Source organism: Dermacentor silvarum, chromosome 7, assembly GCF_013339745.2.
Source record: "Dermacentor silvarum isolate Dsil-2018 chromosome 7, BIME_Dsil_1.4, whole genome shotgun sequence".
In the NCBI taxonomy this organism is placed as follows: Eukaryota; Metazoa; Arthropoda; class Arachnida; order Ixodida; family Ixodidae; genus Dermacentor; species Dermacentor silvarum.
Genome location: NC_051160.1, coordinates 142,420,120 through 142,481,067, shown reverse-complemented (window position 1 = coordinate 142,481,067; position 60,948 = coordinate 142,420,120). Strand labels below are relative to the sequence as shown.

General features: G+C 46.8%; 1 protein-coding gene across 2 annotated transcripts; it reads right to left on the bottom strand.

The window, feature by feature from the left end:
- Positions 1-721: 721 nt before the first annotated feature.
- LOC119458499 (REST corepressor 1-like) lies at positions 722-48,671 on the bottom strand. 2 transcript variants are annotated; one of them, XM_037720336.2, is made up of 14 exons: positions 48,371-48,671; positions 47,415-47,477; positions 44,064-44,138; positions 40,206-40,258; positions 37,668-37,829; positions 36,188-36,387; positions 33,259-33,322; positions 31,667-31,776; positions 27,036-27,258; positions 21,927-22,004; positions 16,642-16,699; positions 14,655-14,827; positions 9,843-10,087; positions 722-7,190 (listed from the first exon to the last, which is right to left on the bottom strand). In XM_037720336.2, exons 1-14 carry the CDS (start codon positions 48,480-48,482, stop codon positions 7,082-7,084), a joined length of 1,725 nt encoding a protein of 574 aa, XP_037576264.1. In that variant the 5' UTR covers positions 48,483-48,671; the 3' UTR covers positions 722-7,081. The 2 variants fall into 2 exon arrangements, with proteins under 2 accessions (XP_037576264.1, XP_037576266.1); XM_037720338.2 differs by having other exon boundaries at positions 36,266-36,387.
- Positions 48,672-60,948: the final 12,277 nt, after the last annotated feature.

The window sequence follows — 60,948 nt, the reverse complement described above, 5'->3', positions numbered from 1 at the left end:
CTGTGACTGTTTCAGCGACCTAGCTGTTGCCAATTTCACATGCTTCAAGAACTTGTTTGCATAAACATTCTCAGAGCCAGTATATCCCTCTCATACCCTTTTGCCATCAGAACACTCGAAACGTAAGGTACGGAGACCGACGTGTGAACATTTTAGCAAACAAAATTACTTTCTCGTTCAACTTGACACGCCTATTAGTAAAATCATAAAACTGGCCACAATTCGTAAACTTTACGAAAAATTCAAGAGGGCTGGCAGGTATGCCCAATAGTCTAAACTCAAACTCTTCTTCTCTGCACGTTTTGTAAGCATTACTAATTTTGCAGTGGAATAGATCCAATCAGCACTGGCTTAGAACATATTTAGATGTTGTGTCGTAGTTGCCACTAGTAATTCTTGCTTCGAAGTATTATGTTGGCATGTGCACTAGCACCGACATAGCCCAGAAGGGAATATTCAGCACTTTGTACATTCGAAAAATCCTATGCACAATTTCTCAGTTCGTATCGAAAGACTGAGGTAATTGTTTTTTACGCTGTTTGTTCACAAATAAAGCTAGCATTGTTTTATCATCTCTGTAAGCTACAGCTGTTTCATTGAGTTACTGCAGCACGTTAGGAGCATGATTGCTCGCATTTATTACCCAATAATTTGTGTGTTTTACCCGAGCGCATGCCGTGGATAGGCCAGTCCCTCCCAATAAAGAGATCTGCAAGTCAAGTCCATCTGAAAGTATAAGTCTGTTCTTTTTTATTTATTTTTCTGTGCATGTCACCCATACATTCACTCCTTTCAAACAACTGACAAGAAAACAGTTTTGCATGCACGCAACATAAATTACTCTATTACGCCAATCACTCGCAGGTGCTGCCACTCTTGCCAAACTGCAAGCTGCTCTCTGAACAAAATCTGAGCACTAGCAATCACGCTTCGAGCTAAGACGTCCAGAAGCCACCACATGCTCGGGCGTCCAGAGAAGCTAGGCAACAGAACAGAAAAATGAAAGCACCCTCTGCATCCCACAAGACGCTTGCATTCTGACTGAGGCACAAACTATAAAGAACACGCAGAATTCACGACACATCACAATGCTCAAACAATGCATGACCTCTGGGTGACCTTGACGCAGCCTTCAAAGCATCCAACTCGATAGAATGCATTTCCCAGACATATTTTCGGCTCATAGTGCTACCAGCTGTTCATGCACCCGTTTTGCATCACACAGTTTCCGCACGGTAAGTCCAGCTGAAATATATTCAACGTTTTTAGATACCCCCAGACACGTAGTGGATACGGAGCTTTCATGCATGACATCAAGTCATGCATGAAATGTCAGGTCGCACATGCAATCACCAGAGCATTTTTTCTGCTTTATTCGTGTCCTTGGTGCAGGGCACTTATCAGTCTTCATTTCAGTTCATAACAGTGCGGTTGTCACGTAATGCAAAAACGTGTGCATTGACAATGGGCAACACCATTCTGAAAATACATCACATCCACGTTTTACGCAGTTGCAGCTTAACAGGTTCGTTGACATTCCACTTGGGGAAACCACACAACCTTTGCCAAGAAAAGCTTAACCGCTTTGATTAGGCCGCCGTTCTCATACGTTCAAAATTCCTAAACATAGACTATGCAAAGTATGTTCAACGTTCAGCACGTAAGCTTTCTTTTTTTGCAATGCATGATGCTGGGGGGAAAAAAAAAGCTTAGTTAATTCTGGGCAAAGAGCAATGCACTATTTTACCCAAAAGTGGCAAGGACTTTTGTGGAATGTCGGATTTCTATCTTATGATGGATGTCGGCCACGTTCTGAAACAGCAGAACAATTCACACAGCAGCTTATGTAAACTGCACATGTTCGTACACACGACAGCTTATGTAAACAGCACGTTTGCGCACGTGACAATGGCCACTCAGTTTCAAGTGTACTTGCACATGCCGAAATGAAAAGATATGCTTTTGAAAATGAATGGCAGTGAAGAATTTAGAAATACAGGTTCCAGAGAGAAGCAATGTAACACCAATAATAGGCAACACAATACCCCTGGCCGTTAGGATTCACGCAGCGTTAGGAACCATTGGCTTTGAGCCCCGGAGCTGCCACACGACGAGAACCCCACCTCAACTATCACATAAACAAGAACGGCAGTAGCACTACGGCGGTGAAGTGGCACACTGTGTTCCAATGCAAGGGGTGCAGCTAAAACATGAGAATCCCCACGAGAAATCAAGCAACGAAAACATAACAAAAGTGCACTAACAGGGAAGCCGGCTCCCCACGCTTCAGATGACTTGCACTAAAAAGGAAGCTCGGGCATACATGTGAAGCACACATTTCAACACTCACACAGCTTTCATACAACATACAGCACACGCTTCACATTTAGTTATTACTAACTCATTTCACTGCTCTACACAGATATCCCTCAACTGTTTGTGACAGCACTTATTACCAGCTACTAGATACACACCAAGGCAGCAAGGAACATTTCCCGATAACTTTTGAGCAACTGTGTTCATTTAGTTTTTAGGAAAGATTGTAGAGACGGCGTTTTACCAAGAGAGAAAGTGAAGGTCGCCGCAGAACCCGAGAGAAGAGTTGCAAGCGTCACAAGACTTCGTCCAGAAGACTGCACTGCACTTAACTACGCACACTCGGACGCAAACATGCCAAGACTTGCACCGAACCAGACAGACTCTGCAAATGCACGCACACACCCGATCCAACAGATGCACTGCGCAGACAAGTCAGAAAAGGATGGAGGGAGCAAAGTGCACAACACGCCACCTGTGCGACAAGGTAGTAGTTATTCGCCTAACTGTGCCTACACGTGGCCAAGAAAGCCTAGCATAGCCACGTGCTTCAAGGCCTTTGGCCATCACACGTCAAGCAAAAAGAAGGCCCTGTCGACAAGATTCACTGCATCAGCAATTCAAAGAAGGAAAAGACACAAACATAATTTCAGGGAACTAATGCGCCGTAGTTCTGGAACATATGTGCAGCGGGGAAATCTAAAGAGTAATGCGTGCATTCAGCGATATGCACACTTGAGGATCAATGCCCATATCCGGGTGCAACAACGCTGTGTCGAGGAATTTTGTTTTTTCTCGCAGCACTTAGGTTCAGGTGGGAGTGAGCGAACTTTCCCTCTTTGCAAAATTCCAGCACAACGGCAACACAGGCCTCTTGGATGAATCTTTAAGCTCCCGAGCCTACACTGTTGCACAGTGCAAAAAGCGGTGACCATTAAAGGCACAAGCGTCACGCACCGGTCACTCGTATTTCGGTGTGCATTCTAGAAATAACATGTTCTCCATAATCAGTGGGTCAAAGAATCTGCGAAACAGTAATCAGCAGCATCCCATGCCGCGAGAAAAACTTATGCGGAGTCGTATACAACTGCCGCAAAAGGAGAATCCAGTTCCAGAGAAAAGTGGTTGCACATTGCACAATTGCTTGAAGTAGTTCTAACTGGGAAATATGGCTTATGTGGGGCTTGCTGTTGATTCAAAGCAAATTTCAAGATGGACTTTTAAGAGGCCACACAAATAGAAGCCCCTCAGTTGCAGGCATGCACATCACATGATCTCCCTTGAAAGTAGTCCACAGTTGCTGCGGACATTAGCAGCCAAGCTTACTAATGAAAGAATGAAAAGAACCACGATGCAATTATCACACTGAAGGCAGAAAGAAAACAACCGCTAACCAAAATTCAGTTAAAAAATATTCCTCTCGTTTTGTAGAGCAGAGGAAAAAATCAGACAAGGAAACACTTAAGGCATGCATCTATCTCAACAAGAAATGAGAAAACAAGAAATCATTTCGAAATAGGAGCCAAAGACTCGCAAGAGGGCAACAGGTTCAATAACCCTGCACTCGCACGCACGCACGCTGTAAGGGCGGGCGGGTGGCTGTACCACGCTAGTTGGAAGCTGCCTCCGAGCACTACAACTGTATGCCGGTGACCGAGTTGCTCAGAAAGACCAGACTGTTGCAGGTGTGCAAAGAAAAAAAAAAAAAAGTGACACAGAGCTCATAGAGGGCAGAGTCATAGTGAAAAACATAGGTTAGATTTTTCTCATGTGGCAGTTCATTGGCTGGGAGAGCAGTGCTCGCCTCTCGCGCATCTGTCCATCGCCTGTGCGTAGTGAAACACCAAGAGCTCAAAGTACTAAGGTGGCCTGGTCAACTGAGGAGGACACAAACTTTGCATTTGTATTTTCTTCATTTTTCCACATCTTGACACTTCGAGCTCTTTCTTGCGGTTGATTCGCAAAGGTGCCTCATCCTCGTAAAGTACGCAGGGCCACCTATCGGCTTAAGTAGCCACTGCTCTTCACTGACACTCAACTCAGTTTTTTAAACATGCTCACTCGGTGCCTATTCAAGTGCGCTGGAGTTGAGCACATGTTTACCGAGAAACTTCTCATCTCTGCGGCTGCCAAGGAGCGTTGTCCGAGCAGTGTTTAGAAGAACTTGTAGCCGAGCTAGTTGGCTATACGTGTTGGCAACAGTTTCAGTGTGCAAGAAAACACACACGCACAAACACTCAAAAAAGGACACCACACCCTCCCCTTTTTCACTCAGTGCCTGTGCAAGAACTGTGCGAGTCCCTTTTTTTGGGTGTGAGTGTGTGTGAGTGTGCGCATGCGAGTGTGTGTTCTTGCGCTCTGAAGCTGTTACCAAGAAAGTACCCATAAGCTGGGCTTGATTCGCGACGCATAGTTGGACAAACAGTGCGGACAGGGGAGCAAGGCTGGCACTGTGTGCAGTCTGGCTTTTCTGAGCATTGTGTGTTCTCATCAATTCCGTGCAGCACAGGAAAAGCTGCAGGTGATAATCAGCCAATCAGAATAGCGAACCAGAAGCAGGGCTTCTCAATTGTCCTCCACCCAACACTGAATGAACGGATGCTTCACACAAAAAACAGTGGCATGCAATGGCTCCCCTCCGTTCTGTGGAACACACAGCCAGGTCTCATTGCTGATTGGATGAAGTGAGCCCTAGCCTTCGCTGTACTGCATGTAATTGGCATGGAGTGTAAGTGTCTTCATTCAACAACTGGCACTGCTCTCTTCTTGGCAGAGTTGAGACATGCTTGTGCATAAAATCAGCTAGCATCGCGGACCAGCCAGTCCAGAATTCCGTGCTCTTGAACCAGCAAACAAAAGAAGCAAAGAGACCCCATGAAACATACATATCTGTAGCAAGCAGCTGTCACGTATTACACTACTACTAGCTTGCTAGCGACAAATCACATTAGGCGTGGCCGCCACAACCTATTGTCGCGGTGTGTCCCAACTGAGTGTTACGCTTTGCATACCGCTATGCCCAATGCGTGCTGTCAGTTTCACACTAATTCCGCTAGGAATGTTGGCTTTCACGCAACATTCTTTGCATGGTATTTAGTAGTGTATCACGGTTATTGTGGAAGATACAAATAGGAAATTCGAGCATATTTGTGGCTCTTTAATTTTTGCAGAATTACAAGACAGTAAGACAGCAGCAAGGTATGTACATATGTTACAGCTAATTGGCCCATTTGAGCGAGAAATGACTGCGGGCTTCCAATTTTTGCCTGAAAAGAACGATGGAAGCTGTGATGTGCTCGGCACATGTCCGCTGAAGGAGCAGAAGCTCAGTTAGTAGCACGAGCTTCGACCAGCACACATGCCTTGGCACAGTGGTGCTACAATTCATCTGAGGCTAATGAGGGTGCTGTATATTTCATGCGTCCTCGGACAGGCACAAGCACAGAGAAAGTCAATACATTCCAGACATGGCAAAGAGCATAGCAGTGCCAGAACTACACTGGGCCAGTGTGACTTGTGTGGTCAGCAGCCGACGCCTAACCAGTCGAGCACATGTACGTCCAATGCTTGCAGGCTCATAACAGTGGCTTGCCAAGTGATGAACACACTGCATACGGCACCATTTGCAGGTCGTGGGCAAATGATGCATGGATGGCGTGCTTACTACCTGTCACAGACTTCATAGATTTGCCATCAAAGTTACCGCTTAGTCAAGCTACAGCACTCGTGTTCCGCTCGGATAACTCAACACTAAATCCCAGGAACGAGGCTGGTATTGTGAACTTTCAGAAGACCACCCACTGCCTCCTGTTGTAATCAAGTAGAACACATGCGCCAAGGCGTCAACTGCTGGCACAATGCGAAGCCACACACACCCGCATAGGCATCCATTACAATGCCAGAATCCATTTCAAGGGCTTTTGGACAAATGTTCCATTCGCACTTTTGCAGCTCTGGGTAACCAAACTGCAGTGATTTGATGTTATAGTGAGGCAAAGAAGCACAAAAACAGCTCGCCGAGGCTTTTCTGTCCACAAACTCGCACATTATAGCAGCAGATGCCAGCTAATGCAACGCCAGGATGAACAGCACGCTAATCGAGTCACTCCTAACACGTGAACGAAAACTGTGATGGTCGAAAGTAGATGACACTATCCTGCACTCGCCAAAGAAGCGTGACGACCGATCAAGCCAATGCCAATGCTCGACGAGGACAGCGCCAGGTTGACAAAATGCGAGCGACTTTCAGGACGTGCACGAGAGCGGCACATAGGGCTTGTTGTGTCACATCAAGTTCCTCCGAGTTGCAGACTATGCTCTGACAATGTGTGCAAGGGTAGGTCAACACCCTTTCATTGCTTTAGCCAACTTGCCAGCACCCGGCAGAGACTGCTGTGCAGAGGGCGAAGCACATTGCATTTGCAAACGTTGCTGTCACGACACTCTTGTAACCCGAGTCACGAAAATCGTGGGAGTAATTTTCAGTGTAATCTCGCACACCTCCGAGAAGAGGGAATGCGGGATGCACAACAGTGTTCCACTTGTCCATGTTGACGAAGGTTCAAGCTACACACACATACACACACGGGAAGGGGCGATGCAAACTGCGCTGCTATCCGAGAATAACGCAACAGGCAAATCTGTGGTGCGTCCACAATGAGTCAGCGTCTTTGAGCCAGTTGACAAGATGCCCGCTGCGATCACCCCCTGGAAGGAACTGCAGCAGTTGTGATCCTGAGGCTGCAGCAGACGGCTGCCATCTGCTTCAGAGGGCATTGTGCATCTGCGGGGGCTTGGTGTGGATGGTGGCCGCAGAGGCAGCGGTTGGTCGGATCAGCGGTGGCGGCTGCTGAAGAATGGACCAGTTGCCAGACCTGCGAGTGGAAGAGGGAACAGCGTTGGACACGGAAGTCCTCACCGACATCGGATGGACGCTCGGAAGAAATAGCTCACTACACACCGTTTAATACATAGACTATGGCATACATAAGCATACGAAGGCTTCTCTCACTGCTCATATTCACGACCAAAAATTTGTGTGTCACGTACGAAAGGATGACATAGATATGCATCGTGTAATTTGATGCAACACTGTCTCACACTTTCATGTCACAAAGTACCATATTTTCTCACATATAACCCGCACCGAAAAGTGAAAAAAAAATTGCTTAAAAAGTGGGGGTGCGGGTTATTTGCGAATAGTCGTGAAGGGAGGGGGGCAGGGGTTGGCTTCACGGCAACGCGCGGCCTGCTGTGCAGAGTCCCATTGTCCGCATGCCTATCAAGATCGACGTGTGTTAAGCCAGTAAGAGGCCAACACAGGTAGAGCCAGATCCACATCCATAGTCTGGTTAGATGCTTTTCGCACGCTTTTCGCACGACTCAGGTGCCGTTTCTTGTACGCCCAGTTTGCACAGTTGGCCAGCCTTGTTTAGGCATCATGAGTGTCTCGGCGGCAGTTTTTCACAGTGAAAGAGAAACTGAAGATCGTAGCCACTGCTGAAGAAATTGGCAACAGAGCTGTTGCGAGATGGTTCCAAAGACGATTACATCTTTGAGAGTGGCGATAAAGCCTTGGATGGCAGTAGTGAATCGGACGACAGCACTGACAACGTCGCGGCGGTCGTGTTGAAATAAATTTGTTTTGAAAACGAAATTATGACTGCCCGCAGTTGTAACTTCCTAGTCCTCATTTTATCGGATAAGCGTGCGGGTTATACCCGAGGTTATTTCTTTCTTTCCCATGGAGTTCAAAGTTAGGGGTGCAGGTTATATGCAAGGGCGGGTTATACGTGTGAAAATACGGTATGTCATAATTATTACATGGAAGGCATTGCAAATACAGACCGATTTACTGGCGCGAAAGGGTTTTGTGACCAGTAGCCACGACACACTACGCACACTTGTGTCCAAAACATGGTAGGCCACATACTGGAAGCATTCGAGTGCACTAACAATACGTGATCTGATGTAACCTTAATGCACACAAGTTGTGCATAAGTAGAGTTTTATTCAGTAGAAAGCATTGTAGTTCAATAAAAAATGCATTGCAAGACACGTGGAGTTTGACTTCTATGACCGTGCTACTTCGGCATCATTGCTTGCTAAGAGAGCGTGGGTGCTTGTTTGTTGAAGCTGTTTGCTCCTGGCTAACGCAGGGCAAATAGGTGTGTGCTGCCAATACTAAACTATTACGCAGGAACTTGGAAGGATGAGAAAGAAAGCTAGCGCTCAAAACAAGTGATGAAACCACAGAGTTTCTCACTATATTACCTAGAGGGAAACCTGGCGCTGCTGCGCTGTTATATGCATGGAAATGACGATATATGGTGACTTCAGATTGGCATCGGAGAGCCAGGACACGCACCTGGCTAAAACCGCTTCATGCGTCACATTATTCATTTCCTGCTAAAACAGCACGTGAAGAGCTGTTTTAGCTTTATTATTACACAAAACATGTTTTGTTTGGTTATAAGGACTTGTGATTAGACGTCCAATTATATGAAACGTAAAAAGTATCAGCGGGCTGCTATAAAGTTAAAGGACAGACGACCAGGTCTGCGCTCGCTTTGGAACAGTTTGTCGTCTGTTCTCGCTTTTCTTCGCTTTATTCTGCATTGTAGGTGAGTAAACGTCATTCAAAGATGTAATGTGGGTGAACGAAAACCTCTTATGTAAGATTTTATTTTAAGAATGCATTATCTGTGTAGCCATATCCATGTTTTAGGTGAAGCCTCGGACGACACCAGCCAACACAAGTCTCGCACACCCATATACAGTCATTCCCATGACGGCACAGCGCTTGTTAGAAAACTCCAATAGACAGCGCCGCCAGATTTCGCTTTAGGCAATATAGTGAGAAACTCTATGGATGAAACGAGAAAATTGTGCAGGTTCAATGTACAGCGAGGATTTATGTTATGCGAAGCATTTTGCAGGCAGGCATTTTGCATTTTCAGGCTACCAGCATTGTATGGTGTTTTGCAAAGCACCACCAGATGGACAATGTGTTTCTATAAGATGAGAAATTCTGTTTGTGTGTGTGCGACAGCAGCAAGATGTCGGCGACAACAGCGATGGCATGATGACCGGGATGAAACCGAAGGAGCTAAAATATTGCACAGCGTCTATGAAGGCCAGAAACGAAGAGGCATATTCTCGCTTTTATAAGCATTGTTGCTTTGCAGCATGATGCAAGTGAGAGACAGCGGCAAGTGGCGAAACTGGTGCGAGAGAGAGAGCTTGTGCTCTGTGACAAGTCACGGGGCACGAGGAAAAAAACTAATTTCACTACATCATTGCTCAAGTCGATGAACATCCCGCCAACAAAATTATCAACTACAAGAACAACTGAAAAGGAGGCCTATGTGCCTCTATGAGTAATTAACTTGGCCAAAGATGAAATTCGCGGGTTCCATGCTGCGCTACGAACACACTTCAAGTCCCATGAAATCTGTTAGGGCTGACACTGTTTAGAATCACCGGTCGAGAGAAACTCGAAGGCACTTTTTTCCCCACTGGCTCACCTGGGGGCGCCCTGTGTGAGTGGGGTGGGTCCTTTGGCAGCTGTCAGCGGCTGGGCCGTTGGGGAACCGGGCGGCGGTCTCAGAAGCGGAGGAGGGTTGCCGGCCCCGACTGGGCCTCCACTGCCGTTGGCAAGCATTCCGCCACCAGGGTTTATCATCCCACACGGAGAGCCAGGCCGACTGTTGGGCCCGCCCGCTGCAGTGGCTTCCTTTGCGGCTGTAGCTGGCTCTGTGTCACCTGCCGGCTACTCGGGAGAAGAAGAAACAGCAGACTTCAGTGATCAGCTGTGGACTCAACTACTGCAACAGTCAGGCAGCACTCACACTGGCAATTTGCAAAGCCCCCTTGACCAAGCGGATCAGTTTGGCCAGCAAGGCCAAAAAGCGACCACTCCTGGGCAAGTCACTCGCTGCTCAGTTTTTCAGCTCCGCGAGCTGCTGAATCAATCAGCAGTGCAGGAAAGCATGACATCATTAAATACTCGTGTTCATTTCAAAAGACAACAGCGCTTGCCAGTGCCATGGGTCACTCCTTGGTCCAGTGGCGTACCGATGGGGGGTTTCGTGGGTTGTGACCCCCCCCCCCCCCCGCCCTTGAGGCCGAGTTAACCCCCTTTTTGTTTAACCCCTTTTCTTTCCTAGCGCCTTTGAGTACTGCAATTAAGATGTAAGACGCGCAATCGTCTGCACACTCGCAAAAAGTGCATTTTTTGACAATTTCCCGTGAAGAAATTGAAATTAGTGCTGTTTAGATGGTATTGGCAAACCAAGGCAAACTGTCAACACCCCCCACCCCTGGCAGAGATCCTGGGTGCGCTACTGCCTTGGTCTCCAGTGTGAATGCCGCTTCCCTCCAACCAACGACCTGAACTTCGTGCAACAAGGTGCAAACTTGCCTTAACTCTATGCAACTACAATGGCATGATGCAGAGAAACTGGACACCACATCACATGGGTCCAGTAAGTACGAGAATGCACTTTGCAAACAGTTAAGTACTTTTCACCAGACTTATTTAAACTGAAACTGACAAATTTCGGTTTCACTTTTTAATTTACTTTCTTTTTTTAGAATGCTAATTATGTAAGTTAAGCATTCTTTATGGCTCACATCAATTATATATTAAGAAAAACTTAATATATTACAATATTTTGCTGTAAGCTCACATAAGGGGGACTTCAATGGCCTGATTTGGCAATACACGGAGAAAACATCCACGCCCCAGAAGGACTGGGATTCAAAGCGGATGGAAGCATTTACTGGTCAGCAGTCAAGATAACCAGGAAACGATTAGAGTATTGGAGGGGAAAAAGAAAGGAGGGAAGAGATTGATAGAACAGGAGTCATTACAGGCACAGGTTAACTGTACAATATCCAAATAGAAGATTTAATCAAGAGAGAAATGTTCAAGGAAAGACAGGGAAAATGCTAGACTGCGATAGATACCATAAAGCCTAATCAGATCAAGCACGCTAGTTACTAGGCATTTGTCACCACCCCATTTAAAGGGGATGCAAAAAAAATTACAATCATCATCATTGCAAAAGGTTCCAAAAAATATGTACGTGAGCCTGGCAATCTCAAGTTTCGCCTCTTTAATGCTGCCAGCCACTTTAGCAGAACAAACCAGGCAAATTTAGATGTGCTGCGGCAAAGTGGAATTGAACCTGGCACATTCAGTGTTACAGCCTGCCATGTGAAGGACCCCCTAAGAAGGCGTCTTACCAGTCATCTGAGAGAGCAAAGCAAGCCACAAAAAAAAGGAAGAGAGCGAGCTGATAATCAAAGAGAAAGAACATGACGAGGAAAATGCTTGAAGACAGCCTTGCTATAAGTGTGGAGCATATCATTCCTCTTGCAATTTGCATTCAGACTTCTACAAGAAGCGTTTGGTGAGGTTTAGCATTACTTGTTGCACTTCCCCGTTTTTTAAATAGGCCGGTATCTTTCAAAACACTTCAAGAGGAGGCAAAACGCAACTTATATAATCTTTATTCTTTTCTCGAAATGCAAAGTTCTTCATTTGTGTGCTATGCATACCTGCCAAGTTTAGAGAAACTAAATCCGGGAGATATTCCGACCGGGGAAAGGGGTCAGTCGCTTACACGACCCCCCCCCCCCCCCCCCCCCTTCATGTCGATATGTTCAAGTACTCCCAGCCGACCTTCATTACCAGTTTATTTACACATATACAAATGACCATATGAACATCAAGGTCTCACTTCAAAAATGATATTAAATTAAATTCTCACGTCTTACGTCCCACAAGCACCATCTGATTATGAGGCAAGCCATAGTGGGGAACACCGGCTTAATTTCGACCACCTCGGGTTCTTTAACGTGCAGCCATTGGACGGCACACGGGCGTTTTTGCATTTCGCCTCCAATTAAATGCAGCCGCCACGGCCGAGATTTCATCCCGCGAACTCGTGCTTAGCAGCGCAATGCCAAAGCCACTAAGCAACCACGGCGGTTGCTCAAAAATTCTTCAGATAATGCTTGATTATACAAAATTCCATTTCTTTCACATTTTGTGAGTTTGACATTTCCCAGCGTCTTAAACGAGCAACACATGGACGAGCGGCACTGCGTCCTCGTATTTTTCACTGTTAAATTGCCGCTCGCACTCTGCATTGCTCTGTCGTATCAACAAAATACCCAGCGTCACTTGGGCTAAACACTACATTAAAAATACTTCGAGGAGAACGATGGAGAGTCTAATGTTGCTAGTTGCGGAAGGCGGCATTCGCTGGCTAACTTAATGAGACTAGGACCACTAGGGCACCCAACAACCCCGTCAGCGTAAGGAGCAGCTCTGCAGTTAACGAAATAGCGCATGTATAGGGTTTCCCTACTACTTTCTCAACAATGTTTTGCGCGATGAACTTCCAATTGGATTATTTATTTTATTTTTATTTATTTACGTCGAACTGAAGGCCGTGTATGATGCAAATGATGGATGTGATGGATTAGATTGGGTTGGATTTTTTTGTCAATGTGGCCTGACAAAGCGCTGGATGCGCGAACAGGACATAACAGCAACTTCCGGGAGATTTCCCTGTCAACCGTACAGCCGGAAGAAATGGTCCAAATCGGGGAGTCTCCCGGGTAATCCGGGAGACTCGGCAGGTATGGCTATGCCATCATTGATGAACTTTTACTCAATGAGGATTTTCTTTTAAAACCGTGCAGACTGTTTTATTACACATCAAGACATGCAGTGAACTAGAATTATCGAATATGACTCGTAATATTTTATATTATGGCCAGTTTTAACAGAAATAGGCTTGCAAAAACACAGTTTTTCTGGGTGTTTTAGTTTGTAATGGATCATTCCTCAAACACGCATCACACACTTTTTATTCTAGTTCATTCCACAGCTCACAGTTAGCCCTACATTAAAGCACTAAAGGACAGAGCGATTGGTTTCAAAGATACGAATGCTCATGTGAGGAGAAAATTTTTGGCATTTCTTAAAGAAAAACATTGAATTACGAATTACAACATGTTTTCAATGTATAAATAGCAATAAACTGGTCCTCTTAACACAGAACAGCAGCCCCATCATTTTATCCCCTAAAATAACAATTTTCGTCTGCAATGTGTCATCATACATTAGGGGTTAAGCAACAAAGTTCTAAAAGTTGAAAGAGCCCCAGTGTTTTGTAAAGAAAACCTTTCCACACAAGTTTCTGAAACTCTTTCATAGCATGTTACACAATTTTATACGGAGACAGGGGCCCCAAGCAGTGCAGCATTAAACAGTTTTAGTACACTGTATGCAAAACCTTTACGTACGTTATAAAATAGCGGGTCCAAAATCCACATCTCAATAATGCTATGAAGAACTTTTCAGGTTATGTAGGCACGTACGCCAACTTTTGTATTTAGCATTGCAGGCTTAACGTGGTCAGCATGGCTACCATAACAACACGGCGGCGCTAAGGCCGTCCACTTTGACTCAGCCTTGTTACTTGTTGTGGCAGCACAACATAGGCGGTGAAATGGTCTTTCGCTTATCCTTCTTGGAGGACCCAAGTGTTGGTGATGTTTTGTCGTCATTATTGAGTTCAGCCGTCTGTTCTGATGCTGCCCGACTAAACAAAGATGCTGCCATTGCCACAAAAATGCTTTGACTTCTATATGCCAGATGGCACCTCCGCATTTGACGTTGGCCATCCGGGAAAGAGAGCATTGTATATCGGAGAGCAAATGGGGATAGCCGATATTCTGCAAACAGGTACAGTTGAACCCGGACATATCGAACTCATACATCATGAATTATTGTGTAAAACAAACAGCGGTAAAATCCCCTTAAAAAATGTTTGTATAAAACTTTTATGTTATATTCAATATATCCGGGTTCGACTGTATGGCCAATATTCTAGTTGACATTAAGAGAACACAATGGAGCTGCGCAGGCCACGTAATGCGTAGGGTAGATAACTGGTGGACCATTAGAGTTACAGAATAGGTGCGAAGGGAAGGGAAGCACAGTCGAGGACAGCAGAAAATTAGGGAGAGGGTGATGAGGAAGTCTGCAGGCGAAAGATGAAATCGGCTAGCGCAAGACAGAGGCAATTCAACATCTCTGGGAGATGCCTTCGTCCTGCAGTGGACATAAAGATGGGCCGATGGTGATGATGACGATCCATTTACCATGCGCAACGCTCTATTAAAAGTGTCATCTTGGACAGGCGTATTAGCGAAGCTGATTTGCATGCATCTACATAAATAGCTGGAACGCTATACTAAAACTGGCCATTGTGAGCCACCATTGTGCAATCACAGCAGCAGAATGGGCATCTGTTCACCTTGGTGTCATCCGACCCTGGAGTGATGCCATGCTCAGCCTCAAACTCCTGGAGCACGGCGTCAAGGTTGTATCGGCGACGGTAGTTGACAAAGAAGCTGCGCACGTGCGCCTCCGTCTTGTTGCCGATCACTTCGGCAATGGCCTTGAAGTCACGGCCATACTTGCGGATGCCTGAGCAGAGGGAACAGCGTGCACAGTCATTCATGCTGCACAGCACACCCACAGTGACATGCAGAGCAACCCCAAAATTACGCATACTGCCGAGCTTTAAATGGCAACTCCAACGTTTTTCGAACACAGTGAAAAAATGTTTGTGGTCTGTAGAACAGCTGGCATGAACATGCGAGAAAAAAAAAAAAAAGAAAGAAATTGTTCGCAGATGCATGCCAATCTGACATCATTGACAGCAAAGCTGTATATAAGGAAGTTCTCACACCATTACAAAGTACTATGGCTCCGTTTTCTGCCTCACGGTCTTGCTTGAACACAGCTGCTGCATTCGAGCACTGCCCGTTTTTAGTGAGAGCTCCCACGCAGGTGGCGTTGCAGCATCACGACTTCAGCTTTCACAGCCACAGCCGTACTAACTCCTGTCTAACCTGGTCAGAGGAGCCGCATTTGTCAGGTGTTTCATCGTAATAGCAGCACAGGGCACAAACTCCAATGCCCCAATGCCGACCGTCCAATGTCCAATAATGGGCATTCTCTACCCATACACAAGTGCAAATGATATGAATTAAAATAAAAAGTCAATTTTGCCCTAAAGGCAAAGCATCGAGTGTGATAGCAAATTATTAGACAGCTATACGAAGTAAGGTTAGTCAATTTGTCAGCTGCGTAAATTGCTGCAGATATTCGCTAACTAAATTAACAAGAATGCCACGCACGCATGCACAGGCAAACACGAACACATCTCACTCGATGACAACAGACACTCGTCGTCAGAACGCTGACGAGATGAAGAGAGACAGCAGTGACGAGCAAATTCCCCTTCGTGCTGCCTCTCCCTTCAACTGCATAGCTATGCATAGCTTAGTGCTCTCAAATTACTGTCCATAATTTACGGCGAATTGCGAGAGTCAATTTGCAGTTTTGCAGTCATTGGCCACCATCAAAGGCATCGCTCCATTGCACATGCGTGCGAAAGTTCTGCAACAATACCAGCAGTAACTTCGCCTAGTAATTTCAAAATGTGCTTGAAAAGGATTCACAGCCAGCATCTGCAGTGAGTGAGAGCTAAATCACACCTGACGTACCACTGCATGTGATAGCCATTTTAAAATGAAAAAATAAAGGAGAAAAGAAGCAGTGCACAGAAGTTATGATTTTCTTGGTTATCGACAAGCTGGTCAGCCACTGGGACACACCATCAGCCTCTTAGGTGTGTAGTTGTGCCACGCTTACGCCAGATATGTTCAGATCTCCACACCGATTGCTCAAGTGCTGAGCTGCAGACCAAGAGTAATAACACAGCAGCTGCTAGGCTTAATACTGTGTTGCCTGGACCTCACCCTGGCTTCTGATGGTCACAAGCATCGTCCCTCAAGCCGGCCAGCAAAGCACAATTACAAATTCCTGTGCATTGCAGTGAATGAAATCAGCACCATAGGAAAAAGTGTGGATGACTATTCTAACAAGGTTCTACGATACAGTCAGTTAACCCACATTGAAGTTTCGTAGCAGTCAGTCTTGAGAAACAGGTAAACATATAAGAAAGCAGGTGTCCAAAGCAGGGGTGACAAAGTGCCACGTCTGTTTCGGACACAAACTAATGCTTGTTGAAATACATCTCAGTAGATCTCTAGCAGATTCAAAAAAATTATTTAGTGAATTTCATACCAAGTGTTGCTTTCGTGGAATCTTTGCAAGGTGAATTAAAAAAAAAATAGAAAGGTAACACTGGTCAAAAGACAACATGATAGCCCCCTCAGTTCAGCAGAACTGACACTCCAGTTTGTTTTTTTCCACTAGGGGCCAGCACTCACCTTGAACGGCAATGAGCAGCTCATCATTCGTCCACCGGGCATTTACTCGGGTGTTGCCCTGCAAGCAGAAAAGGTAGGGAGGGAAAAGACAAACAAGTTGAGGGTCCTGAAAACTTCAATCACAGACATGAAGGGGCCAAGCAGAACTTCTCAAGTTTCTCATTTAACCTCCCAAGTTTCTGTTCCACATGTTAGTACCGGTAGAATGCAATGGTTGTACACTTTTATTTTCAAGGATAACAGTAAGCTCCAAATCATGACTTGGTCATGGCTACATATCATAAGCACCCAATGCATGGTATGCAGGCGTTTTTGCATTTTGCCCCATCGAAATGCGGCCACTGTGGCCGAGACTTGATTCTGCGCCCTTGGGCCAACAGCACAATGCCAAAGCCACTATGCCACCATGGCGAGTCATGCAGAGTTTATTATTAACCCCCGTTTCACTAGAATCTTGTTTCTGTGAGAAACTGCCAATAAATTTTGTATTGTCTACTGCCATCGAAATCAGGCTGGCAGTAGTAAACAATTAAGGGGGGATGTGGCTTTGAAAACCAACTTCCTCATTTCTTCATGGATTTCGATGAAAATTGGCACAAATGTTTAGAATGTCTCCCTGATACTTCCATAAACGTTTCAGAGTGATACCTTGAGAACATTTTATTGAGCAGAATTTTTCTCTCTTGAACTTTCTGGAGGGCCTGGGGAGCTTAAAAAACACGATGGAAGGCTCGTTGAGTATTGACTGCATAGCTCAATGCGTGCTGAAGGTCGTGACAGTCTCACCTTTTTTTTTTTCGCAACACAAATTTTTTAGATAGTAATTTTTCAAGTCACCTTCGCACCAAGCACACTTTCAGGGTGAATGAATAGCCATGCCACAAGTTTATAAAAAGTCAAGATAAAAATGCGAGACTGTCTTGACCTGCACTGTAGTCCAAGGAACGTGACAAAAAAAAAAAAAAAAAAGAACAATCAAGATAGGCTAAACGGTAACGAAGAAATCTGCTCCAGAAACTCAGCAGAAAGGCGAAAAAACAGTTTTGAGAAAACGGCTCTCAAAGTTGCACCTTCTCTTCAGTTCTCTAAAAAGCACCAAAGTTGTAATCTTTGATGTGTTTTGTGACGTGGGGCTTCTTGGACATGTGGCCTCTGGTCTGCTGTGCCTTTGTTCTGCGTTTTTCATGTTTGTATGGCATTCTTTACTGCTGCTCTACAAAGAGCATGGTGCCTGGGTTTCAAACCAAGTGAGGTGCAGAACTATGTGGGCATAAATATACGGTAGTTCTAGCGTTGTATCTGCAGGCTGCCTCATTGATAGCAGCCTCTAGTGCAGTCAGTGAGGCATTGTTTTCTTTTGGTAGAATCGACCATGTTACTGAATGAAGGCTCTCAGCAGCCTTCTGAATCATCTTCCATTGACAATGGCTATGGATGTTAGGAGAGCCACTGATAGAGAGGCAGCAATGCAGCTGCTAGGTGCTTTCCAGCCTGTACTTTTGTATCATGCCTCACTTCTGCAGCCAGGTGTCTGTGCCAGCCCAAGTGGCCTAGTGAACAGAGCTCATGATGAGGTTCTGTTTATGAAGGGGTGGTATGACAGGTATTGTTACGAGATATCGTGGCATTACGATAACAGAGTCGGCGCGCGATGTGCTAAGTCGCGGGTCCGCGGAATAGACGCTCAACGAGCTCAGTCGCGCAGTCCGAGGTGCCGATGCGCGAAATGCATGTCACAATGAAGCGGTTTGAATTGTCACGATTTCATTGCATGTTTATGACGAAGTCCGCAAGCCTGGCAAGCTTGTGCTTACCGGAAGTTTTATTTCCAGAAGTCGGTCAGCCTGAATTTCTTACGCTTCACGGCAAGCAAAGGCGTTGCACGAGTCTCACAGTCTGTTAAAAGAGCCGTTGCAATTGTCATAGGTTCTGATAACTTTTCTGGTGAGGTGAAAAGGATTCATTACTTTCAAAGCAGTCGCCGGAGTAGGTGTGTCTAGCGGATTGTCATTTTCCCCAGACAACGAGACGTTAGCATCCTGTTGACAACAGCGGGTGTGGCGCAGCCGCTCAGGCGCCATCTTGAAAGCAATCTGCGACGTGCACAAAGTGAGCGCCCGCACCGGCCTAATCTTCAAAAGTGATCTGCGATGTGGGCAAAGTGCAACTGGCGCCGGTAGAGTTGTGTGCGCTGTAATTTCAATGTTTAGTTCGTGGTGAAGCGAGAGATGGCACGGAGGTCAATTCGCTCGCTGCTATTGCCGCCCCTTCTCACTCAAGCATGTTGACACCGACTTTCCCCAGTCATCGAGCGAGATGTGTTGATGGTTAACTCTGCGCACATGGCACTGTGCTCGGTAATTTAGTTAGCAAATGTTTACAAGTTTATACGGCCAATAATATTACTACCTTTAGTTCGCTTAGCTGTCTACTAATCTGCTATCGCAATCGGTGCTTTGCCTTTCGGGCGAAACTGCGAGATTTTTTTTTTCTGCTTTCTGCCTCGGCGATCATATGTGCCTCCTCCTCAAGCAAATGCCTCGAGAGAGAAAGAAATTTACGCTTCTTTGTTGGCGTAGCCATTTCGACCGGACACAGACCACAGGAAACGGCAGCGATTGCGGCGATCCCCTGCAGTCTCGCGCAGGCGCGTGATGATGACGCGTGGCTATGGATTGTAGTGGCTTAAATAGGTACTTTGAATTTGATTTCGTTCGCGAAAACCTCGCTCAAGCGGTCATACGATCGTCACGGCTTTGGAAGGACCTTCTAATTTGACTACTCGATGGTTCCAATTTCAATTCAGCTCTACTTTCGTTCTAAAAGTTCGTTGAAGTGGAAATACTAAATAAAATGCCTTCGTTATAAAGGGACTTTTTTTGTATTACTTTCTATGGGCAGCTGACGGGGAAACGTAAAATCTTCGTTGTGGCGGAAACTTCATTGTAGCGGCATTTGTTGTAGGGGGATTCGACTGTGTATGGCAAAATATGCGGCTGTGATTGATGCCCTGTAGCGCGCAGCGTTCCCGCAGCACGCGATGTCGGTACAGCAGCAAATCCCACACTACCGTGTCGACTATCTACAAGAATCAGGAGAAGTTGCGGCAGCAACTGCAGCAAGATTTTGCGTTGTTGTTACGAAAGAGAATACGTGCGCCGAAATAAGATGTGAACGCAGCTCCCTTCAGATGGTTCCGAAAAGTAAGGGCTCCAACAAAAAGCATACCAGTAAGTGGCCCCATGCTCCAACAAAAAGCTAAGGTCCCTCGATGCTCTTTTAGGCCACGACGAGTCTATTTGACTTAACGGGTGGATATCCAGCGCTTCAAAGACCGCCATGGCATCAGCTACCAAGTAGTGTTCGGCGAAAGCGGAGATGTGAACGACGAGTTCATCGAAGTCTAGCTTTGCGGAAATATGGAAGGACATATACGGACAGAGAAATATAGAATGTCGACGAAGCTGGCATATTTTATAATCTCCTGCCTGACCGCACTCTTGCACTGAACCCTGCTCTGGCTGCAAGGCTTCAAAGGAGTGCATAACAGTGCTGTTTTCTGCTAATATGGACTGTACCGATAAGCGTCGCCTGTTTGTCATTGGCAAATCGGCGAGACCACGTTGCTTTAAGAAGCAAGAGTGCCCGCCAGTGAAAAACAGAGCGAACAAAAAAGCGCGGATGAGGCAAGAATTGCTTACAAGCTGGCTTTGCAAGTTCGACGACCATGTGGTGGCAGAGAAGCGAAGAGTCGTGTTTATTCTCGACAACTGCACAGCTCATAACAGCCAGCCAAAGTTGACTGCAATCAAGTTTTTGACAGCCAACGCCAGTGCAGAAAGTCAGCCCCTCGACCAGACTGTCATCACAACTGTAAAGGCGCTTTACAAAAAACGCATCTACGAACGTTTTGCTCAATATACAGCAGAAGCAGCCTCTTAAGGTGAACTTAAGGGGTGCAACTGACACGGTTGTCGCTTCATGGTGGCAGTTGAAAGGCACAACAATGAGAAAGTGGCTTAAAAAGGCAGGCTTCCTGCATATGTCGCCGATGAGACAGTCAACGCCGACGATGCGTGGTCCTGCCTCGTTGACAGCAACTTTGTTACCGTAACAGACACTCTTCAAGAATATGTCGATGCCAGTGAAACTGAGCTTTCTGTCTGCGAGGAAGTGAGTACGGATGATGCGATTGTCGCAGCGGTGTGCAATAGCACGGAGCTTGCGACAGAAGTCGACTCGGATGGAGAGGACGATGTAGACCTGTCCCCAGATGTGCTGTGCAAAGACGTGCTCATAGTTAAAACGTAATGCATGGTTAAAATGTACAGTCAAAATGTACTGCGCGAAAAACAGCTTGAGGGACAAAGCCCTTCAGTGTTTAAGCCTCGTAGAGGACAAAATCATTCGAAGCGCAGTGAAAAAAAAAACGCCAGGCCTGCGCGGCACACGCAGCACAGTCACAGCGTAAGCTAGACGAGCGTTTAGACAGTACTACCTAGTAATTTTAGTGAATGCGTCACGAACGTGCTTGGGACGCCGTCGCGCTTGCAAGCCGACGCGTTCCATCGCCGATGGCTAGCGCCGTTCAGCCCAGCCAAGCGGCCGACAATGCAACTACGGCTGTCACATTAGCTCCCATTGCAACGCGCCCGACCCGGCCAGCTTGGGGACACCGTCGTGCGTGCAAGCCGACGCGTTCCATCGCCGATGGCTAGCGCCTTTCCCGCTCTCGGATAGTAAGCACTTGCATGGCTCAGTGGTAGAGCATCCGCCTCCCACGCAGCGGGCTTGGGTTCGATCCCAGCGGAGAGCGGGTACTTTTTTTTGCATGCGATAGCGGCTACGGGGCAGCAGCATCATCGTGACCCGAAACGGCTATTGGAATGTGCCCATAACAGCTTACGCTGTAAAACATCGCCAGACAAAAATCACAGAATTCTCCAGATGATGACACACTTGTGAAGCCAACTTACTTTTCGTGCTGAGTTGCGATTGTTTTGTATGGTGTGAGTGAAACATGCTATAAATTCTGTTTAAAAGGTAAGCTGCCCGTTTGGCATACGTAAGAGCCAAAGAAACTGCATGCTTTGATTATAGCGCAGATTTTCACAACTACCGCAACTTATGTTATAAGCGGTCTACACTGTACTGAGTATTCGCACACCCCTACAATTAAGCAGATGCATTCAGTAGGAAGTCCTGTTCCCTCATTCTTCCCTAAAAGCTTTGTAAGTATCCAGCAAACTATCCGCATCAAGGTGCTTCGAAATGGGGGCACCCACCTCTGGCGGCCGCAGGTTCTCGATGCCCATGGCCGTCTTGTGGCGCAGCTGGCTGACCATCTGCTTGTTGTTCTGCACCTGCACACACGCGCATGAACGAGTGAAATCAAACCGAGTATAGTCAGGTTTAACATTGTAAAGCAGCACATAGCCTATACTCAGTTTGGAGGGCTTGCATTAATTTCAACCAACAGGGGTTGTTTAATCGTACACGTACACGTCAAGTGCATGCGTGTTTTTGCATGCTGCCTCCAACATAATGCGGCCATCGTGGCCGGGAGTCAAACCTGACCTTGTGTGGATTGTCCAAACTATTCAACTATTTTTGCAGCCTCCTCCATGTCTGAAAAACTGGTCAGTGATTGTTCGTTAATTTTGACCAACAAATTTTCCTTTATACTGCATCAACCATTCATTCATGAGAGTTTGTTCACACATTCTGTACAACGTGAGCCGATGGGATCGCTAGCTCGTGTGGCATATCAAAGGCAGCAGTGGAAGAAGGACGACAGACAGAGCAATGTACAACTGACACTACAAGCCATCTATGCTCACAGAGTCAGCTTTAGGTTCTTGTGCTCACTGTCATAATTGCACTGCTGCCTTGAGTACGCCACACAGACATAAATTTGCAACCTGCGGGCGGGAATCTAATCAGCTATATTGAGCTCGGCAGCACAATGCCGCAAGAGTCTCGGTCACCGTAAGAGTTCAAGAGCCAGACAGAGCAATGCAGTTAAATCCTTTGCAGGTGCAGACGCCGTCACGTTTAATCCAAACAATAGGCACATTAACTGTAGCTTAACTTTCACGAATGCAGGTTGCAAGAAGCAAACATCAAATGCTTTGTAAGAAAGATGTACAGTGGAACCTCGATGATACGAATCTCACAGGGTCACGAAAAATATTCGTACAGTCGAATCTCGTTAATTCGAACACGCTTAATTCGAACTGACGCTCTGGACCTGTCAAAGTTATGTGTATTTCAATGGTCGAAAACGCTCGGTAATTCGAACGCGAAAGCATTTGCGACGGTTAATTCGAACATACCGCAGACCAACAATGCTCTCAGCAGCGCGCTGGATAACGCGGCGGCGCTAGGACCGGCATTGCTCCGACACCATCATAGAGCAAAAGCTTAGGAGAGACCCCTTCATGCAGCGGCGGAGGCCCAGTCCGGCCAACGAATTGCCCCCCCCCCCCCCCGCCGGCAAACGCTCGCTTCCCGATAACAGCAGAAAACAAAACTTCAGGGCGCGGCCTAAGGGTACGGCCACGCTAACGGCAAAAACGCGCGTGCGTCATGCCGCGAGCGGCAAAAGCGGCAGGAATCGGGGGTTTTACAGTGTGCCACGCGAAATGGGTTTGAGGCCTATTTCTGCGGCTAATGCCGTGTGCCGCGAGACGAAGAACCAATCAAGAGCGACGAGGGTGACGTCACGGAGCCATCACAACCGGACCGCCGCCAGTCCGCGCCGGGTTTTCAATCGACAATCGTTGTCTCTCGCATGAAACAACGAGCGCTCGCGGCGTTGCTTGCGCGTTCGGAGAGCGTGGGAGATCATATTGCGTTGCCGCGCGGCAAGACGCGCATTCCACGGTGGCCTCGCGGCAAGGCGTTGACGCGCGGCAACTTGCCGCTCGTGGCATGACGCGCGAGTTTTTTGCTGCTAGCGTGGCCGTACCCTAAGCTGGCGCTGGGCCGGCTGGACCGGCGGCGTCGGCACCCCCCCCACGCCGGCAAACGCTCGCTTCCCGATAACAGCAGAAAACGAAACTTCAAAGAGGCTAATCTGCGCCGAACTGTCTGTACCGGCGGTGCCAGCGAGCACGCACGGAGACCGTCGAAAGTGAGGGAGCTGCGAGGGAGTTGAGAGAGAGGGCGAGGGGAGCCACTGAAGCCACTGCCACCGAAGCGGCGGAGTTGCCGGGGCCAAATCTACTTTCCTGCCGCCCTCCTCCCTCACCTTCGACGGTCTCCGCGCGCGCGCCCGTCGCCATGTCAGCGCCGTCCGCTCCCTGAACTTTCGTTTTCTGCCATTATCGGGAACCGAGCGTTGGCCGGCGTGGGCGCAACTCGCTATGCGCTTGCGTGCCGAGAAATTTCACGACTCGCCCCCTTCGTTCATCTTGCTATGGTGCTCGAATGCTTCAAAAATACGTCCTTCCGTTAATTCGAACTTCTTTTAATTCGAACAAATTTTCGGGCCCCTTCGAGTTTGAATTATCGAGATTCGACTGTATCAGCCGAAATTCGTCTCATCGAAAACACAATTAAATCTAGCTAAATTAAAGAGTCAGAGGTGAACTCACTCAGGCACAGGCACGTAAAAAGCATTTACAGTATAGACCACTTATAACGTAACCATTTATAGTACAGAACTAGCTACAACGCGGCCTTTTCTGACTCCCGTTTACCCTCCCATAGAACTCAATATATACGCATACCGCTTACAGCAGCCGCGTGAGAAGAAATATATGTTATAATGCGGCTTCCGCAGGAAAATCTTCCGTCAAGGGCGGTAGCGAGCACGCTTCTCAACGAGGTGCGCCCACCGCTGGGAGAGGAGGTCAACGAGGGTGATGCGGAGGAGGAGCACGAGACGTGGAGCACGAGTCCAAGGGCGATAAAATCATCGCAGCGCGCCATATGTGCAAGTGAAAGCACGCGGGAGACGCGTGCCTTCACGAAGAGCGAATGCCGCGTGCCATATGTGCAAGTGAAAGCACGCGGGAGACGCGTGCCTTCACGAAGAGCGAATGCACAGTGGAGAGCAAACGCGACTTCCATCGCACTAAAGGCCATGGGGGTATGGGAGGGAGGGAGGGGGGGGGGGGCGCCTTCCCACCAAAAGAGAAAGGGAGAAAGCGTGTGACTGCTCGCTGTTCTCCTTCGCGGCCGTCGATGGGGTGGCACTTATTCGTATCAAACGACGCGGGTCGACAATCGATTCGTAGCAACAGTTCTCTAGCACGTTGCAAAGTGATGGGGCTCGGCCAGGAACACAGAAAAATTCGTATCATCCGGAAATTCGTATTAGCCGTGATCGTATAATCGAGATTCCACTGTACTAACATAGCACATTCAAGGCACCTTAACTAAGAATCTCCAGCACCCTTTTTGCATAAAAACTGAAAAGGTGCTTAAAGGAACACTAAAAGGGAAAATAAGTCAAGCTGCTATTAGAACATTACCTTTCAAACAATACCAACAAATCCACTGCCATCACAAGAGAAGTCTTGCTAAGCCAGAAAAGAAGCAAAAATAAGAGACAGGCCACAGCACCTAATTGAAGTTTTCGCACCGTGACATCATGGGTTTGAACAATGTCTGCTTGGGCCTAGTTAATGTTTTATCGGTAAATACAGAGTACAGGCATGTCATCTGCTACGGTTCCTCCAAAATTATGAGTGCCTGCATGCAGTGTTGCTAACTCAGAGCTGCAAGTGTGCGTGATTGAGATACCAACACATGCGGCGAAAGGGGGGATCCATAGCAAATTAAGTGACGGACGCTTCACATTTCACTTTGATTGGGCTTGCGCCGCAACATTTCGCGGCATGCCGACGGTGGTGCTCTGCGGAGAGATGCCCCTGGCTCCTGTGTTTCCCCTAGCACAGGCCGCGCCAGTACATTGTGTTCTAATGCAGCCAAACACTGAACTCAGCAAGTGTTCAGAACTTTTACGGAGCCACAATGGCCCAAATACAAGAAAACATTGCGAACACTGCGACGTCACATTGAAGTACCAGCGCTAGGATATTTGTGTATAGTTACAGAAAAAAGAAAAATTGGGCCTTCACCTTCTCTTGTAATATTCAACGTATAAGTGTGCTCTTTAATCATGTCAAGTATGCACTAACTAGGCCCTCTGAAAGTCGTTGCAATAGAAGTGCGAAATCAACGAAAGTAAAGCTTTGAAAGAAGTTTACTAAGCTAAACTTGTTCTCTCTAGTGCCCCTTTCAAAACATACTTGGCATGGCAATGACTGTTCAGATGCCCACTGGCCAATGGCCCTCTTTCACACACAGGGGATTCCACTAGCTTTGGCCCACCAATTTTGTAGTAATAATGCAAAACTGTCCGTAAGGCGACTACCGATTGCATCGACAGTCTTTTTAAACTATCGATAGCACAAAAAACACTAATAATTGTATTACAATATCTAGTGAAAAACTATTGGTAGTGTAAAAAAAAAAAAGATATTGTCAGTGTAACACACACACAAAAAAATACTATATTGCAGTACTATGGATAGTGCTGCTATATAGTATTAGGCATGTGTGAATATTCAGATATCACCAAATCGAATCGAATAGTGAAAAATAGAATATCTACTAGTATGTTTTTTTTTTCAAATATTCAATATATTCGGTGTAGAGACACGTACAATGCCACCTATTGTGTACGCTGCAGAGCTCCTCATGCTCAATGCCGCCAAAGTGAGCGTTTCACTTTGCTTTCGGCGCAAAAGCGGCCCGGGCAGCCCAGGCTGACACGGCCATGGGCTTTGTTGCTACTAACGCCCCCCGACGTCTGGCCGATGCGAAGATCACATACAGAGCGCCAGAACGCCGCAATTCACAGAACAACGTGACGTCGGCCGGGGCTGCCTTTGTCGATACAAGGTTTGTCCAAGTTGACAGGACCGTTCGAAATGAGGATGCAACGCGGACAGAGGCAACGGCAACAGAAACAGCGCGTATTTCGTAACATGTGAAAGCATGTGCAAAGATCAGGTTGATTAGCCGCCGATAGGCACGCAGATCGTGCTGGATGTGCGGCAATGAACTCTGTGCAACTTCTGTTAACGGCTGTCATTCTAACCTGTGTGCGTGGATCTCGCGACCAATTGCTGATGAGCCACTCATAAGAACATATTAGCAGCAAGCATTCCGTGAGGGCTTGTGACCCATTACCACATCGGCCGGCAGCGAATTGAGAGTTGTGTGATTTTACATTACCGATGATACTGTTTCGTTAGTAGTATTACCAATAGTTTAATAATGACTATACCATAGATAGTATCGATAGCACTGCAGATAATTTTGGATCACTCAAATGAAGTGCGAGAATGCCCCAGCGACCAGAAAGGAGGAATGCGCACCTGCCGCTTGAGGGCCACCAACTCAGAATCCATGGCTCGCAGGATGGCATCCCCCTGTCCCTGTGGTCCCGTCGCCATGGTAACCAGGTCCTGGTACTGGAGGCACATGCCCCGCGGCGGGCGCCTCCGGTTGGCTGCCATGCCACCCCCCCGGGCAGGGGGCTGTCGTTCGTGGTGTTTGCGACCCCCGGGGGCCAGGGCACCCTTGCAGCCACCCGAGCGCCTGTTTGGATCACGAGGGATGACAGGAAGGCATCAGGAAAAGAAAAAAAGAAAGGCCGACAGAAACTAATTCGGCACGTAGGGCATGGCCCACAATCCAGCTGCAGACTTCGGCAAATTTCTAACAAGTTGCAGCGTTTCAAAACATGAATGTTAGAGATATTTTTTATTCGTCAATGAAGCATCCTCGAAAAGTGAATTCTGCTAGAACAAAAAGTCACAGTTTTGCAGGACGGGCAAAGCTGTGACAATGATGGCAAGATAATAGAACATTACACAAGATAAGGCTCGTAATTTTACAGGCAGCACTAACTGCAGTAAATGTTCACTTAGTAAACATACACAGTGTCATGAACTAAGACTCACGAACAGAGATCAATGACAGTGAGCATTCGGCGTCACGAGGCTGACGTGATGATAAGCACTGGCAGCAGGAAGCACGCTTGATTGTCCCAAAGCAAACATGCCGTGCTACTTCTACCTTTACTATTTTACTGTGCCATGCCTCCAAAACTAGGCCAATCATGCGACTTCAAACACTGAGCATCCAGGCTGGACTTGCATAGTCAGGCCCAGGACACTGCATGAATACGTCTGGAGTGCCCCATACAACTGCTATCCCAGTGAAAAGCAAGGACACACGCCCTATTCAATGATTGCTTCTGTAGCACCCAACTTCCTGGGGCAAACATAATGAAGCCAGAGAAAGCAAATGATTATGTTTACCTGAAATGTAAAAATAAAAGAGAATTGAATGTCTATTTTGGAACAAATAAACATACACAAGTAAATTCCGGTCCCTGTAAAGCTGAATAACAATAAGGAAAAGGGAAATAAAAGTTGATAAAAAGCTAACCTGCTTGCAAATGAGAGTTGAACTCACAACCTCCACATTGCTTGAACGGTGCTTTACTACCGTATAATGCGGAATATAGGTCGACCCCCTTACTTTGTAGCAAAAAAGTTGACATAAAAATTATTAAGCACAAAACTTCCGTTTTATTCATGGTACCATCAGCGTGTACAGTCACTGCTCATTCGTTCGAGCTGTCTGCACTTTCGTCCAAAGACGACTGCTTTTCACTAGCTGCGTCCCACAACATGTCGTCCTCGGTGCCGTCCAAAGAGTTGCTGCTGCATTTCTTGAATGCCCGCACCACCATATCGTCGGGCAGCGAGCGCCAAGCCTGCGACACCCATGTGGCCACAGTGGCAAGGGGCGGCCTGCGCAGCCGGCTGGTTGGGGTGTTTGGGTTGCATAGAGTTTCACACTATAAAACCTAGAGGGAAATGTGGCGCTGCTGCGCCGTGGTATGCAAGGGAATGCCGGTATATTGTGGATTCGGATTGGCATCGTTCTTGGAGAGCCCGAACGCCTTGAAGACGCGCCTGGCTAGCACCGTTCTGTCTGTCACAATCATTCATTTCCTGCTAAAACAGCACGTAAAAAACTGCTTTAGCTTTATTATTACACAAAAACATGTTTTGTTTAATTTCGAGGACATATATTGGATGCACAATTCTATGAAACGTAAAAAGTATCAGCTGGCCGCTAAAGTTGGAGGGCAGACGACAAGATTCTCGCTCGCTTTGGAACTTGTCGTCTGTTCTTGCTTTTCTTCGCTTGATGCTGCATTGTAGGTGAGTAAACTTTATCGAGCGATGTAATATGGGTGAATGAAAGCCTTTTATGTAGATTTTATTTTAAGAACGCGTTATTTGTGTAGCCATATCCACATTTTAGACGAAGCCTCGTACAACACCAGCCAACACAAGCCTCGCAGACACATATCCCGTCATTCCCATGAGGGCACGGCAGCCCTTTAAGAAACTCGCATAGACGGTGGCGCCACATTGCCCTCTAGGTTTTATAGTGAGAAACTCTATGTTGGGTTGTCCCCGGCCATAGGCTGATTATACAGTTCACGAACCCGGTCATTAAAGGGCTTGCTGAGCACGACGTCGAGCGGCTGAAGCGTTGAGGTCATGCCTCCCAGAATGACGGCGAGCTCCGTCCTCCCGTTGTGGAGCGCCTGCTTCACACCTGCTGTCAAGTGCTCGCGAAATGCATCCAAAACGAGCATGCTCCGACACCACAGGAGTGTACTGGGCCGCCAATTCCAGACCGTCTGTATCCAGTTGACCATGAGGGCCTCGTCCAAATATCCCTTTTCATTTACACGAACGACAACATCCCGCTGGAATGCCTCTTTCGGCAACATCTTCCTCTTGGAAGATTATAAATGGGGGCAGCTTTCTGCCATCAGCAGTGCAGGCAAGCATCACTGTGAAGCGCGAATGCTCGTTCCCCGTCGAAAGCAGTTTCACTTCCTTCTTGCCACGTTCGCACACTGTGGTGGACGACGGCATGACGAACCACACCGGCGTTTCATCGGCGTTGCCTATCTGTCCAAGCATGTAACCATGCTGCTGCTGGAGACGGATGACATAGCGCTGGAATTCGACCAGCTTGTCCTCGTATGCCTCCGGCAGCTTCTGACAGATAGATGTGCGCCGGCGAAGTGCGAAACCTTTGCGTCGCATGAAGAGGCGAACCCAGTAGATGGAGCCCTTGAACTGCTCTCGCGTTAGGCCTGATTCACGGGCAAGCTCGATCGCTTTGATGCGTATCAATTCCGAAGTCACTGGCAAGGATCTGGCGCGATGCGCGCGGACGAAATCCGCCACCTTATCTTCAAGTTCAGGTGCACTGCGCGGCGTCCGCGAAAGGAAGTCTTCCGAGCATTGCACGCAGACAACTTGCCTTTTAGCGTCCGCCAGTACCGGATGCTTTTTTCGAAAGCGCCGAAGTGCCGCTGCGCAGACATGTTTCAGTTGATTTCCGCGTATTCAATCACTTTCATCTTGAACGCCGCGGCGAACTGACGTCAAGTACCAGTACTCATTCTGTAGGTGGTCGCGAAATCAATCCCAAGAACAATAGCTGCACAGTAGAATAAAGACCAAAAAGAGAAGATGGCGTCGGTGGAACAGCGTCGGGCGTCGGTCAAGATGGAGGCGATAATGATGTGGATGCCAAAAGGTCCGCGGCTCCCACATGTTGCCAGATGCCAATTGAGATTGTGCCAAGGACCGGTATCTAAGTCGAGGGGCAACTTTTTAGCAATATTATTTTGAAAAACCTCGACCTATATTCCGCACTATACGGTAATGAAGCTAGTGTGGCTGGCACTTGCTCATAGTAAAATGCATCCGCTGCAACGGCTGTGAGCAGCACAGGCTCCCAGGCCTGATCTTGTACACACACAAAAACATCAAAGAAAGTGAATGGGAAAGCCACTGCTGTCGCTCATCGGTAGCGTGTTGCATGCGTAATATGGAAGACAACGGTACGCTACTACCGGCAACAACTCGTTTTCTCACCCACTTTCATTTGCCTTTTCCTTGTTATTTCTACATATTGTAACGCTTTCGTTGAGGCGAAAGTAAGAAGAGGAGAACGACGGATCTTTTTGAGTGCGGAGCGCAGAACGAAACCGTGCTGGACTGTTTTCCTAGACTTTCATCCATCACCAGTAAATAAACAAGCCTCATCCGTAACAGTTTTGTGGTGGAAGGTGCTGGGTACTCAACCACGCAACACGGTTCTGCTACCACCTGATCTGCGCCGAAGCCGCTGCCTTGCTGGACTGCCGCCGCTGCCGCCAGCTAAAGGAACTGGTACAGTCCGGGTTCCGTCTTTCCCGCGAGACATCTCGACCACCAGCGGCAACGGCGGCAGTCCAGCAAGGCGGCGACTTCGGCGCAGATCAGGTGGTAGCAGAACCGTGTTGCGTGGTTGAGTACCCAGCACCTTCCACCACAAAACTGTTACGGATGAGGCTTGTTTATTTACTGGTGATGGATGAAAGTCTAGGAAAACAGTCCAGCACCGGTTTCGTTCTGCGCTCCGCACCCAAAAAGATCCGTCGTTCTCCTCTTCTTTCTTTCGCCTCAACCAAGGCGTTACAATATCAATTAAAACACAACAGTTAACGTAAGAATCCATTAATTACACAATTGAATATACCATGAGGCAGTATTGGGCAGCTGCAAAAACAGAAAATTTGCTGATAACACGAGCAAGGAAAAACTGGCAAAGAAAGCGAACGACAACGCGTGCGAAAGACAGTATACGAGAGAGGTGCCATCAACAATGAAAGCACAATGATGAGCACTAATAAAGGATGACAGTGGCTATGAAGAAACCAAGACTACAAATTTGGGCCGAAGATTGTTTGGCTCTGCATGTAACACATAGCCATAAATTTGACATGCTGAAGAATGAAGAAAAAATATATATATCACCTCACATAAAACCTACGCTAACTTCCCTTATGCTTTCTCTTAAGTCGAGAAAAACCCCCTTGTTGTTCTAGCTCAAATGTGTTGAAGAGTGAGTGACTCACTTCCAGTGCTGGTAGCAGCTGCCGCACAGGCTCCCCTTGCTGGACGTGTACGCCTGGGTCATGGGGGAGCCACAACTGGAACAGGGCCCACCAGGGGTCGCCTCTTCCTTCTGCGCACACGTGGCCACCGCGAGTGAGTCACTGCTGCTCATTAACACAACATGCAAACCCTGTTGAAAGAACGGCGATTAGAAGGGGACTCTCACTTCATATTTGGCACGCAACGCTGCAGAAGCTGCGCACAGTCATAGAAGCCTCACTCCAGAAGTTTTTTACAGTGTACAGTGAAATCTCGATATAACGAAATTCAGGAGACAATGGCAAATTGTTCGTTATCCTGAAAGGTCGTTATAGTGAAAGCCCCAAAATTAACCATTATACCCATCAACCCATCAGTTCATCAATTGTCTACGTGAGCTATACCCAAAAACGTCACTGTTAGCTCTCAGCCCGCGCTGTTGCTATTTTCCATCAATACCGCCACCACGCACCACCAAAGCACCGTATAGTAAGAGTGAGGCACGGAAAAGAGACCCGACACCGAGAAAACCACCCAGGAAGTGAAAGCTCCATGTTGCCTATATGTTAATTTGTTTTTCACATTACTTGAAGTGGACACCGCAAATGTCTCGCTGGAGGCGGACACTTGAACTATTCCAAAGTGCAAGCGCGTGTAAACTACACCGCGAGCACGGAGGTTACCTTTCTCAGTGCACATAGCTGGTATGGCTGCAAAAAGAGGCACGGAGGAAAGAGGCAATTTTTTAATAATGCACAGAAAGTTCTGCTTTCCATTTTTCCTCAAAATAAAGAAGGGCTACACAGCTTTACGGCAGGGAAGTTATCGCAAGGTCAATCTGCACAATAGACGAAAGGACCGCACATCAAGTGACTTCATTACGAGTGTAGCCAGCACCAATGATAAAGAGCAGGTGTCGTCTGCGCAATTTCATTGTCAGGTTCAGCATGATTTGCCACCTGTCAAAGATTCTGAAATCTAGAGAGTCGTGGCAATTTCGCTGCAAGCCGTTGCGCAATGCATGTTCTTACTAGGGGCTCATCAGTAATCAGCCTGAGATCACGCGTGCGTGAGACTGACGGCTTTTCAAGCGGTGTGAAGTTCGTCACAGCGTATCCAACACAATCTGTGTACCTATCAGTGGCTAATCGGCCCAATCTTGGCACATGCTTTCGCACTTTACGAAATATTCAATACTTTCGTCCTGTCGACCTGGACACACCTTGCAGAGGTGGCCCTGGCCGATGTGGCGCCCTTCTGCAAATTGCAGTGTTCGGGTGCTGTGTATGCGATGCCCGTATGGGGCCGCTGAATGCAAATGAATAAAAGCAAGAAAAAATACCAGAAAAGCAAAAAAAGAAGGTCGTCATACTTTTTCTCTAACTGAGGCGTACTACAATTAGTTGTTCTCAGTCCACAACAAGCCTCATCTCAATAAAAAAAATTTTCCAGTAAGGCAGGTTACCCACTGATCCCGGACAGATAGGTCACCAACAGAATGGGATTGCTTCTGACATGCCAAGTAGCTCAAAAGGGAAAAAATGCACAGTTTCAGTGAACACTGGCTACTCACGTTTTCAGCATTGTCCACCTCCATGTCACTGTCATTTTCAGAGCCAGCATCCGAAGCACCATCGCTGATCACGAGAGAGAGAAAGAGAGAACTAAGCACACAGCTACACTGCACAAGGCGGGTACACACAGGCTGAAGTGCGAATTCAGACATACAATAAAGCTGCATTCACACGACGGAGCAAATTGCGGTTTGGCCTTGCGAGTTTCTGATCACGAGGTCATACATCACCTACTAATGCTGCGCTCATTCATTAAGCGACTCACGATACTGCCCAAAGCCAAATCACTGTTTAGATTCTTGGCGAGAGATGTACTGGTGGCAAAATGCCTGGCAGCAACACCTCACCAGGCCACATAGCAAATTTTGATTATACACTGGAAATTGTAACCTGCCCTCTAAGGAGTGCTCTACTGAAATAACTTTTCAAATTAGTTCGTTAATAGCAGAGAGAGAAATATCTAAAGTGCCGCATACCAATGATTTCAGGAGGATTTTCTTCTCTCACTCTCACTTTCTTGGTGCGCGGCGCACTTCTGTTTACAGTGTCAAGCACGAACTGTTGCGTTTGTCTTGTTTCGCGCAGCGCCCGATTTAGCGCTATGTGTATGAGAACCCCTGACTAGCGGTATAAGTCAGTGCCACATGAGCACCGAGGCAGACGCAAGCAGATCAAAGAGCACAATCACGTGCTCGAACAGGGCAGAAAATTGCAGATAGTTTAGTTTTCTGCACACGCGACTGCACACCGTGGGAGCAAGTAGGAACAGAAGTACGTCCCACTTGCTATGGCACGGAGTAAAACAAAGACTTGCAGACATTCGGTTTGTAGGTTTCATTACTGCTCTAAACTTTAAATCGTCTAGTGAAACAATAGATCAAACAACTAAGTGCTCTATGTAGCCTTGAATAATTCTCTAAGTCACGTGTCGTGGTGATTGATGTTTCAGCAATGCCAATTACGTAGGCGTGCATGTTCACATGAGCTCGACTCTCTGGCTCGGAGCACGGCACCCGTAAGACGAAAGGCACGTGGCATTTGGTTTAAAATTTCAAATTGTTCACACTTGTCGCAAGCAGGAGTGTAATACTTCGTAGACACGATTGTCAGTGTGCATCGTACACACTGCACTTGTCTGTTTAAATTGGCCAAACCTGGTGAGGGGCCCTTTAAACCATTGCTGTCGAGAGGAACTTAAAAACAAAGAAGATGCACATACGGAAGGGGGGACAAACACAACCGCTTTTCTTCGCACTAATTCCCCTCAACAGCTACGCAAGGCCAACTAGCTAGACTGTTAGTCCATCTTAAATCCAGTCCGAGTCGCTCCTTGAATTGAATTGGGTGCAACAGACCTGTAGCTCGCAGCGTTGGCGCGGTCGCCACGAGTGAGTGCGTGCAGTGTTGTAACATGTTTACACTTTCCCCATGCGCTGAAGTGGCAGTGGGGTTAGAACAGACACGCCATCTGCTTTTCTCTGCTGTCATGTGAGTGCTAGCTATGAAGTACTTTTATGTACGCCATACATCACGCAACTGATTTGTCCGCAATCATGTCCGTCGTGTGAATAGAGCTTAGCCGACTGTTTGAAACTGTGGTAATTCATAAACACACACACACACAACACACAATGCTCGGAACAAGGACGCAAACGAGCCACTTAAACGACCACTGACACCACTGCGGTCAAGAACAACTCTGCGGTCGGACTACACAAGTGTCAAGAAAGGATGTGGAGAACAAAGTGGGGTCTCTTTGTAATAGCACAGAATGTAACGAAGAGATGTCGCATGCACAAAAACAAAACGTCTGAGCAGTGCATTCCATCCTCCCGCAAGTGGCTGTCACAAATGCTATCCCGCGCGCCATAATGCCTCCAACAGTACAACTTTGGGGACAATCTGGCATGGCCATAAAAGCTGGGCCTTTGAAGAATGACATTACATCCCCCATTACACAGAAGAAACGCTTTCCTGGAAAGCATATTTCCTGTTCCAAACTCTCTGCTAATTTTCTGTGCCACTTCAGCGCCCCCCTTTGCACAAAGTGTTGTACCAACTGGCCTACGAATTTGCTATTCTAAAGACCCCTGGCTGCACGCTGCTTGTAGCAACAAATATTTCCAGAAAATCACCGTGGAAACAACGTTTACCCTCACCTACTTGAAAAAACCTAGCAAGAGATCCATTCTGTCTAAGTCAGAAGCTTAATGGCCAGAGCACTCTGGAACCAGACTTGTTACCCCTTGTAATGGGGCTAATGTTCTGCTCATGGTGTTCTACACTCTAAAAACCATTTACACACTTTTGCACATTAATTTGTCCTTCATCAATACTTGTCATTTGTCTTGTCTACGTTTCCTTTCATTAATGCTGTGTGCCCCATACTTCCACATCACAAACAGCACACATATCATCAGCAGGACGTGGCATCCTTGACAGGAATGTAGCATGCAGAGTTTTCAAAAGAAACGCAGACAAGACAGATGGTGATTGCTGTTGTGGGACAAAGATACGCCCCAAAGTGTGTAAGCTCCTTTTTGCAGTCAACATTGATGAATTACTGCTGCCTGTCTGCTTATAGTTAAACCTACAGTGACAGGTATATTTAGCCAACTAAACAGAACTAAACTTGTGTGCCAAGTTCACAGTGTTTAAGTGCATTCCTGACTGATTAAAGACAGCTGCTGCAATGAGCAGACACCACAGAATTAACTCCCCTTTCCCTCGAAGAAAAAGCAAAAAATTTCGGGGGATGGAAAGAATCAGGATTGGGCACAAACTGCCTTCAGCTCTATCAGCTGACCAGGCAAACTTCCGTTTGACCACGCAACAGGAAAGCGACGAGTGACAGGCATCTGGACAGACGGGACAAATGGACGGTGCACAGGGTCATGCAAAGAGGCGGTCGGAGGGTATGCCACAAACTGTTGGGGAGGGGCAGCGACGATGACGGAGGCGCGAAGAAGGGGGGCAGCGCGGCGGCATCGATGGATGATCCCCCACCTGCCATCCTCGCGGGATCCGGCCAGTCGGCGCGCCTGCCGGTCCATCAGGCTTGTGCGCGTGCGCGTCTTCTTCCACGAGTAGTAGTACTTTACCAAGCTCGGGATCGTCTTGTCCGGCAGCTGCACCAAGGGGATAACAATGAGCACATATGCACAACGACACCAGGTCGGCGTGAAGGACTCGGAGAGCCAATGGAACTGAAAGCTTGCGAGCTGGTAATGATACGAGGTTGAACTGCAGCACGCACGAAAGACGAAGGTCACAGGCAGAGGCCACACTTATTTGATAACTCTGTCTGTGGCCTGCGTGCACACTGCAGTTCAACAATGACTCGGGAAGCTATTTATGAAACCAAGTTGCACCAGTGACAAACATGGCTGTCACACTGAATGCAGTGCTTACCGTTACTCATCACTTATGGGTGGCCATTGCAAATTCGTGATGCACGGGTGGTTACCCCGAAAACCCCAGAAGCTTCTAGAGATATTGCTACAAACATACAATCAGGTGGAACAGGCACGTGTTGTCACTGGTGCAGAGCTTATTGAGTTTAAGCTGACTCACAGTGGCTGCTGCTCCCACTTGGGAAATGGCCATCCCTAATTTGCCCCCAGGTCCTGTAGCGAACCTTCATCTAACACTGGTGGCTACTCATGAGTGCCAAAGAACTTGAACAGCAAGAGCGTTTAATGAGCACCACGGATGCGCATAAGGCACCAGCAATGTGCTTCACAATGGTGGCTGCTGTTAGAAGAAACATGTGCATTGGAGCTTCCAGTATTCAAGTTCTTAATATATCAATGTGGTCCCACACTGCTTGTCACGGTTCCCAGATCCACAATCGCCAAGATTCAGATGAGACTATTCAAGGAACACTTCCTACGCACAAGAAGTTACATAAAACGACGGCCACCTTGTAAAGCACTACAGCAAACATCGTGCTTAACTCGACTGCAACTGAAGATACGGAGACAAGAACTTTTGAAAGCTACAATGCCTTAATTAAAAACTTCACACAGCTTATATTCATTCCCAGGCCATTAGGATCTTCCATGTTCTGAAAGTGGTTATTTCAAATGCCAAGCTAAGACCAATTCTTTCAATTACAGAACAATCACGCACTTCAGAACAAAAGATAACTTGTACTCTTGTCTCACACGCTGTTGGTGCAGCAATGCCAAAGAAATGAGTTGATTGGTTGAGAAAGTCATAGCTTTGACAGTGCTGCAGACAGCTAATAAGCACAGATGGACCAATGTCAAAGGCAACTTCCCCATGCAATAAAAAGCAAGCATGCCTTATTGCTGCGACTTCAACCACCTTAATGTGAAAGGGTACATCTTTTTCAGTACATAAGTACGCTGAGAAGTGGCCCTTAGTAAATGCCTCAGTCATGTACCATCTGCCGTATCTTGTGGAAGTTCTTCCCGTGGAACTGGAAGGCCTGCTCGAACAGCACCTTGTCCTCGACCGTCCACTCGTCTGGGAAGGGCGTGAAGTTGGCCAGGTCGGCCACCGCCTTCTCGAGGTCATACTTGTGCCAGAACAGCATGCCCAGCGCCTGTTGGGACAGAATCAGCATTTTTGATCCTGCTGCAATTTAAGATCTTCTTTCACTCTGCTGTAAGGAGATCACAGCTGCTTGCTTGATCATGCCTTTTTTTTGTCACCCTTATTAAAAGAGCACTGGCTGTAAGAAGTTCGTCGGGGTACATTACCTAGACTATTGTGCGGGAAAGATCCCAAAACAAGGCATACCAGCACAGCTACGGTAGTTTGCAGCAAAGCTTTGTTTAAATGTTCAAAAGCCCCATTTTTGAAATGCTCTGAAACAAAAAGTTAACATAATTTAGCAGGCTCAAACTCGATTGTGAACATTGGCGACAAGCTTTGCATTCAACCAATAATTGTAAAAGTGAGGGATGACATCACTGTGCAATATGTGTCGCTCAATAGCACTGATGAGTGGTCACAGTGATTAGCACGAAAATGTGGCAGCTAACAAGCAATGTTATGTGGCTGAAGCCCTCTGTACAGTACATTCAAGTAGTAGCCTGGGCCAGCATCAACAGCTGTGCAAGCAGAGGCGGCATGCCTGCCAACATTAACATTTGTAAAATCCCACAGACACGAAACCTAGGCCAGAGGAAGGACGTAACATCAAATACAAGAACATTCTCACTACACAACTGTTGAACCGATATGAATGAATTTTTTGCATTTAAGAGAGAAAGCTGGATTCTACCAATGTGAGAAGCAGAATTTTAACTGAGGGCACTAGTATTTTAATTTATTTTACGAAAACTCCCAGAAATTGGCAACATTAAAAAAAATTGTAACTTTCAAACAAAACCATATATCACAGTTCTGTAAACTGCATGCGTTTGAGCCTCTGAAGTGGACAAATGTGAAACAGTAGGTTACAGCTTACGTGAAGCTACTAGGATATTTGAAAGTTCTGCAGAAGCCCTACTTGCAATTTAATGGTATATGAGTGAGCAGTGTAAATTACAGAAATTTTGTCTGCTGTGGGTGTCCTTTTTCTTTACTGATTTATTACAAAGTTGTAAACTTCATGTTTCAATTTTCTTAACATGTCTAACAATACATGCAACAAACCTTAACAAATTTGGTGCTGCGGCTTCCAAGAAAAGCGATGACGATGTTCCCGTGTATTTACATAGGAGCTCCCTGAGACGAAGCTTCCTCTGAATGCATACAAGAAGGGTAGCGCACATGTGCTACAGAAGCAAGCTGCTGATAGTTCCAACTTTTACCAGACCACATGGCAACTGCCCTAAGAAGCCATGCGATGTGATGGGTTCATGGCAAAACAGCACAGATGACAGGATGAGTGAAATGGACACGACGCCTGCTCGTCTGTATCGTGTTTGTCAAGACTATGTCAAGACAAACAGACATGACAAGGTGATGGATTCCTCAGAAACCCCACCCCCTAGACAGACATGTACACATAATACTACTACTGTACTTTCCGGTGTATAAGATGCGGTTTTTTCTGAATTTTTCATCTGTGGGTCTTATATAGAACGGTGCGACTTATGCAAGTTTCTTTTTCTGGAAAAACTGCCTTCAAAATCGGATTCGATGTTATGACCATGCGAAGCGCGCTGGTTGACTTAATTGCTACGGGTTTTGTGCGCGCTATCGAGGTAGCGGATACGTTCTTCTTGTGATCGAGTTCCCGAGTGCCGTGCGAGAAGGATGGAGCAGCAACGCAAGCGGCAATAGACCGACCGCGAGTCGGCCGACCCCGAATTCGTCGCATCTGCAGATCGCTGTCAAGATACAGTGCGCGCCGCTGCGCAAACTACACAGTTGCAAGCTGAGTACAAGCCCCCCCCCCCTCCCGTGCTGCATTCCCGCTTTCCTCCCTGGTGCGCGATTCGGCTCACCGTCGGACGCTTTCACTCGTACAGAGAGCATACGGCATGCGGGGACGATGTTATCGCCCTTGGACTTTATACGGAACATCACGGCAACCACGATGGCAGAAATGCGCCTGGAGAGGAAATATATGGCACCCATATGCATGCGCGTGACCCACGTTCACGGAGTGAAACGTCACTAATTTTCTTAAATCACTTACCGAGCGAACAGGGGTGTCGTATACACCGGTGCAACTTATATGTGTTTTTTTCCGGAAAAACTGCCGTTTTGAGGGGGGTGCGTCTTATACAAAAGTGCAAGTCATACACCGGAAAATACGGTAATAAAAACTCCACAGTATGTACAGGGAGACATTAGCAAATTCCGTGAGAGGTGCCCACGATATGACTTGCCATCAACTCCCAAGTCCAGGTTAAGTTGTGCATAGGTGGTTAAAACAGCGAGCATTGTCAAAAAGGCAGAAACCACTGCTGTGCGCTACTAAATGAAGCAACCCGATGCAAGGAACAGCTCAGCGCACACTCACCTGCTCGGCATTGTAGCTGTACTTCTCCTTGGCAAGCGTCATGTACTCGTCCACTGTGCAAGAATGCAAGGAGGATGGCAACAATGCATCATTTCTGTTTTCTCTCACTCTATCGAGGAACCAAAGCACTAAGAAATAGCTTTAAATAATGAAACAGGGTCTTTATGGCATTCAACAGACAAATACCAGTGCAACTGTTCTCATCCACATTTCACGGAACCTCCAGGCTGTCTCCTTGTTCACATCTACATTGATGTCAACTGTCACGCCTATACTGCGCTTGATACATAGTAGGCAACGCTACAAAACCTAGACAAACTTCAATCAGTACTTGCATTTCCAAGCAAGAGTGCATCGCACAAATGAATAAAAAAGATAGCTATAGCATGCATCATGGGCCACTAAGTCACTTCTTAGAAAAATGTAGCAGAAAAATTTTGCAGAGAAGCGTACAGAATGCTTTTCATGGGCGATAATGGAAATTCGCCAGCATTCCCAGCTGCAGGCGGCCCCCCACCTCTATTTGGTGTACGTGTCCCATCACCAGTCTTGCTTTATACACAACGTAATAAGAAAACAACAAAGTGCATCTCGTGCCGCTTGGATACCTCGTGCTGTAACGATTCGTGCAACGCTTTGCATTACATTGATTCCAGCGACAGGTGAATTTGCCAAATTTTTTAGTGACTTCTGAGGGTATGCTTTCTCGGTCAGTATGTTCTTTCGTTTTTTTTTTTTTTTTTTTTACAAAAAGTATGAACGAGGTTCTGTTGTATTAAATGGAGTATAACTTCCTTTGCTAGAAGCCATGCACACAAAATGATACGAAAGCCTTGACACAACAGCAAGGTTGACACAGACAATGCAGCGGCTAGCCACATCGTTGAACCATGAAGCAGAGTTCGGAGATCGCACAACCTTTGACAGACTTAGACATTCAGGTTTTACACAGACCGGTTAGGCATTGAGGGTGTTTACATTTTTTAGCTTCTCTTAGCTAATTAGCTTTCCCAAATTCACTTTTGCACTAACTGACCTTCTGTGTAGCATTCAAAACAGGCACAGGGGCCACAAGTTCATTGCGTGTTTTGTGTTCTTTGACCTATTACTGATCAAATGACTGTCGTTTGGTTTGTCCCCCCCCCCCCCCTTACCTATCTAAACAAATAAAATAAACAAATCGAGCAATTGTGAGTCTGTCAGTGCAATGTTGTGCTACCTTCCCCCTTTATGAAAAATCATCGCCTACAAGCAACACACTAGTTTCGGTAACCCTGGCTAAATGTCTTCAGCCAACAGTGAACGAGAGGCAGCAAGTGCCATTTGTTGGTTTAGAGCAGGAATATAGGACGAGGAAGGAGAAGTTAGGCACATGACTCGCTTCCTTTTGAAAGCATGATCACAGGGGACAGACCGATGAAAAGATCTCTGGCTGCAGTGGGTGTTGCACAGCTAATGTAAAGCACACGCAGTGTACACCCATGTCTACCATTCGACGAGAACTGCTCGTACAAGTTCAAGATAAAGCCACAGGTGGATTGGTGTGAAGCTTGCTTCCAGTGTTGTGCCCTCTATGACTCAAAAAGTTTCTGTAAATTTTTTATTTTCATTGAATAAACTTACGCTCAATGTGTTTTCCACATTTAAATGAAAAATAAGCATTTCCTCGGGGTATTTCTATGCCTTGTCCATAAAGGTTTAAAATCTTCCGGGGCTATTACATGCAGTCAAGCTATGAAAACAAACGATGACCATGCATGACACAGAACAGGAATGTTGTAGTTACAAGCTTGTGTGGCCACACCAACAATTAACTTATCAACCACTGACAAAGAAGGCCAAGTGGAATACTGAGGGCACACACGTCGCCTTAATGTGTAATTTCAGCAGTTTAGACTGTTCACGGATAATATTATTTGAAGAAGCCATTGATGTCCTTGTTGAACTTTTTCTATCCAAATGTGTGTCTGTACTATACTACTTGCTAAACTAGATTTTATGAGACTGCTCTCAAGAAAAGCATGCCACACTACACCGATTCACGACACTGGGCTGACCAAATAGAAATTTAATGAACAGCCTATTCATGTCCAGTGCAGGACAAAGGCCCCTCTTCCGAGGATCTCCAACTCTTGCGCCCTCTGACCCCGTCTGCAAGTTCCCCAACTGCATCAGCCAACCCAATTCCCTTCCCCTTGCACCCATTCTATAACTCTGACAGACCACCGGTTATCTGCCCTACGCATTACATGTCCCGCCAAACTACATTTCTTCCTCATAATGTCAACTAGAATATCAGCTACCCCTGTTTGCTCTCTAATCCACAACGCTCTGTCCCCGTCTCTTAACGTTCTTGTTCCATCGCTCTTTGCGCACTCCTCTTTGCCTCTCTGTAATCCTCCACATTTCGGCCCCATAGATTAATGCATTGATTATGCATGAAATAAAGGCTACATCAAACAATGTGGCCAAGGTGCCCATTCTATATACAAAGAGGCAAAGATGGCCCACAGTGAGGCTATACAAGCATATATCCAATTTCCTGGACCAGACACTAATGCTCTAATCTATACCCAAAAGTGTGAAAATACTGGCACAGCTAAGTCACTATCACCTCCATGCACTCAAGCCAGACCCGTGTCCGAAGTTGCCGCCTACCATGAAGAGAAGTGACGCCAACTTGCCGCGCAGATTACGACTAGTCACTCAGCAGTACGTGCTCCTTTTACTGGCCATGCAGAGTCTGAACTGCAAGGTGCATTCCACCGAAAGCCACAGAGCACATGCGCATCTGCCCACTGTAGGACTGCCATAATCGACCATCGTCCCAAAAGGTTTTCTTAGGACCTCAGCCAGACCCTCAACGTCAGTGATGTTCTAGAGGCTATTTGCAAGCTCCTAGATGACGGTGGTCCGAATTTGATATTTTGAAACAACTTTGCTGTTTTTATGTTCACTCAGACCAGCATTTTCCTCTTCTTAATCAAGACTACTCTATCTTGTTTTAGTCCCACTGCTCTACCACTATACTGAGTTGCTGGTCAGAACTTCATCAGACCGATTACATAATGAGTCTCACTATGTCCTTACTGTAGTAAAACATGCCAGATTTGAGGGAGACTTTGATGAGAAGCATACTGTGTGCCATGACAAACCCAATAGCTTTCCATATGCAAAAGCAGGGGGGTGAGAATAAAAAGATTCTACAACAGAGGCAAGGTTTAGGAGGCTCACCCCCAACTTTTCCATATGATTGACATAAAAAATCCAGAAGAAAGCAATCAACTTGGCACGCATACCACTACAGCGGCCTGATTTTTGGCTTGCCTAAACTTGGTTCTTGTAAAGAGTCTTTCTTAAAAATATTTAGGACGAGGGATGACGCTAAATGACTGACAGGGCCCGGACTCCCTGTTAAATGTGTTTAGGAAAGCAGTCTCAACATGCTGCCGTTAAGACAAATGGCAGCATAGCACTACACATAGCTACAAAAAGAATGGACACTTCGGATCACGGAAAACAGTAACAACCCCATCCTATGCTTACATTACTGCAAAAGAGATAACCAGATGTCCAAAGGAAATGGCTTTATAAGTTTGGCCAAAAAACATCTCCTAGATTTCAAGCACCTAATTTTGTTCAAGGGTTTCTGCGATCTCAGAAGGTGGCCCTTTCATTGCTTGAGAAGATTGCTACTATGTTTCAAGGACTGCTATGAACCCTGCAATACCACAATGCAGCAAGGTCAAGCACTTTCTACTAGTGTCCATTTTGAAGCTGTGCCCTGGGAACACCCCTCCAATGTCACCAGCAATGCCCAACGACCAGGCATGTTTGGCAAAAGAGAAAGGGACTTACACTTGCTGTCCGAGATGTCGGGGCACGGTGACCACACCAGGAGAGCACGCTCGGGTGTGAACTCCGGGCACGGATCTGCATCACAGGGGAGGCAACAGCTTGTCTTAAAGGGACAGAAACATTCTTTATTTGTTTTATAGGTTAGCCATTGAAGCAGCAATTATGCTACGGGGCCTCAATTCTTCCGAGGGTGCAGCAAATAATTAATTACGTTACCTTTTAATGCGACCAGTTAAAAATACACGCGAAGTGCACCACAACTTTGAACGTAACAAAGGGCACTATTCAGGTCACTGAAATCTGATGTGGCGATCTCATGGTACCATACACTGTCGACACACACACACACATTATAACCATGCTGCCAAAAGTAGATTCTATTCCACACTCAACATTATAACATGGGAGAGAGGGTCGTCCCATGTTTCCAAGAGAAGCAAACAATTGGACGGACCAACTTGGCAGGTTTCAGCAACAAGATCATTGTATGGCCTTGTACCCCTGCAATGAGCTGACTGGTGCGCTTTTGAGTTGTTTGCATTCAAACATGAGCATCACATAAACTTTCAGTGACATGAATAGTCTCTTTTCTCCCATTTCAAGACATGCTGCACTTGGCACACATTTTGAAAGGGTCACGTAAAAGGTGCTTAATTATTTGTAGTACTCTCAAGCAACTGAGGCTACATACCATAATCATGGAGTCAAAAGGTATCTAAAAAAAAAAAAAGGACACTAAGCTATCATGTCAGTATTCTTTTAAAGAGAGAGTAAAGAGAAACACCAAATCAGCTTAAACTGATGAAGTTCTCTTTCAGACTGTCTTTTCATTAATCTTGTAATTAGAGGTTGACTAACGGAGGAAAAAAAAAAAAACTAGCCAGGGTTCTAGTTTCTTGACATTTGCGCCGAAGTCCAAATGCTAGTACGTCAGTGGGACGTCAAACATTTCGATTTTTTTTATCACTGTGCCTCAGCAAACCTCAAAACTTTATAAGTTCAGCGGGTGGCTCTTTTAGGATACAATGCAATTGATTTTCATTGATAAAGACTTGACTAGGCCCGAGCACACGGCATGAAAATCTGGTGCGGAAACTTCATGGCAAACGTTGCCACCCGTATTTCGTTTTTGTCTCTCTTCCGGTCTCCACTCACATTAACAGTGAGTGTAATGTGAAACAGTATTTCACTAATAGAGCCCAAAGTATATATCTTTCTAGTGTTCCTTTATGCCCATTTACTGCACGAGGGGCAACTTGTCGTTACAGCTACAGGATTGCCACAGCCGAGCCTGGCACAGAGAGGACAGACCTACTGAAGGACAGCAAAAGCTCTCATGGGTCAGGACAACCACGTCACTGCTTTGTGAGCTACAAGGATGGGCCACAAGCCAAAACAGAGAGGGGTGTGCACATATTCAAAAACTTTCAAATAACGCACTGAATAGTCACTATACGAAAGTACAAACGCTTTTTTCCAACACTTCAAATCACCGACTGGGCATGATTATGCATAAAAAATCAGAACGAATGTGCAATAAATTTAATCCCGGTGCCATAGCATAAATGTGGGAATGTGGGAATTACTTCACGATGTGTTGGACTTTTTTGGCTAAACCTCCACATGTAATCTGAAACGGCATAAACTGCTTATTGGCTCGTAATGCTCATTTTATGTTACTAATAAACATTCCTAACGTGCCACCTGATGACAGTAGTTTGCACACTAGAATGGGAGGATTCTTTTATATTAATGGTGAAAATGGCTGCTCATAATTTGAGAACTGTTCAAAAAGTATTCGATATTCAATTCGCTTCTGGCCCTATTCAATTAGGTCTCAGAAATCACCATTCAAATGTGTTTTGGACCAAGTCACCTCGACTTGCCAAAGATGTGTTCAGGCTTTTCTGCACCCGCCGCGGCAGCTTAGCGGCTCTGGTGTTGCGCTGCTAAGCACGAATTCGCGGGATCAAATGCCAGCCATATTTTGACGAGGGCGAAATGCAAAAAACACCCGTGTCCCATGCACTGGGGGCACGCTAAAGATTCCCTGGTGGCCAAAATTGTTCCGGAGTCCTCCACTACGGCATGCCTCGTAATCATATTGTGGTTCTGGACCGTAAAACCCCAGAATTCAAGGCTTTTCCGCTATTCAGTGTTGATGCGTACAAGTCAACATCATCGTCAGCCTACATCACGTCCACTGCAGGATGAGAGCTGGTGGTGTTGATGTTGTAGGCACAATTCAGAAACGAAACTGAATATCCCACAGATTGAATTGCTTCAAGTGAAATACGTGCTGTCCCTTGTGGCAGGCCTACAGACTTAAAATTGCATGACTTGAGGCCAATGCACCTCAGACGCACGGTACCCAGTTGTGGGTCTCCAGACTTGAGCTACACAATTCAAGAATATGAAATTGATTGGTCTGTGACTACCATGGCAAACAATACGTACAGACGACAGGACCGCCGAATGTGTTCTGTCTTTATTTCTTAATTGCACTGTCGTCTGCACTGTTCAACATAATTCGTCATCAGTAAATGAGACACGTTTTGAAGTGTGTAGGCATCCCTGCATAGAAATTCTTCACATTTCCCCGTCCTTGCTGCTGGCACCCCAGAGGTGCCGCTGCAAAAAAGTTACCAATGTCACTTTGTCAATGTCACTTACCATGTCAGCGGGCTAAGGTGGTTGGCAATTTGTGATCAAAATGTGCAGCACAAATGCAGAAAAAGGAGATGAGGTACACACACTGTAGCTGAAAGTAGCACTGTGTGTGTCATCTTTGATTTTTTATTTTCTTTACTCAAGCTGCACGTTTTAATCACGGTTACCAATGGCAACTGGCTCACCACAGAGAAAAGCATGCACCCAGACTATGCAGCAGCGCTATTTGCCAGCTGCTAAAAGCTGGAGCAGTGATCAGCCATGAATATAATGCACTCAGCTGATGACATGTGACGAGGTTCACAGGCCACTGCTCGGAATGAGTGACATCATAGCTTGCTCCACCACTCGAAATGGCTAACCACTTCAGACCCCATACAATTAACAACGATAGCCACCTTTAACTTGCGATGTATTTCAACCTCTTAAGGACGCAGTACTCGAGTACTCAGCCCAAGAACCAGCACTACTAAGCACTCCTGTGGCCACGCTTTGAACTGCCTCTTTGCAAGTTCAATGCGTGTTCCATCTGCTTTATTGGGCTCCATGCACACGTTTAATCAAGTGCACGTGTAGCAGATGACACACAGTTGCACTAACAAGGGAATGGAACTAGTAATGATTAATGCAAAAAAAAAAATTCTTTGTGGCACAGCATGTTGCTATTAAGCTGAGGCTCACCTGTTGCTGAGATGATGTCTGGTACCACTGCTTGAAAATCATGGCCGACACGCATGCCGTGGTCTGAAAAAAAAAAAAAAAAAGAAAAGAAAAACACTGTGAGCAACATTTGTAGATGATAACCGGCAACAGGCACGAATTTTAAAGCAAAGTGACGCTTCCCTCTGCGACGCCCGCTTTAAAAACATCAACATCACGGATGGCGCCACTATTACGCAACGTGCCAAAAAAGACCACACAGTTAACCGAATACAGCGCACTCGTGAAACACGATGGCGTTCTCAGGTGAGGCTGCGCGCTTTGGGATGTCGCCGCGTATATCATTCACGAGCCGGGATACGGCAAGTAGAGCCAAGCACTCGAGTCACACACCACAACTACGGACACCAATGCGACTTTTAAGGGCATTCGCCGGGACAACCTTTGAGAAGAGGGAACGAGGTGCGATATACGTGCCGTCTTTTCCATCCGGCTCCCGAACTGCCGGAACGGTGGATGCGCCGATCATCGCGCGACAGTGATTTCCTTTTCTTTTTTTTTTTTTTTTTTCAGTTGCTTTTAAGAAGCGGCATTAGTCGAAGCCACCGCCACCACCGACGCGAGTTCGCGCCGAAGGGTTACGGTTGGAGAGGAAGCGCCGGCTCACGACCACGAGAACTGTCGGAGAAATGCCGGCTCGAAAAACTATGTTGTCGGCGTATACATCGTCGAGGGACGATGTGTCGGACCGCGGTTAACGGCTCTATCGCGTACGGTGGAGGCGGGGGGAGGAATAACACCATGCGCGGAGCCAGGCACGGTGGTGGTACGAAAAAACAAAAAAACCAAAAAGAGAAACACGAGTACGCGCACGGCGCGGCGCTTTAATTTGAAAATTAAAGGACCGCAAAGATAGGGCTCACGTCGTGCGGCATTTTTTTTTTTTTTTTATCCCACTCGCGGCGTGTGACACTCACCTTGTTCCGACTCGTCGGTAGCGCTTCCTTCGTCGGTGAGGTGCCCGTTCGGACTCGAGGTGTGCGATCGGCGCCCGATGCGAGAGTCATCGTTGCGATCGGCGAGCACCATCTTTTTTGCCGTAGCGGAACGGAGCGCTGCCTCGGACTCCAAAAACTCGACCGGCTCGGCGAAGCCAAAAAACTTTCGTGAAACAGTGGGACGCGATTTTTCTTTTTTCTCTCTCTCTTTCTAACAAATCACACGGAGACCCACTGCAGGCGACACTCGCCGAAGTGGAACTGCGAGTGAGAGAAGTGTTGCGCCCCTGCGCATCGAAGACTGCGCGCGTGAGAAAGTAGTGCCTGAAGAAAGCGCCGTGAAATTTGTTACGCGTTTAGTTCGTTCAAAGTTAGCTTCAATTTCGCTCGCAATATTAATTTCCGAACCTGATACGTTGTCCCGTCGATGATTTTTCAATAAATAAATTTTCATTTGCTAAAATCTACGGAGTCAACAATGATACTAACCTCGTGCGGACAGCTCAACTTGAAAAGCGTGGATTGTCGCCTAACTAATTTTAAAAACGTAATAATTATGTTTTTCACAATGCAGGATGCCTATTTATTTATCACATCTGGTTGGGTTTATTCAGGAAAGGGATATAACGAAAATATGCGAACTCAAATACAGCCCCGGCGAGGCGGTTAGTATCACTTTGTCTCCGTAGTTTTGGAGCTTGCAAAGCAATATTCTTCCGCCTTACTAGCGGCGGCTCCGAAATCGTAATTTTTCTTCAAATATAAATGTGTTTGGTTAGTAACACCAGATTCTGAGGCTGGCTTGGTGCAGGCCAGTGCTGTATGCGATGCTTAACCCGCATTTTATGGGCCTGCTGGCCTTCTAAGGTTAGATGGAAGCATGAATGCTATGTGTGTGTGCTGACTTTGCACAGGCGAAGTTTCTGTACTTCGTCTTAAGCAACAGCAGCGGTTACATCTTTGAAACAGACTTTCACGCTCGTTATGGCCTTCCGGACGCCGTGTTTAACGTAATTGCCCAAAAGGGGATACTTGTCAGTGGGTGGGAAAAGTGCGCGGTGTATTTCCGCGCGGCGTTGCGGTGTCAACAATCGGTGTCGCAATCGCGCGCGATCACAGCTGTTACCGAAGGCTGTTACCGAAGATTTCGTTTTATTTCGCGCGTTCGGGGCGAGCCACTCGACTAACATTATGACAATCTAGCGCTATCACATGACAGCGTGCTCCTTCGTTAGGAACGTTGACGCATAACCTACCTGCGCCAGCTTAATTGATGTTCACGTACAGCACGATCGAAACCTCGCCAGGTTAGCGCGAATCGTAATGTTCATAGATTCTTGGGTGTTGAATTGTTCCCTTAGCGTGGCGGCAGATTTTGTATGTCATGAGTGGAGGAGACATGCAGAAAACTGAATGGGGGCTTGACTGCGTGTCTGTGTCTACCGCGTGTCCGTGAACTGTGCCAAGCTGGCTTTAGCTTGGCTACATTTTTCCTGGCAATGGTCTAATCCCTCGCATTCGGCTCATATGAGCCAAGTGATGCTCGCGCTGACTTACATATTGGGTGTTTAGGATTGGGTGCATCATGAACGTGTAGCGCGGGCGCCGCAAGGGCGGCCGAGCTAGAAGTATCTAGAAGAGGGACATTTCCGGTCGTTTGCAGGTGACCTCCCTCCTGCAAGTATCACGCGTCCGCGCTGGATGGAAACAAGTACGATTCTCCACTCGTATAGATATGTCCACCGCGGCGCCCGAAATGTTCCACGATGTGATGGAGTTGATAACTTCGCAAGGTGGAAACCACACGTTCGAACCACCCTTTTTCTTTTTGGCAGCGCTGCCTATTACAAATGAATTTAAAAAATAATAAATAAAAACAGACACAAAACGTTTGTTGCGTTATATACAGATGAGGATTAACACGGGGAATATACAAGTAAACAAACCGGTACACATTCGTATACGTTTCACTGCGTGTGGTTCAAGCATACATTCATCTTGGGTTGAAAAAGTGGGTGATTGTTTGCACAGCGCGCGTGCACTGATCTTCGAGAAATGTTCATCTTGAGTTGAAGAAGTGGGTGATTGTTTGCACAGGGCGCGCGCACTGATCTTCGAGAAATGTCTGGTGTTTTTCTGTGTCCTATCTCTCGTTTTGAAAGATATATATTTGACAGGCACCACGGTTGGCGTATTCATTTTGTGAAGCTACTGCGGGACACAGCGCACGACGCTGCAGACAGAGCACTCGATCGCGAGCACTGTAGAACGGCTATAGACAATGAGCGAGTGACTACACTGCAACTAGGTCACTCTACTGCAACTGACGCCGACCCAACAATTTATTCCAGTTGTTATTTGCGTTTTAGATACAACCTTGGCCGCTTATAATCAGCAGATCAAACATTATATAATAATTATAATGCGTTGTCAATAATTAAGTGGCCTTCTCTATCTATATCAGCGCTGCCTTATATAGTTCTCTTCGCAGAGTCCATGCCTCCGTTTTTCAAGGCATCTTTCCTTGCAAACCTTACCGGACATAGCTGAGCGTGGCCGCTGCTACGGGCGTCACGCGGTGTATTTGCGATCGATCCCGATCGGGCTCGAATGTACACGATCGAAAAGGCAACGTGAGACACTCGTATTAATTGACACACGTACCGGGTGTTTCAGCGAACACTCAAAAAAATTTTAAACGTTGCCTGTGGCAAATAGCACAATTCTAGTTCATGAGCTAACTGGTCTACTCGAAGATGGCGGACATATAACTTGCACAAAAAATTGAAATGCATAATCGACCCATAAACAAACAAAAAATCACTAAATACGTTTTTAACTTATTACATTACGACCCATATTGAAATTTACAAAGTATCGCCGTGGAGTGCGCAAGGCGGATCCACTTGGAACGAATTCTCAGGATCTGACACCAGTTTCGTTCGATATATTGCGGAGAAATGCTTTGGCGTTCCAGTTACTTCTGTGCTTCAATGCATAAAACGACGTTTTGAGGAAACTTCACGGCTAGAATTTGTAAAGTGCAATATGGGTCATAAGGTAATTAACGAAAAAAAAACCTAATTAGTGAATTTTTGTTAACTATTTTTTTGTGCTGGTAATGTCCGCCTCTTCGAGTAGACCATCTCAGAGACTAGAATTGTTCTATCTGCCACAGGAAACCTTTAAACATTTTTGAAAGTGTTCGCTGAAACTCCCTATATATATGCATTCTCATGAACTGCCGTTTGCATTTCCGCGTAACTTGTGCGTGAGAAAAGTACACGTTGCATAGTATGACTGTATATATAAAGACACTTGTACGCATCGCATTTAGTTTTGTAGCATTTAATTGGCCGCTTCACTAAAACTTCACTTCCTATAGATTACAAGATACGCGTTGAATCTACCTATTCTTCTTGTTTTTTCCTTCGGTGGAGTTGCCTGCCTCAATTTCTTACCTTGGATGTACAAGAGACGTCAGAAATAAATAAATGGACGTGCGTGTGTAGGGCCAAGGCTGCAGGCTACATTTTATGTGACGCGCTGTATTAATTAAAAGGCGTTGGGCAACGTGAACAGCGGACAGTTCCCAGAGAACTGTTCCACGGTAAAAGCTCTACGTGACCGCATGACCGCCACCGAAATTTCAGTTGCCCCGTGGGCATAGAGAAATGTGACGTAGTCACCTGGAGCTCGGAGGCTATATATGTTATGGATATCTGCGAGAGCCACGGCCGTACGAAAGGCTGAAGAGATGACCACGGGCGGAATGAAAGACCACGGACCGGAGGAAAAAATGATGCAGTCACGATTAATTCTCTCGGCTATACTTCCCGTTCCTTCGAGTGAGATAACGGACACGTTCGGTCAAACCGAATGACGCTCCTGCGTGACCTACATAAAGGGCACGCCCCGCATTGGGTGCAGACAGCCACAGCTTTTCACCAATAGCGTTTGTGGTCAGGGAGCGATGTTTAAACGTTGTGATACAAATAAAAATTTCTCACTTCACACCGTTTCGACAATGCTCTTCTGCACACTTTGCAAATGGAACGTTCGCATGAACATTGAGAGACATCACTGTAATCTCGGAGGCCACAATTCTCGCAACTGGCATCATTTGGTTCTGTTGGTTGCTTGGGGGTACAAAATGGACAGCCAGCCTTGGCCAGAATTTCAGCATGGACAGAAACACAGACCGAATATCTTCCGATTCAGCACAAATGTAACGTAAAAGCAATGATTCATATAGATTTCAATGTACCGATTTGTACAGCTGCCAAAGGCGCGGCTGGATTGTTGATAACAACTTAAAAACGTTCGCTCGTATCCGACGTGGGAAACACTTTTGATGTCATGCCAACACGTCCGGCGTCCTTTAGAAGTTTTGTAAGCAATGAGTATTTTAATCAGAACTTGAAAGTACTGGCACCATCGTACAGGGCCTCGAAGATCTCCAACGAAAATCAGGCGTCGACACTCTCGGAGCCTGAAAGACGGTTGGGTTGGTAGAGTTTTGTATGTTTCGTTGTCGGCATCACACCACAACACACGCGCACATCGCACCGATTCTGCTTTATGGCGTTCTTTCAGCTGCTGACTGTTTGGTCGTGGGTTTAAAGCGGGGCGATAACAGCCGCATACGGATATTTTGAAGAATAGGTGGATAGCAAAATGACGATGTCGTCAGCTAGCGACTTCCTGTTCGAGGGTTAGCGCTTCTGTTGCTTCGTTCAGCCTTGTCAGCAGTTTCTACAGTGAGATTTCCCGCCGTTCACAAAAAACAAACAAACAAACAAACAAACACACACACGCTTCAGCAACGTGATTATGGTTGGCTGCTCGGCATTAGGGTGCGCGAACTCTTTCGTGAAAGGACAAAAAAAGTGTTTCGTTTTCCATGGAATGAAGCGCACAAACGTAAATGGGCAGTTGCCGTCAAACGAGCGACCGTGTACGGCGAGTTGTGGGTACCGAACGTAGGAGCCAGAATATGTGAAGATCATTTCGTCACAGGCAAGTGTTTGGGCGAATAACTTCGTCTACTAACGTTCTAGTAGAAATACCCCCTTTTTAACAACCAGTTAAATACACACAGGTGCACCCAGCAAGGATCCTCAGCACATTGATTATGTGCCGTCTTCATTCCGGTACAACGAAAAGGCAACTGAGGCTGCACGAAAGAGGGAGGAGAGGTAACGTCAACGTAATTCGTGCTCTTTTCAGATACTTAAATCAGTGCTTTGTCGCTGCAGTTATACACGACATGCGTCTCTTGAGAAAGAAACGGGATACTGCGAAGGCACAGCAGCCGACGACATGGCGCGCGCTGGGCACCGCTGGAAGCGTTAGAAACAGCCACTTATTAGGTTGACTTATCAGCTATTAAAAACTACTTCTTAAGTTAACGAACGTTTATTTGCGCTCGACAAACGTTTGCGCTAGATAAACGTTGTATGACTATTTGACGCGACACCAACACGTTAGGGCATGAAATTCCTGCCACCTAAAAATACGCGTGTCTAAGGGCGCCAACATAAGTACGAAGGAGCGATATAGCTCACACCTACGTTTTCGAACTGCCCAGCGGTGCGTGGAAAAACCACGTTGCACCGTGGTTTTTCACCAAAGATCCGCAGTATATATATATAAAACAGAGCGCGTGAAGCATGGGCATGAAGTGACGGCGGCATAGACGGCGTCGTGGTCTCAAACCTGAAGTTGTAGCAGAATACGCCGTACCCCACAATCCCTTGCGACAACCGAGATTTTGCTAGCCACCTGTTGCGGCGTCATTTTTTACTGTTTGCCCCACTACTGCCTCTCATTTGAGTAATCGAAATCGAACTGCAACAAAATTTTACCCCACGTAAAAAGCGTATTTCCCTAGAAGTGCACATACGCAATTAATGCAACGCAAATTATCTCATTTATACGAGTACATTCATCACCAAATGGTCGCAAAAATCAACGTTTCGAATACCTAAATTGTAAAAAGAAAGCACGTCGCTCATTATATATTTCTTTTTATATTATCCGGAGTGTGCTAAACAAATTAGACAGGACACCGTTTTCAGAGACAAAGATTCTTGGACCGTGGCCCCACGCGTCGCAGGCTCACAAAGCGACGCGGGCATTGTTAAAATTCATGAAGCCGACTGGCCTCAGTGACCGACTGTGAAGTGTTGGACAACCGCACGTGTTCATACTGCGAGTACTTTCTTCCCTCCCTCTCCTTTCTTTTCATCCCTTTAATCCCCTTCCCCTGTGTAGGGTAGCAAACCGGACGGGCATCTGGTTGACCTCCCTGCCTTTCCTTTATTCTTTTTCCTCCTCCTCCTTTATATTATCCACGCTGTTTTGGATGTGTCAAAAGTATGCGGCTGTATGGAGCTGTTCCCGGTGGCGCTCTTGAAACGTACTACAGTTGTTCCTTGGAAAGCTACAAAGGAGCACTGACATGACATTCTCGACGTTCTCGACTTTTCATTTTCGCGTAAATATTTATATTTTTAAACCCTATAAAACATACTGACAAACTTCAGATTGCCCTAAACTAATTACTATACTAGCTTTTCTGCAGTCAGTTGCGGTTTCTTTTCCCAGATGGTGCATGTGCCGTGACGTCATGACACGGAGGAGGAGGAAAACTTCATTCTGACAGGGCATTTGGGACATCTCAGGTCCCCTGGGTCCCCGCGCGACCCCACCGCACTCAAACGTTCATGTTTAACATGTCCATGACGCTAGCAGCCCGGATGGCGGCGATCTTCTGCCTTGCCTGGTCGCAACACTCTAGTAGATACAGCGTTCAACCGCTGGCGCCATGCTGCGCCGCTCGCGCGTACCGCGTTTCTAGGTGGTTTCTTTCGCCGAGGGCGCTCGAACGCAATCATATGGTTCGTATGAATGCAATCCTTGGAAGCGTGGCTGTATGGATGGATGGATGGATGGATGAGGCTGAACCCTTTAAACCGGGCGGTGGCATACGCCACCTAGCCATGACTATTAACATATTTTGTACTTTGTGGTGGGTGAAATTTCACCCCTGCCTTGATTTTATCCACCAATCAGATAACCTCTGTTTGGTTATTTCTACCCGCTTAAAGTCTATTTTGCCTTCGCTGTCCCTAAACCCCAATGCTTTGAAAAAATCAGCCCCGTTGCCTTGCACTGTAGGGTTAAGCCCTTTACAGAAAAGTATGAGGTGTTCAGCCGTTTCCTCTTCTTCTCCACACGCACAGCACAACGTGTCTATACCTTGGTACTTGACTCGGTACATCTTAGTCCGCAATACTCCCGTCCTGGCTTCAAACCACAAAGAGCTTCCCCTAGAATTATCGTAGATATTTTCTTTGGCAATTTCTTGCTTGAAAGTTCGGTATGTTCCCAGTGCTGATTTCGTCTGCATCCCTGTTTTCCACAGACCCCTCTCTGTTTCCTTAACCTTTTTCTTAACCACTGTTTCCTGGTTTGCACCCCTCCTGCAGTCCAAATATTTGATTGACAGTTTTCTGGTCAGCTTCCTCCATTTTGTATCAACATTCCTCATGTACAAATAACTGAAAACTCTCCTTGCCCACCACTTTTCTGCCATTTCTCTCAATCGCTCCTCAAATTCTATCTTGCTGCTGGCTTCCCTGCCCTCGAATGACGTCCATCCCATGTCACCCTGTACCCCTGATTTGGTGTATTTCCGTGTGCTCCCAGAGCCAGTCTACCTACCCCTCGCTGCTTAACTTCCAACCTTGCTCGAACCTCTGATCTCATGCACAGGACCGCATTGCCGAAAGTCAAACTAGGGACCATCACCCCTTTCCAAATCCCTCTCACCACTTCATACCTATTGTAATTACACAGTGCCCTATTTTTCATCACAGCTGCATTTCTGCTACCTTTAACCGTCACATATTTTTCATGTTCCGTTAGGTACTCAGCCCCATTGTTTATCCACACTCCAAGATATTTGTACTTATCCACCACCTCCAGCGTAACCTCCTGTATCCTATGCTCGCTGCCCTCATTATCATTAAAAGTCATGAGTGCCAATTTTTCTTTACTAAACTTCAAACCTAAACTATCTCCCTCTTTACCACAGATGTACGTCCATTAATCTCTGCAAGTCTTCCTTGCTGTCAGCCATAAGTACAATGTCATCCGCATACATCAGTCCTGGTAATGACTGTTTAATCCATTCTCCTTGCTTGAAATAGGAAAGGTTGAAAGCAAGTCCGCTCCTCTCCAATTTTTTCTCTAATCCTTGTAAATACAGCATGAACAACAGAGGTGACAGAGGGCACCCCTGCCTAAGCCCCTGCTGTATCTCTATAGGCTCAGATACCTTGTTTTCCCATTTTATAAGCACCTTGTTACTTTTATAGATATCTTTTAAAAGATTTCTTACTCCATCTTCCACATCTAGAGTGCCCAGTATGTCCCACAAATCCTTTTGGATTACACTGTCATAGGCTCCCTTGATATCCAGAAATGCAAGCCATAGGGGCCTGTGTTCCTTTTCTGCTATTTCAATACACTGTGTCAATGAGAACAGATTATCTTCTAACCTTCTTTGTTTCCGGAACCCATTTCTTAGTTCCCCCAGCACCTCCTCGCTCTCCACCCATGCCTGCAGTATGGCAGTATGACAGTATGGCTTTTGATATGTTTTTCTTAATTGAACTACACAGCTTATGGAAGACGCGGATGTTAGACAGAAACGCTGAACCTGTTGTTTCGGCGAAATTTCACTACGCTCAAATGATTGGTAACTTGAAGGACATGTATGACTTGACAGAGTTTCAACCGGACTGGTACCATCTCTTGTTACGTTGCTTGTCGTTGCCACCTTTTTAGGATCAAAGTTACTTGCCACGTGTTTAAGAACAAAGCTACTTGTAGTTTTGTTCGTGCGGGTGTGCTTAACGAGATTTTAGGCCATTTCTAGGCCATGAGCACGGTGTAAGATATATACTCTTTAGGTGGGGACACTCGCGAGGCGCGATCGACCAGATAAAGTAGCAACAGCGCGCGTCAATCGGTCAGGTGCCGGCAGCGGATACCTATCGGCGGTACGAGGCAACTTCAAGACAGAAAAGGTTTTATCTACAGTTGCTATAGCAACCGGGCGATTCGCGGGAAATCCGAAATGGTTGCGCGACGCGTGAAAGTAGGTCACCGTGGTGAGGGGCGCGAGGGAAGAGGGCATCGCCTTGACGGAGCAGATACGGCGGCGCAGAAGCGCCGGTTGCTATAGCAACATTAGATAAAACCTTTTCTGTCTTGAAGTTGCATCGTACCGCCGATAGGTATCCGCTGCCGGCACCTGACCGATCGGCGCGCGCCTTTGCTACTTTATCTGGTCGATCTCGCCTCGCAAGCAAGCCGAGAAGTGTCCCCACCTAAAGAGTATATATCTTACACCGTGGCCATGAGTATGAGATGTGTTGGCTGGTGCTTGCACGTTTTCCGCAGATAGTATTTCTCTCGCATATATATGATGCAATAAATACCATGTAAGAAAAAAAAGCAGTATGGCTGAGTGGTTACAGCGCTCGCTTCGGGATCATACATACGCGGGTTTGAATCCCGCCCTGGCTAGAATTTTTTTAATATCACGCTTTTCCTTTTTTTTCCTCTCTGTTTGCTAGCGCGGTCGTTTGAACCCCGGTGCCACGGCGGCAGCCGTGGTGCCGGGCGCCGACGCGAAGCGGCGGTCGTTGGGGTGTTGCGGAGCGCAGCGTAGCAACACCCCAAATGAAAAAAAATACTGCTCCTGTCAGGTAGACTGCTCCCTCCCTGATAGTGAGATTATATTTGGATCATCAAAACAGTGATGCGTTTATACTACCACCGATCCCAACAGCAGGCTAGTCACCACCAGCCCAGCGTTTTCTCCGTCAACGCCTCCTCCGTTCGAACGGCGGCGGCTAGAAACAAGGTACGCGCGAGCGGCGCAGCGTGGCGCCAGCGGTCGAGCGCTGTATCGGGAGCGACTAAATCCCCACCAGAACACACCAGTGTTGCTAGATCTCGTCTTGTGCGGTTCCCTAGATTTGCGAGGCGGAAATGTCCCCAGTGAAGTCACGCGACTGCGTGCCGCGCTCGCTTTCTTATCGCCTCCCACTCCTCGTACGTGCGTGCGCCAGATTTCAACGTGTGTGCACGCCGGAGTCGCATTAACCTGTGTGTGTGTGTGTGTTTATTTGACAAGAAATTTAGTTCGCTCCGCGGTCAAGCTTCAGGTTCTTTCTGTGTTCTCAAATTGCGCAAGCTGTTCACATCTGTGCACCCACTAACCTCATGATTCCAAAAAGTCACGTTAGAAACATGATCTGTCCGTTTTCTTGAACCAGTGAGCTGTTGTCGGTTAGAGCTAGGGGGAGTCCGCGTGGCAGGTCGAAGAAGTAAGGCGACTGTTGCAATGCACCTGTAGATCGTCAGCGCGTTTGTCAACGCAGGTTATAGGCTCACTTTATTTGAACTTGTGAATCGATAAGTCGCGCAGTGTGTGCTGCTATGAGATGCAGAATATGCAAAGGCACAAACGGAACCGAGATCGAGTTTTCTCAGACGTGCAAAATTTTTACAATAATCGGTTCACGTCAGCCTGCTAGCTGGAACCATGTAGTGCTGATGACATGCTGATTGCAAAATAAACTACACCACTAGAAGTTTAACAACTGCCTTGCGGAATAACAACTGCCTTGCGCATAAAAGGCGTCAAGATCGAGTCGAGAGAGCGTCTCGTCACTGCTCGATCGCTCAGCACCAGACGGCCGTGGCCAGTTGCCTAGCGGCTCACCTACCCGTCGTAACACGTGCTAACTCAGATTTCTAATAGATAAATGAAACGTAGTTTCATTTATCTATTAACTTCCTCTTCAGAATAAGCTGCAAGTGTGGACCTTGCGCCCACGTCCATCTCCTGCGTGCACAGACGTTAAAAATCTGGCTCACGCCCGTACGAGGAGGGGGAGGCGATAAGAAGGCGAGCTCGGCCCGCAGGCGCCTGACTTCACTAGGGACATCTCCGCCTCGCAAATCTAGGAAACCGTACAAGACGAGATCTGGCAACACTGGTGTGTTCTTGTGGGGATTTAGTCGCTCCCCTGTATCTACTAGCAATTGGAAGCGTGCGTCTAAATGTCGTACAAAAATCCCTCACGTGACTTGATCCTAGGCACCTAGGGACACGATTATTTAGGGACTTTTGAGAAGGCGCGATGGTGGCGCCAAGGGACGACAGCATGCGACGGGGTGTTCGTTCTCGGCGTGATCGCCCGCGCCGACCGCGCGTTGTTGAACATTGCGTGTGTGATTGTGCTTGCGTTGCTTGTGAATTGGTTGTAGGTTCTGTGTTACTTGGCGGAAAGCCGTGAGTAGTGCTTGTGTGGCAGTGCGGCTTTGGCCTCGGTGAGCTCTGGCAATACAGAAGCTGCGTTGTGTGATCCGTGTTCCTTGACAATGCGGAGGTGGTGACAATTGAAATGTCGAAGTGGCGTAGCGCCTCGGCAGCGCAGTTCAGCGAACCGCGTCCGCCTTTGCATAACGGACGTCGAGGGATGTGCTTCTCTCTACAAGTCATCAAAATGTGACTGCGTCGACCGCCCACGGTTCAGCGCTGAATGTGTGGTTCAAGTACTGTGCTTGAAACGAATGGCGCAACTGTGGTGGCAGAACGCCATGAGGCCTCAGTTTGTGCTCTGTGCTTGAAACGAGTGGTGCAGCTGTGGTGGCAGAACGCCGTGAAATCCGTGCTGTGCAGACACTCGAAATATCCAATTCACGTCGGCGTCTTGGCAACGGCCAGTTCGCGAACCGGCGCCCTGGAGCGGCGCCTCTGTGCCCGCCCTATTCGGTAGCGTCGACGCAATAATATTTACGTAACCAGTCCTTGCTTGACAGACGCCGATGGCGAAGGTGCTGCGATATGCTGCCCTCCAGCTTTGCAGTTTTTCTCACATTAAAAACATGTAGCATATATACATGCGTTATAAGACAATGTCTACCATGAGAAGATTCTCAGGAGTGCCCCAGTACTGCTCCCAATCTAGCATTCCACGCTTTGCATGCCCTCAGTAAGCATGATGACAATATGGGCCCATTTTCTTCAAAGTGAGCTGCTATTCTGTTTGCAAAATGAGGAGGCTAGCTAAACTGGTTTGTTATTTGTGTTTTGTCAATTTGATGAGAAATTCTTGGTAATGTTCTTTTAAGGTGCTTTTAAAAGATGTTAAGCCTACCAAAAAACTGCACCATTGGCAGTGTTCTTTGGTGGTGACAGAAAAGTGAAACTGCAGATGACTAAGTTGGTCATGCCCGCATTTTTGGAAAATTTAAGAGCAATATCGGCACCCACAACCATACAACTGTGATTGAGCCATGGATGGCCACATGCTTTCTGAACAAATTATAGGCCCTTACGCAACATCAGTGAAGAGCCAACAGGCCAACATACCATGTTCCCTTCGACCTAGGCAGTCTACAGTTCATGGTTGTTGCAACAGCTGATCGCCCCGCAAGTTCACAGCCTGTGCCTTCTGCTGCTACTACGG

What these genes read in the sequence shown, in the direction of transcription:
- LOC119458499 (XM_037720336.2), bottom strand. Translation starts at nt 48,482, where the DNA reads ATGGTGCTCGCCGATCGCAACGATGACTCTCGCATCGGGCGCCGATCG. An exon ending in CGACATCTCGGACAGCAAGT is followed by an intron (nt 40,259 to 44,063) that starts GTAAGTCCCTTT and finishes ATTCTTGCACAG; the next exon opens with TGGACGAGTACATGACGCTT. An exon ending in TGGTGGCCCTCAAGCGGCAG is followed by an intron (nt 22,005 to 27,035) that starts GTGCGCATTCCT and finishes GCGTGTGTGCAG; the next exon opens with GTGCAGAACAACAAGCAGAT.